At 37.1% G+C, this 72,089-nt stretch overlaps 1 protein-coding gene across 1 annotated transcript; it reads left to right on the top strand.

Moving 5' to 3' along the window:
• The first annotated feature begins 23,721 nt into the window (after nt 1-23,721).
• On the top strand, nt 23,722-61,191 carry DSG1 (desmoglein 1). Its single transcript, XM_065890571.1, has 15 exons — nt 23,722-23,769; nt 33,182-33,217; nt 33,480-33,611; nt 34,763-34,918; nt 36,524-36,668; nt 42,089-42,255; nt 47,180-47,314; nt 47,622-47,807; nt 49,945-50,204; nt 51,632-51,771; nt 54,103-54,366; nt 55,585-55,718; nt 55,954-56,026; nt 57,868-58,073; nt 60,151-61,191. The coding sequence occupies exons 1-15, from the start codon at nt 23,722-23,724 to the stop codon at nt 61,189-61,191; spliced, it is 3,123 nt and encodes a 1,040-aa protein (XP_065746643.1).
• The last annotated feature ends 10,898 nt before the right edge of the window (nt 61,192-72,089 follow it).

Below are 72,089 nucleotides of genomic sequence, written 5' to 3'. Positions count from 1 at the left end.
AAACTGTAAGATATCAGAGGCTCCTTGCAATAATTTCAGCCTGCCAAGTTCCTGGCTTACAGATTGGGCTACACTGACCTAAGGAAAATAGATAATATAAATATATTAATAAAGCAAAACTGTCATTTTCTCCACAAGGGCATAATGCTCTTTGAACTGTGACCTTCTTATGGATATGTTGGATCTCCAACACCTAGCATAGCATCTGATACATAATCAAAACACAATCCCAGTTTATTGCAGGAATAAATTATTGAATTTCATTAATTGGTGTCTATAAATTCATTATCCATCACTTTCCCAAAATATTCCACTGACAGAAATTTTTTTTTGTTTTAATAGTTGATGGGTGTTTTGTTTTTGTTGGTTTTTTTTTTGCGGTACGCGGGTCTCTCACTGTTGTGGCCTCTCCCGTTGCGGAGCACAGGCTCCGGACACGCAGGCTCAGCAGCCATGGCTCACGGGCCCAGCCGCTCCGCGGAATGTGGGATCTTCCTGGACCGGGGCACGAACCCGTGTCCACTGCATCGGCAGGCGGACTCTCAACCACTGCGCCAACAGGGAAGCCCGATGGGTGTTCATATACCAAGTATGAGTTAGGACCTGAGCATAGGTGGAAGAGGGGCATTTTGAGGAGCAGGTGGAATGCCTGCTGCTTCATGGACCACACCACGCTGGGGATGTGGTCCTATTTGTACCCTCTGCCTCACAAACAAGAAGGCCTCTGAGAAATGCTCTCTTTAAAGAAGAACTAACTGCTGAAGTCAAACTACTTTTTATGAAACATCCTGTCATGGAGGAACCCTGGCCCTAGCAGGCTTTATAAGTAAGGTCATATTCAGGGCCCAAAAGCCCCTGTTTCTAGAATTAGGAAGAAAAGCCTGTGGAGATTTCACAATGGAATATCTAGCCCCATGAGACTTTTTCTAAATCTAAAAGTCTTGACAATAAACAAAAGACAATGAGAGAAGGAGAATCTTTAGTATAGTGTGAGGAGTTTACAGCAAAGACATACACACCAACACACACGTACACACACACACACACAGAGGCTGAGATCATCCATCCTCCAGAAGGAAGATACAAAACAGATAAACAACAGTAATAAATTGTTAAACAAATATTTGAAGAGGAATATCCAGCATTTAAGAGAGTTGTTTTAGATTCTGGTTGTATAAATAAAATGGGCATGAAACTTTCCCATCCAGAGTCTCATCCTCAACTTGTGTTGAGGAGAAGCAACTTATCACAGGGCAACTTAAGATGCTTCACAGATTAGTGACTTAAACCAACTGTTGAACAAACACCAGAAAAGTAGTGCTTGGCCTTCAGAAAAATAATTCTGATGTGGGCTGATGTGAACAAGTGAGTGATGGTTGCAAAGACACCTGCCATGGTGTGTCCCGATGAGGCAATGGTTGAGGGAAGGCCACGCCTGTGGGGACCTTTGCAACCCACTCTATAGCAGAAACAGGAAGTTCACCCTTGTTTCCACTTCGAGTAAAACAAAGCACAGCCGGTTACAGTAGAGCTAACCCAAAGACCAGAGACCAATTATTTGCCAAATTCTGTCTCTTTCAACTCTCCAGGCTTTGGCTCACTGTGACTTTAGCACAATCTACTCCCTGTAGGATGCTGCACTTCCCCCAACCCCACATCCCATCCCTCTCCATCTACAGACATCCTCCACATCCCATCAGGATTCATCTCAAATGCTGACTCCTTTATTAAGACCCTTCTCACTCTTTAAAGCAGATTAGTGTTTGCTCTTTACTCTTCTCCTAGAGAATCTTGTACAAACCTCTATTATAGAAGTTGTCATGTGACATTGTAATTCATTTTTACCTGCTTATATTCTCCCATTAGACTGTGTTAGTTAACAGCACACAGACCTCACTTATCTTCGTATCCTCAGATCCTTGCCCAGTGTGTGCTCAGTGAATACTGGTTGATGCTTCGGTGCCAGTGAGTGTGACTCTCCCTGATCCCTGGCAGCCTCCATTGAGACTGCTCAGGTTATCACCAGCAACCCCGCCTGCTGGCGGCAAGGTTAGCACTACCTCTTTTCCGTCCTGTGTTCTCAAGGATTCTTGAAGCTGTGTCCTTATCACCTTCTTCAGAATTTTTAGATAGTTGAGGTTTGGGTGAAATTGGGCCGAGATTATTCAAGGAGAGGGAAGAACTACCTGGGTATCATTAACAAAATAAAGACCAGGAAGCAACGTTCTGGAATTTGGAAAACTATCCATCATCAGGCTCAGATGACTTCTTACAAGACCATTCATCACCTGGCTTCTGCTTATATTTCTGGTTTTATCCCTCACCAAGTCCCTTCACAGATTTTGTTTCACCTCTATGGAACTGCCTAATTCACCATGATTTCTCATGGCCTCATTTAATTCCCATAAACTCTTGCCCATTATACAGACATCATTATCTCCATTTTTCAAATGAGAAAACTGAGACTCTTGGAAAGTGATTGATTTGGCCAAAGTCACGCAGTGGAAGATCCAGGATTTGATCTCAACTTGTCTGACTCCAAAGTTTGTCTTCTTTGCCTCTACGTCAAGCAATTTCCCCTTATTAACAGAAACACTCAGATTGTTCTCCATTGCTGAAAATGTCAGAAACTGGCAATAACAACTTAAATCATAGAATACCCCCAGGATCATTGTGTCTGTACTCATTTGTGTAACAGTTGTGATATATGCACCAAGACAGTTTAGGAATAAAATCTTGTTAGCTAAGCTTCTATGTCAGAGGTTCTTGAACTTTAAGGTACATCCAGTCCACTTTGGACACTAACTAAAAATATAATTGTCTGGCTCCCACTCTCTAGAAATATGGATTTAGTAAATATAAAATAAGGCCTGAGAATCAACATTTTAAGAACATTTTGAGACACCGTTTTCTATATACTCTTTATTTAATTTGCAAGGAATCAAACTTGACACCTCTGAATGGAAGTAAATATGTTTGATGGTAAAAACTTTCATAAGATCTTGTAGTTACTCCTTGATGTGATTAGTCCAAGAAAAGAGTTGGTGATATAATATTGACACATGATTTCTGATAGAACTGGGCATTTCTCTTATTCTTAGTTCACAATCAATGCAGATTTTTCTGGGTGTTCTTCTCACTGGCTCTAAGTCCGCAGTTCTGTGACTCATACTAGTTTGACTGCTTGGATGTGCAGTTCCAGGGGTTGGTCATCAGCATTTCATACTAACTAGTGGATTATATAATGGAATTTTGATGATGTTTGCAGTTGCTTGAGTTGAAAAACCCTCCCAAGAACCAGACACATGTTTTAAAAACCTGTTCCCATGTTTCTTGTTGTTAATTTTGTCATAATTGCCAAAAAATATGCACTGCTCACTGACTGCAACAGCAAATTTATTCTGGAACTCCCCAATGGCATGAAAATGAAAAAAAACATCACTGCTTGAGATCAAGTGATGAGAAAATGGATACAACATATACTAATTTGTTTTCAAGATGTTGTGATGGAAGTAACTGTGGGATCAGTTTAGAAAAATGCTGTAAGAACTAGGGTGGCAGAATTTCTTTAAAATAGGGCTTTAATTCAATTTAACTTAAAATGTTTATTGAGTATTTATGGGACCCCAGGCAACACTAAGGAAGCAGAGGGAAGAAGATATGCTCCCCAACTTTAAGGAGATTTTAATTTCTTAAGAAACATGTACATAGTATCTAGAATACAATTCATATCATCATAAACACCAGTTCTTATGCATGCCACACGCTAAGCCTTGTGAAATTGTTCCACTTCTAACATTTAAATTCTAGGAAAGTTTTAGGACCACAACTTATTATTCTTCCATAAATCTCATTCATTTGCTCCTAATACATATGTCTTTGATCTCATGAGACCTCCATACACTTATACCCTGCATTTCTCCAAAATTAATCACTCATGTGATCTGTTCCTCATTCCCTTCTTCCCTTTCCAGAACATACTCCACAGTCTTTTTGGATTCTCTCGTCAATACCTGCCTTCACCTCTGGAATTCACCAATAATCATCTATTTTCAAATTTGCTGGCTGCTTCTTAGAATTTACCATTATCCTCATAGATCTTTCAACAAAGTTTGAAACACACATTCTTTCTTCTTGAAAGTACCTTTTGCTTTCATTCATGTATTTATTAATTCAAAAATATTTGAGGGGCTTCTCTGGTGGCGCAGTGGTTGAGAGTCCGCCTGCCGATGCAGGGGACATGGGTTCGTGCCCCGGTCCGGGAAGATCCCACATTCCGCGGAGCGGCTGGGCCCATGGGCCATGGCCGCTGAGCCTGCGCGTCTGGAGCCTGTGCTCCGCAGTGGGAGAGGCCACAACAGTGAGAGGCCCGTGTACCGCAAAAAAAAAAAAAAAAAGAAAAGAAAAAGGTGTCAATAACATCTCTTGGGCTTCAGTCTTGAACAACTAGATAGAGATAAATGGTGGTCTTATTGCCTGGGAAGTGGACACTGGTCAATGTGAGAAAGAGAACACGAGTTTTCAACATGATGAGTTTGAGCTGCATCTGAAATTTCCAAGAGGAGACGTTAAGCAGGCTTTTGGATGTATAGGTCTGGAGTTCAGAGTAAAACAGGCCTGGACTCTGTAGATCTACCTGTAGGTTTTTATTGCATGAGACCAAACTAGAGACTCCAGATAGGGAAAAGGAACGTAGGACCAAGCCTCACAAAATAATGCATTGAATGGGCTGAATTCAGAGAATAGAAATTGTTGCATCAAAGTGCATGTATATTTAAATTTTTGTTAGCTATAGTCAAATCACCTTCCCAAAACATTTTACCAACTGGAACTTCCACTTTCAGTCAAGGAGATGATTTCCCATTTTCCTACTTCCTCCCCAGCAACAGGTATTATTTAATGTTTTTGTTATCAAATGTGTAATCTGATCGGTGACATATTTTTACTTGTTTTTGTTGTTGTTGCTATTATTTAGATATCTAATAATGACTAAGACTGAGCAACTTCTGCCTATGAATCATTTTATGTCCTTTTAAGTAAAAGATCTACGTATGTCCTTTGCTGGTTTTTCTTTTGGGTTGTCAACTTTTTCTTACAGATTTGCAAGAGCTCACTACTTATTATGGGAGCTGAACTTTGTTACACATGTAAACAAATTTTTTCCAGCTTATCCCTCTTTTTTCTTTGCTATATTCATGTTTTAATTTTTATGTTGCTAAAATTCATCAATCCTTAACTCTATGGGATTTAGATCAATATCCCCTACTTCAAGGTATTTAAATTTTTACTCAGTTCTTTTCTTCTATGACTGGCTTCCTTTACATTTAAATCTTTTCTCCATCTGGAATTTTTTCTGGTATAAGGAGTAGGTTAATTTTGTTCTAAGTGGCTGGCCACCTGCCTCAATACCATCTTTTGAATTATGTACATTTTCTTAGTGGTCTGAGACGCCATCTGTATTTCAGACCAGAGATCTTTCTTTAATTATACATTAAATCTATACCTGAAATTCTTAATCTATTTCATTGATCTTTTTATTCATTTTCCAGTTCCAAAATGTGTTAATTACTGTAGCATCATATTTAATACTTTGTAAGGCTTGACTTCTCTCATTACTATACTTTTCATATACTAGAATTTATATTTCTATTCTTAATTATTTGTTACTTGATATGAATATGAAACCATTTTGTCAAATTCCACAAAAAAGAATTTTGGGGGTTCTTTTTGTCATATTGCTTTTCTGCACAAAAACAAGTATGTCTTTCTATTGGTTCATGTCCTCTCTATGTCCCTCAGGAAAACTTTAACGTTTTAATCATACAGATTCTACACATTTCTTCTCTGCTTCATTATGAGGTAGTGCATTTATAGTTGCTACTATAAACTAGTATATTTCTAAATAATTGTTTAGATTATTGAATTTTGTTATTAATTAGGTACTCAGCCACCTTAATAAATTTTCATATTGTTTGCATTAACTTTTAATCGATTCTCTTGGAATTCCCATGTAGAAAAATGTATGTTTTATGAATAACCATAATTTTAACTCCCTTCCAATATTTATATTTGGCTATTACTTCCAGAAAATATTATATAATAGTGGGATCATTTTCCCGATTTAAAAAAATATGTTTACCATTTAACACTAAGCATAACGGCAGATTTTTGTATGATACATCATTTTTATAAGGTTAATGATCATTCCATTTCTTTATATTTCATTCTTTCATTTAAAAACAGCTGATGAATTACATCAAGCTTTTTAAAGCACCTATGGAAGTTACTTTTTTGAGTTGTTACGATGGTTAAATATTGTAATAGATGCTTCTAACTTACAATCACCTTACTGTACTAGATAGAATTTCAATTGGTTGTGACTTATTCTTTTAATGTGCTCCCCAAATTCATATGTCAATATATTATTTCAAACTTCAGCAACTTTATCAGTGAATAATATTGTTCCATTTGGTTTTGTTGTTGGGTTGCTTTTTGTTTTTGCTGTCTTTGTCTAACTTATTTTCAGAATATTTTTATAATCTGTCAGTGACTAAAGATATAAATTAAAATCTCTTAGTTCTATCTCTTTCCTTTGCGTTTTTTCCTTTGAGCATGTTATGCTATTTTATTTGATGCAAAAATATTCATGATAATGACATCTTCACCATATTTAATTATTGTCTCCTTTAAAAATGTCTTTATTTAAATTTTATCAATAATATATAATGCTACTCCTGCTTTCTGTCTTGTGTATATTGGTGCTAAAAATATTTAGAAAACTGGACAGTAAAAACATGATATTTTCTAGACTTTAAAATGCCACAACTCAAATTTTTTTCATTGGTCTCATAAATGCCCTTTATTGCTATTCTTCATTGCCATTGGATGTTCTATGATCCAATTAAGAATCGAATACTGTGTGCAGTTTTGATGTCCCTTTAGTCTCCTTTAATCTAGCACAATCTCCCACTATATTTTGTATATCATAACATTGACATTTTTGAAAAATTCAGGTCATTTTATTATAGAACATTCCAAAATTGAGATTTTTTTCTGATTGTTTTCTCATTTGAAGATTCAGGTTAAACACTTTGGGCAAGAATATTACATTGGTGACATTATATAATTTTGATTTCATCATGCAAGGAGGTGCATGTTTTCAGCTTGTCCCATTTGGGGCAATGCTTAGTTTTACCCGTTGGTGAGATGATGTGATATATGGAGGCCATGTAAATACCTGGTTTCCCAAAAAAGCTTCACTCAATAATATTAATACCCATTGATGATCTTTACCTGAATCACTTATTACATTGCTGGGTGCAACATTAAAATTTTCTAATCTACTATTTTTTCTATATTTATTAGCTGACAGCCTTCTCTAAAGAAGAGCTTACTTTTCATCACCACCATCCCTTCTGAGGAACACTGTGAACTCACGTATTCTTTTTTATTCAATGTGTCATAGCTCATTAACATCATTATTCTTTTTGATGCTTTTTGCATCAAGGACACTGAAACTGATTATACAGCAGAAGTCTTTGTTATTAGGAGATATATACTGTAGAAATGAAGTGTCATGATATATGCAACTTTAAAATTATTGAAAATATTCAAATACACAAATTATACAAAATATACCAAAAAAGTGTATTTGTACATATAGAGAGAGTTAATGTGGCAAAATATTAACAAATTTTAAGTCTGGATAAAGGTTTGAATCTTTTTAAGCAGAAAAGGAAAAAAAACAGAACACAAACAAAATGTTAAAAACTGATCAGTTCTTACACTAAACCTCAGGTAGATTCCTGTTTCTTCCATTGCACCCAATTTCAAAAGGAGGGAAGTGTTCCCCTCCAGTCCCCAATACCTTATTCGTCCACCTCCATTAAGTCTATCATTCGGTACTGTCCATTTTACCTCCATCATATATCTCTTTTTCCCTTCCCACTGAAACCACACTATTTCAGGTTCATTACCTAAACTATTATGGTGGCCTCCAAGTTTATCGTTGTCTCTAGTGTCTCTTCTCTATCCATTAACCACAAAGTTTCCAAGACAAATTCTTTCAGCACAGCTTTGACTAGGTAAATATCTGTTCATAAGCCCACAGTGGGGGGACGAGGGGAAGATGGTGGAAGAGTAAGACGTGGAGATCACCTTCCTCCCCACAGATACACCAGAAATACATCTACACGGGGAACAACTCCTATAGAACACCTACTGAACTCTGGCAGAAGATTTCAGACCTCCCAAAACGCAAGAAAGTCCCCACGTACCTGGGTAGGGCAAAAGAAAAAACAGAGACAAAAGGATAGGGATGGGACCTGCACCAGTGGGAGGGAGCCGTGAAGGAGGAAAGGTTTCCACACACTAGGAAGACCCTTCGCAGGCGGAGACTGTGGGTGGCAGAGGGGGAAGCTTCGGAGCCGCGGAAGAGAGCACAGCAACAGGGGAGCAGAGGGCAAAGCAGAGAGATTCCCGCACAGAGGATCAGGGCCGACCGGCACTCACCAGTCTGAGAGGCTTGTCTGCTCACCCGCCGGGGTGGGCGGGGCTGGGAGCTGAGGCTCGGGCTTCGGTCGGAGCACAGGGAGAGGACTGGGGTTGGCGTGGTGAACACAGCCTGCAGGGGGTTAGTGCACCACGGCTAGCCGGGAGGGAGTCCGGGGAAAAGTCTGGACCTGCCGAAGAGGCAAGAGACTTTTTCTTCCCTTCTTGTTTCCTGGTGCGCGAGGAGAGGGGATTAAGAGCTCTGCTTAAAGGAACTCGAGACGGGCGCGAGCCGCGGCTAGAAGGGCGGACCCCAGAGATGGGCAGGAGACACTAAGGCTGCTGCTGCTGCCACCAAGAAGCCTGTGTGCAAGCACAGGTCACTATCCACACCACCCTTCCGGAGAGCCTGTGCAGCCCGCCACTGCCAGGGTCCCGGGATCCAGGGAGAACTTCCCCGGGAGAACGCACGGCGCGCCTCAGGCTGGTGCAGCGTCATGCCGGCCTCTGCCGCCGCAGGTTCGCCCCGCATCTGTATGCCTCCCTCCCCCCGGCCTGAGTGAGCCAGAGCCCCCGAATCAGCGGGTCCTTTAACCCTGTCCTGCCTGAGCGAAGAACAGACGCCCTCTGGCGACCTACACGCAGAGGCGGGGCCAAATCCAAAGCTGAGCCCCGGGAGCTGTGAGAACAAAGAAGAGAAAGGGAAATCTCTCCCAGCAGCCTCAGAAGCAGCGGATTAAAGCTCCACAATCAACTTGATGGACCCTGCATCTGTGGGATACATGAATAGACAACGAATCATCCCAAACTGAGGAGGTGGACTTTGAGAGCAAGTTTTATGATTTTTTTCCCCCTTTTCTCCTTTTTGTGAGTGTGTATGTGTATGCTTCTGTGTGAGATTTTGTCTGTATAGCTTTGCTTCCACCATCTGTCCTAGGGTTCTATCCGTCTGTTTTTTTTGTTTTTTAAAATTTTTTTCGTAATAATTATTTTTTATTTTAATAACTTTATTATATTTTATCTTACGTTATTTTATTTCACTTTATCGTCTTTCTTTCTTTCTTTTTTTCCTTCCTTCTCTCCTTCCTTCCTTCATTCCTCCCTCCCTCCCTCCCTCCTTTCTTTCTTTTTTCTACTTCTACTAATTCTTTCTTTTTACTTTTTCTCCCTTTTATTCTGAGCTGTGTGGATGAAAGGCTCTTGGTGCTGCAGCCAGGAGTCAGTGCTGTGCCTCTGAGGTGGGAGAGCCAACTTCAGAACACTGGACCACAAGAGACCTCCCAGCTCCACATAATATCAAACAGCAAAAATCTCCCAGAGATCTCCGTCTCAACACCAGTACCCAGCTTCAGTCAACGACCAGGAAGCTACAGTGCTGGACACCCTATGCCAAACAACTAGCAGGACAGGAACACAACCCCACCCATTAGCATAGAGGCTGCCTAAAATCATAATAAATCCACAGACACCCCAAAACACACCACCAGATGTGGACCTGCCCACCAGAAAGACAAGATCCAGCCTCATCCACCAGAACACAGGCACTAGTCCCCTCCACCAGGAAGTCTATGCAACCCACTGAAGCAACATTAGCCACTGGGGACAGACACCAAAAACAATGCGAACTATGAACCTGCAGCCTGCAAAAAGGAGACCCCAAACACAGCAAGATAAGCAAAATGAGAAAACAGAAAAACACACAGCAGATGAAGGAGCAAGATAAAAACCCACCAGACCTAACAAATGAAGAGGAAATAGGCAGTCTACCTGAAAAAGAATTCAGAATAATGATAGTAAAGATGATCCAAAATCTTGGAAACAGAATAGAGAAAATGCAAGAAACATTTAACACGGAACTAGAAGAACTAAACATGAAACAAACAACGATGAACAACACAATAAATGAAATTAAAAATATACTAGAAGGGATCAATAGCAGAATAGCTGAGGCAGAAGAACGGATAAGTGACCTGGAAGATAAAATAGTGGAAATAACTACTGCAGAGCAGAATAAAGAAAAAAGAATGAAAAGAACTGAGGACAGTCTCAGAGACCTCTGGGACAACATTAAATGCACCAACATTCGAATTATAGGGGTCCCAGAAGAAGAAGAGAAAAAGAAAGGGACTGAGAAAATATTTGAAGAGATTATAGTTGAAAACTTTCCTAATATGGGAAAGGAAATAGTTAATCAAGTCCAGGAAGCACAGAGAGTCCCATACAGGATAAATCCAAGGAGAAACACACCAAGACACATATTAATCAAACTATCAAAAATTAAATACAAAGAAAACATATTAAAAGCAGCAAGGGAAAAACAATAAATAACACACAACGGAATCCCCATAAGGTTAACAGCTGATGTTTCAGCAGAAACTCTGCAAACCAGAAGGGACTGGCAGGACATGTTTAAAGTGATGAAGGAGAACAACCTGCAACCAAGATTACTCTATCCAGCAAGGATCTCATTCAGATTTGATGGAGAAATTAAAACCTTTACAGACAAGCAAAAGCTGAGAGAGTTCAGCACCACCAAGCCAGCTTTACAACAAATGCTAAAGGATCTTCTCTAGGCAAGAAATGCAAGAGAAGGAAAAGACCTACAATAACAAACCCAAACACATAAGAAAATGGGAATAGGAACATACATATCAATAATTACCTTAAATGTAAATGGACTAAATGCTCCCACCAAAAGACAGAGATTGGCTGAATGGATACAAAAACAAGACCCATATATATGCTGTCTACAAGAGACCCACTTCAGACCTAGAGACACATACAGACTGAAAGTAAGGGGATGGAAAAAGATATTCCATGCAAATGGAAAGCAAAAGAATGCAGGAGTAGCAATTCTCATATCAGAAAAAATAGACTTTAAAATAAAGACTATTAGAAGAGACAAAGAAGGACACTACATAATGATCAAGGGATCGATCCAAGAAGAAGATATAACAATTGTAAATATTTATGCACCCAACATAGGAGCACCTCAATACATAAGGCAAATACTAACAGCCATAAAAGGGGAAATCTACCATAACACATTCATAGTAGGGGACTTTAACACCCCACTTTCACCAATGGACAGATCATCCAAAATGAAAATAAATAAGGAAACACAAGCTTTAAATGATACATTAAACAAGATGGACTTAATTGCTATTTATAGGACATTCCATCCAAAAACAACAGAGTACACATTTTTCTCAAGTGCTCATGGAACATTCTCCAGGGTAGATCACATCTTGGGTCACAAATCAAGCCTTGGTAAATTTAAGAAAACTGAAATCGTATCAAGTATCTTATCCGACCACAACGCTATGAGACTAGATATCAATTACAGGAAAAGGTCTCTAAAAAATACACACACATGGAGGCTAAACAATACACTACTTAATAATGAAGTGATCACTGAAGAAATCAAAGAGGAAATCAAAAAATACCTAGAAACAAATGACAGTGGAGACACGATGACCCATAATCTATGGGATGCAGCAAAAGCAGTTCTAAGACGGAAGTTTATGGCAATACAATCCTACCTTCAGAAACAGGAAACATCTCGAATAAACAACCTAACCTTGTACCTAAAGCAATTAGAGAAAGAAGAACAAAAAACCCCCAAACTTACCAGAAGGAAAGAAATCATAAAAATCAGATCAAAAATAAATGAAAAAGAAATGAAGGAAATGGTAGCAAAGAACAATAAAACTAAAAGCTGGTTCTTTGAGAAGATAAACAAAATTGATAAACCATCAGCCAGACTCATCAAGAAAAAAAGGGAGAAGACTCAAATCAATAGAATTAGAAATGAAAAAGGAGAAGTAACAACTGACACTGCAGAAATACAAAAGATCATGAGAGATTACTACAAGCAACTCTATGCCAATAAAATGGACAACCTGGAAGAAATGGACAAATTCTTAGAAATGCACAACCTGCCAAGACTGAATCAGGAAGAAATAGAAAATATGAACAGACCAATCACAAGCACTGAAATTGAAACTGTGATGAAAAATCTTCCAACAAACAAAAGCCCAGGACCAGATTGCTTCGCAGGCGAATTCTATCAAACATTTAGAGAAGAGCTAACACCTATCCTTCTCAAACACTTCCAAAGTATAGCAGAGGGAGGAACACTCCCAAACTCTTTCAACGAGGCCACCATCACCTTGATTCCAAAACCAGACAAGTATGTCACAAAGAAAGAAAACTACAGGCCAATATCACTGATGAACATAGATGCAAAAATCCTCAACAAAATACTAGCTAACAGAATCCAGCAGCACATTAAAAGGATCATACACCATGATCAAGTGGGCTTTATTCCAGGAATGCATGGATTCTTCAATATATGCGAATCAATCAATGTGATAAACCATATTAACAAATTGAAGGAGAAAAACCACATGATCATCTCAATAGATGCAGAGAAAGCTTTTGACAAAATTCAACACCCATTTATGATAAAATCCCTGCAGAAAGTAGGCATAGAGGAAACTTTCCTCAACATAATAAAGGCCCTATAAGACAAACCCACAGCCGACATCGTTCTCAATGGTGAAAAACTGAAACCATTTCCACTAAGATCAGGAACAAGACAAGGTTGTCCACTCTCACCACTCTTATTCAACATAGTTTTGGAAGTTTTAGCCACAGCAATCAGAGAAGAAAAGGAAATAAAAGGAATCCAAATCGGAAAAGAAGAAGTAAAGCTGTCACTGTTTGCAGATGACATGATACTATACATAGAGAATCCTAAAGATGCTACCAGAAAACTACTAGAACTAATCAATGAATTTGGTAAAGTAGCAGGAAATAAAATTAATGCACAGAAATCTCTTGCATTCCTATACACTAATGATGAAAAATCTGAAAGTTAAATCAAGAAAACACTCCCATTTACCATTGCAACATAAAGAATAAAATATCTTGGAATAAACCTACCTAAAGAGAAAAAAGACCTGTATGCAGAAAATTATAAGACACTGATGAAAGAAATTAAAGATGATACAAATAGATGGATATACCATGTTCTTGGATTGGAAGAATCAACATTGTGAAAATGACTATACTACCCAAAGCAATCTACAGATTCAATGCAATCCCTATCAAACTACCACTGGCATTTTTCACAGAACTAGGACAAAAAATTTCACAATTTGTATGGAAACACAAAAGACCCCAAATAGCCAAAGCAGTCTTGAGAACGAAAAACGGAGCTGGAGGAATCAGGCTCCCTGACATCAGACTATATCACAAAGCTACAGTAATCAAGACTGTATGGTACTGGCACAAAAACAGAGAAATAGATCAATGGAACAAGATAGAAAGCCCACAGATAAACCCACGCACATATGGTCACCTTATCTTTGATAAAGGAGGCAGGAATGTACAGTGGAGAAAGACAGCCTCTTCAATAAGTGGTGCTGGGAAAACTGGACAGGTACATGTAAAAATATGAGATTAGATCACTCCCTAACACCATACACAAAAATAAGCTCAAAATGGATTAAAGACCTAAATATAAGGCCAGAAACTGTCAAACTCTTAGAGGAAAACATAGGCAGAACACTCTATGACATAAATCACAGCAAAATCCTTTTTGACCCACCTCCTGGAGAAATAGAAATAAAAGCAGAAATAAACAATGGGACCTATTGAAACCTCAAAGCTTTTGCACAGCAAAGGAAACCATAAACAAGACCAAAAGACAACCCTCAGAATGGGAGAAAATATTTGCAAATGAAGCAACTGACAAAGGATTAATCTCCAAAATTTATAAGCAGCTCATGCAGCTCAATAACCAAAAAACAAACAACCCAATCCAAAAATGGGCAGAAGACCTAAATAGACATTTCTCCAAAGAAGATATACAGACTGCCAACAAACACATGAAAGAATGCTCAACATCATTAGTCATTAGAAAAACGCAAATCAAAACTATAATGAGATATCATCTCACACCAGTCAGAATGGCCATCATCAAAAAATCTAGAAATAAATGCTGGAGAGGGTGTGGAGAAAAGGGAACACTCTTGCACTGCTGGTGGGAATGTGAATTGGTACAGCCACTATGGAGAATAGTATGGAGGTTCCTTAAAAACTACAAATAGAACTACCATATGACCCAGCAATCCCACTACTGGGCATATACCCTGAGAAAACCATAATTCAAAAAGAGTCATATACCAAAATGTTCATTGCAGCTCTATTTACAATAGCCTGGAGATGGAAACAACCTAAGTGTCCATCATCGGATGAATGGATAAAGAAGATGTGGCACATATATACAATGGAATATTACTCAGCCATAAAAAAGAAACGAAATTGAGCTATTTGTAATGAGGTGGATAGACGTAGTATCTGTCATACAGAGTGAAGTAAGTCAGAAAGAGAAAGACAAATATCGTATGCTAACACATATATATGTCATTTAAGAAAAAAAATGTCATGAAGAACCTGGGGGTAAGACAGAAATAAAGACACAGACCTACTAGAGAATGGACTTGAGGATATGGGGAGGGGGAATGGTATGCTGTGACAAAGTTAGAGAGAGGCATAGACATATATACACTACCAAACATAAGGTAGGTAGCTAGTGGGAAGCAGCCGCATAGCACAGGGAGATCAGCTGGGTGCTTTGTGACCGCCTGGAGGGGTGGGATAGGGAGTGTGGGAGGGAGTGAGACGCAAGAGGGAAGAGATATGGGAACATATGTATATGTATAACTGATTCACTTTGTTATAAAGCAGAAACTAACACACTGCTATAAAGCAATTATACTCCAATAAAGATGTAAAAAAAAAAAGCCCACAGTAGTTCTTTGTCTGCCATATAATACCATGCAGATTCCTCAGCAGGGCATTCAAAGTCCTCCACATTCTGCCAACTCATCAGCCCTGCTACCTTCAACAACATAAAAAATATACTTAGGTCCAACTGACTCCTTCTTGCCCTGAAAAATACATATCCCTTTCTGCCTTCTTTCCCATCTATATCTCCATTTGTTGAGAATGTAGTCATCCTAAAAATTTCAAAAGCTACCTCTTCCATGAAGTGTTCTCCAGTTCCCTTAATGTGGAAGTTATTTCCCTTTTGTAGGACTCAGAACACTCACTATATGCATTTCCTGTCACACATACATCAATGTGCCTTGTAATAGAGACAAAACTCATCACCCCTTTGAGAGCCAGTCAAGATTATAGCCTTCTTAAAGACAGGAACGTCCTTTTTTCTTTTTCAGTATTTCAGCTTTGCTTTATTTATTTTTTAAAATTGGAGTATAGTTGTTTTACAATGTTGTGTTAGTTTCTACTGTATAGTGAAGTGGAGTTCCCTGTGCTATATAGCAGGTTCTCATTAGTTGTCTATTTTATACATATTAGTGTATATATGTCAATCCCAATCTCCCAATGTATCCCAGTCCCCTTCCCCCGCTTGGTGTCCATACGTTTGTTCTCTATATCTGTGTCTCTATTTCTGCCTTGCAAACCAGTTCATCAAGACAGAAACTACTATTACCCTTTTTTTTTAAACATTTTTATTGGGGTATAATTGCTTTACAATGGTGTGTTAGTTTCTGCTTTATAACAAAATGAATCAGTTATACATATACATATGTTCCCATATCTCTTCCCTCTTGCGTCTCCCTCCCTCCCACACTCCCTATCCCACCCCTCCAGGCGGTCACAAAGCACCCAGCTGATCTCCCTGTGCTATGCAGCTGCTTCCCACTAGCTATCTACCTTACGTTTGGTAGTGTATATATGTCCATGCCTCTCTCTCGCTTTGTCACAGCTCACCCTTCCCCCTCCCCATATCCTCAAGTCCGTTCTCTAGTAGGTCTGTGTCTTTATTCCTGTCTTACCCCTAGGTTCTTCATATTACCCATTTTTACCTTTCCTAAAAACTAGTACAGTCCCTAGTAGGGCTCAAGAATGTTGGTGGAGGGGCTTGCCTGGTGGCGCAGTGGTTGAGAGTCCGCCTGCGGATGCAGGGGTTGCGGGTTCGTTCCCTGGTCCGGGAGGATCCCACATGCCACGGAGCGGCTGGGCCCGTGAGCCATGGCCGCTGAGCCTGCGTGTCCAGAGCCTGTGCTCCCGAAAAAAGAATGTTGGTGGAACTGAATTTTTTAAACTGCAGTCAAATAACAGTTTCTGAAAATGATGAAGTAAATTTTTATCATCTCATAGGCTATATGGTCACCCCTAAATGGAAAATATTCTAGACAGCTATCAATGAATATATTACCCTGAAACATGACAGTATCATCATCATCATCATCATCATCAAAAGCAGAGTCTTCAAAAATGAAAGGCAATGGTGGAAAATCTTGAAATGTTAGAGGGTGATTGCATTTTGTTTGCACCAGATACAGTAAATAAGTTGGAGACATAAATTTGCCTCTGAGAGGTTGCAATATTAAGACGTTTTGATTTGGGAGGAAATATGATTACTGTAGTTACCCAAGAAGAGGCATGACATAAGGAAAGCAATGTTTCAGAAATAATATTCTGGAAGAGGAATACAAAACTAAAGAGAAGAACGCAGAGGCGCAATTAGAGGTGTGGCCCGGCAATGTCAGGTGAAGAGGGCCAGGAGGGGATCTATGACAGCAAAAATGAAGACAGAAAGGCACAGATACAAATTTAAAGTATATCAAGAGTTGAGTTAGGTAAGCTACAAAGAAAAGAAGAAATCAAGCATTTTAGGGATCAATTCTATTGTATCATAAATGTGTAGGATTCCCAAAGCACCTTGTGCATGTTTCTATTTAGCAAGTTGGGAAAAAGTGTGTTTTCTTTCTCATCCCAGCTAGCTTGGAGCCACTTAAGGGCAAGGACCATATTGCATCCATCTTTGCAACTCCCATGCCTAGTATAGACACAGAGAAGGCCACAGAAAAAAATATTGTAGAACTGAATTGATGACAATTTATTATAGGTAAAAGGGAGGACTGAACTTGCACATGAAATTCAAAGAGTACCCTGTGGTGGTAGCTGATACACATATGTGTGTGAATCGGACAGTCTTCCAGAAAGGAGTAGTAATACTTTTGTTTCAGGATGTTTGCAACTATGGTGTAACCTTTTTAAGAATAGGGTTCAAAATTATTTTGAATATTACATAGCACCAAGCATAGTACTGAGCATGCAGTGGATGTTCAATTAGAAATATTTTTAAATGTATTTTTTTAAAAACCGACAATAAAAATCATCTTCATTTAATCATAAAATATTTAAGTAAAGTCCAGTGTTTTCAAAATCACATGAGATTTTCCCCTGCTAATGAATATTCTTTCTATATAGAGAAAAACACATAAGATGTGGTGATGTTGGACTCTCATTCTAGAACTGACTAGAGAAAAATGAAAAAGTTTTCCTTATATCCAATTTAAAGGAAAGGAAGAAGAGTTAGACTATAGATTATTCTAGTCAATTAAATAAAGTCTTTCTGAAAATATAAAACTAAAAATATAATTTGATTATCAAGATGTATCTTTTCTTCAATAATTAATTGCTTCCTGATTTCTGTGCACACTCTCTAGATCAATCTTCTGAATTCTCCTAAAATCAACTAATGTACTAATGAATCATATTTTGTATTACAAACTATTCATTTGATGCAGGAGTTAGCAAACTTTTTCTGTAAAGGGCAAGATAAGTAATTATTTTAGGCTTGGCAGGCTACTTGGTCTCTGTCATAACTACTCAGCTCTGCTGTTGTAAAGGGAAAGTAGCCATAGACAATACATAAGCCAGTGAGTATGGTTGTGTTCCAATAAAATAACAAGGCAATGGGTCAGATTTGGCCCATGGCTATAATTTGCCAACACCTACTTTAGTCCATTATTTTAAAATTTATTATGAAAATTCTCAAATATACAGAAAACAAAGAGAAAACCATATGCTATCATTTAGCTTTAACAGTTAACGTTTTGCCATATTTACTTCAGCTATTTTATTGCTGAATTACCATTAAAAATATTTCTGTCATCATGAGATTTTGTTCCTACATAATTTAGCATGTATCTTTAAAAATAAAGACATATCAATAAATATATTAATAAATAGAAATATAATTATAATTAGCCAATCATAATCAATTGTATAATTTTATATAATTATAATAAATAAATATCATAAATATAAATTAATTGATACAATAAATGATATTAATAAATCATTAATAAATAAATAGGACATAGTACTAATAAAATTTATAATAATTCCCCAGCAGTCTATATTTAAATGTTCTCAAATACCCCCAAAGTTATTTATATAGGTGTTTTGTTCAAGTCAGGTTAGTACTAATAAAAGTTATAATAATTCCCCAACAGTCTATATTTAAATTTTCCCAAAGAGCCCCAAAGTTATTTCTTTCTCTTTTTTTTTAACATCTTTATTGGAGTATAATTGCTTTACAATGGTGTGTTAGTTTCTGCTTTATAATAAAGTGAATCAGCTATACATATATCCCCATATCTCTTCCCTCTTTTGTCTCCCTCCCTCCCACCCTCCCTATCCCACCCCTCTAGGTGGTCACAAAACACCCAGCTGATCTCCCTGTGCTATGTGGCTGCTTCCCACTAGCTATCTATTTTACATTTGGTGGTGTATATATGTCCATGCCACTCTCTCACTTTGCCCCAGCTTACCCTTGCCCCTCCCCACGTCCTCAAGTCCACTCTCTGCGTTTGCATCTTTATTCCTATCCTGCCCCTAGGTTCTTCAGAACTTTTTTTTTTTTTTTTTTAGATTCCATATGTGTGTGTTAGCATATGGTATTTGATTTTCTCTTTCTGACTTACTTCATTCTGTGTGACAGACTCTAGGTCCATCCACCTCACTATAAATAATTCAATTTCATTTCTTTTTATGGCTGAGTAATATTCCATTGTATATATGTGCCACATCTTCTTTATCCATTCATCTGTTGATGGACACTTAGGTTGCTTCCATGTCCTGGCAATTGTAAATAGTGCTGCAATGAACATTGTGGTACATGTCTCTTTTTGAGTTACGGTTTTCTCAGGGTATATGCCCAGTAGTGGGATTGCTGGGTCATATGGTAGTTCTATTTTTAGTTCCCAAAGTTATTTCTGTAGCTGTTTTGTTCAAATCAGGAATCCCATTAAGTATCAGACATTGCATTTGATTGTTATACACAAAGTCTCATTTAATCTAAAGCAGCCTCCATCCCCCAGACTTTTTTGTGACTCATTGAGGAATAGTCTGACTTTAAACAATGTGAGCAAGACCTAGAATCAAGGGACTTCCCTGGTGGCACAGTGGTTAAGAATCTGCCTGCCAGTGCAGGGGACGTGGGTTCGAGCCCTCGTCCAGGAAGATCCCACATATTGCGGAGCAACTAAGCCCGTGCACCACAATTACTGAGCCTGTACTCTAGAGCCCGCGAGCCACAACTACGGAGTCCACATGCCACAACTACTGAAGCCCGCGCGCCTACAGCCCGTGCTCAGCAAAAAGAGAAGCCACCGCAATGAGAAGCCCACGCACCGCAAAGAAGAGTAGCCCCTGCTCACCACAAGAGAAAGCCCACATGCAGCAACAAAGACCAAACACAGCCAAAATAAAAATAAAAAAAATAAATAAATTTATTTTTTAAAAAAGACCTGGAATCAATACATCTCATAGGAACATTAATATAGAGGGAAATACAAACGTTTCTGTTCCTATTATCCTTAACATTTATCTCAATTCTCCACTTTTAACATTTAAAAAAAATCTTTCACCTATTTTTTAAACAATTTCTAGAGCTGATTAAGGTAATTTAGATACATATACGACACCAGAGGCTCACATATAACATAAAAACATATTCCAAAGTTTTTCTCTGGAATATATGAGTCCATGCTATGGGTGCTGTGTAAATGAAGGGAGATAGAATAGTCACTTTAATAAGGCTTAAGAAATTCTAGATCAGTAGAATCCATCACCTCTTGTGAAAGATGCTGATTATTTTGTCTTTCAAGAGGGTATTACAGTATCCCAAGCTGTGAAAAAATATAGAAATGTAGACACTTGGGTTGACATTCTAGGGTGTGCAGTGCCTTATGAGAGAGCAAAATTATCTCCTAGAAGAATTTTGATCCTTGTGAGAAAAATCTGTCAGCTTACCAGAAAACACCAGAAAAAAAAAAAAAAACAGAAAAATCACCCCAAATTTCATAAAATTCCCATAAAGTGAGAACTGTTGGTATGCAAGTGGAGGTGCACATAATGAACATTGTTCATAGTAGAAACAGGGTACAGTGAGACCAGAGAGAAGAAGCAACCTTATTATACAGCACTTATGCCACAGTGGGGTATGAGGTTACAGATAAGGCGCCTGGAAGAAATACCTGAGAAAACATGACCATAGAAATGAGAGAGGTGTGTGCTCTTGCCTACCTATGTTTTAAAGTTTCTCAATTCATTGGCATTAAGAAATAGGATCAGCAAGGAGTCAAAAATAAGGGACTGACTTCAGGGCTTCCCTGGTGGCGCAGTGGTTAAGAATCTGCTTGCCAATGCAGGGGACACTGGTTTGAGCCCTGGTCTGGGAAGATCCTACATGCCACGGAGCAGCTAAGCCCGTGCGCCACAACTGCTGAGCCTGCCCTCTAGAGCCCGCGAGCCACAACTACTGAAGCCCACGCACCTAGGGCCCGTGCTCCACAGCAGGAGAGGCCACCGCAATGGGAGGCCTGCACACCATAATGAAGAGCGGCCCCTGTTCACCACAACTAGAGGAAGCCTGCGCCCAGCAATGAAGACTCAACACAGCCAAAAATAAATGAATAAAAAAAAAATAAGGGACTTGGCAACTGAGATAACAGAAATGCATAAAGGAAAAGGAATCACATGTGCTGACTGGAAAAGTAGAAAGCTAGAGTTCCCTCAACTGAGCAAAAGAATAGGGTAGATTTAATTAGAAGGAGCTGACTTTATAAAGAACAGGAATTAAGGCTTAGAATAAAATGGAAGATAATAAAAGCAGTGATGCTCTAACCTCTCTGCACTGGGCAATATGGTAACCACTGGCCACATGTGGCTATTTAAATTTAACTTAAAGTTAAAAATTCAGTTCCTTAGTCCTATTAGTTACATTTCCAATGTTCAATAGCCACATATGGTTAGTGGCTACCATAGTGGATGCACAGATAGGGAATGTTTCCACATTTCAGGAAGTTGTCTATTGGACGATACTGTTCTAAGGACATTAAGATGAGTAGGAAAGAAAAAGGCAGAGAAAGAGATGAAGGAGGAGGGATGGTGGTTCATAAACTCCCTTCCCCATTTCTTGCTTAATGTCACTAGTTCTCATGTGACAATTAACATAGCCACTGTTCTGCAGCGTCGGAGTTCTGCCACACCTCCTCTCCAGAAAGCTGCTGGAGACTTTGCTGCCTTAGGATGCTCTAGTTGGTTGGTACCGTGGAACAAGGCCTTGAGTTAGGGGTGGAGTCAGAACTGGGTGTGGGGAAGAGTCATTCCACGGATGAAGAGGCCCTGTGTACATCTTAGCACCACGCCCAGAATTCAAGGTGGATAAAACATTCACTGGCCAGTGGAAAGCTTGCAGGAGCAAGTCCTTTCGCCTCCAGTGCCCAGTGAGTCTTCAGTCATTCATGGTCAGACGGTCCTACTACTAATACATTACTCAGACTAAGTCATAGGCCGATACTTACATTCTATCTTACTTGATGAATAAGAAATTTGGCCTGATCATCTCCTTTTATTTTATTAATTCACATCAACCAATCCCTATCATAAGCATTCTTATGCACTTCAAGTAAATACAGGGAGCCTATCTCCTTCCCTCTAAACTCCATGATGAATAGCATGAAATTTCAAGTCAGTGTGGAGGAACCTTCTTTGCCACATACCTGCAGTGAAATGACAGCATTCTAGAGAACCTCTGACCCTCAGAGATATCCTTCCTTTCTGGGACAATTTTTTAACACCTTTTGACCATAATCAACATCTTACCAGATAGATCTCTTTTTCCAGACTGCCATTTCGATCTCCACAGACTTCCTGCCACTCACAATATTTATACGAGACATTGCCAGGTGAACAGGAGGTTATCCCCAGAACACTTCCAAAGGCTTCCCTGTGAGAGTCATTATTTTCACAGACTTCAGGGCTGCATTCAGTTTCCCGTTTGCATGTGTGGGCAGCCTTTTCTCCAGTGTATTCCCTGTGCTCTAATTGGCTCACTATATAGATTCTTGGCTCTGGGCTCGGGAATCGTCATTGACTTTTAACCCACCTCACCTGAAGAACAGCTTTCTGTGTTTCCATTAGCATTTCAGGCTCTGATCCTCATTTTTAAAATTATCAACAGGACTTTAATTGGTGGATTTGATTGTTTACTTTTAAGCTGGCTTAGTGATATTTTAAATTTTGTTTTACTGCATTTGAAGAGGACAGAAACTTAAAGAGAGAAAAATAATTGGGGAAGGAAGATATTCATTTAGAGAGAACACAGAGACTTCCCTGGACTTAGGCTGGTCACTTAAAAGGAATTGTGATTTATGCAAGGAACATTATAAGTATCATAGTTTTGCTTGTATGAACTAATGCTTTAAAAAATAATCCTCACTTTTACATTAGCAAATTTTCTGTCTCTTAAAAAATAGCTTAGAAAATGACTGTTTCCTAAAGACCACTGAAATGGAAAGTTTATAATTTTCTACTGTGATCTGAAGATCTGGCAAGGAGCATGGGCCAGATAATCCTCTTTGAATAATATAAACTTCCAGACTCCACTTGCCTTTTTAGCATGGGAAGAAGCTAAACAACCTGTAAATAAAGCATAGGGTGAAAAGCCCCTATCAGTTGTACAACTCTCCACACTTCTGATCATTTTAAATGCCTACCACTGGAAACCTTCAATAAAGGAATGAAACTTCCATGCCTCACAAAGAGCTGCCTTTCAGCTGGAAGAGGGTGTGTCCCCAAGCTTTTACCCGAGAGCAATGATAATCTTGTTAAGCGCTGCAATGAGACCAGCCCAAGTTTTTAGGGTGGGGATCTAGACAGGTTATACGCACATTCAGACCTGCTCCCAGAGAAGAAAGAAACACCTCAAAGCCTGCACATAAGAACATCTACTGAGAAATTATTTTAAGCAGACTCCAGCTGAGTGGGGGGAGGAAAAAGAACAGAGAAGAACAAACAAAACTCCCTTGGTCTTGGATGTAAGAGAACCCAGCAGCAATGAACTGGCCCTTCTTCAGAACAGCTGCAGTGCTGTTCATTTTCCTGGTAAGTGGATCCTGTTAAAAACTTTCCATCATCATTTCACTGTAAACAAGTGAGGACTTTAAATGTTTTTTTATGTTACTTCCAACCTAAACCCGTTAAAGGTTTATGTTAATGGTAAGGTGATTTTATGAACTAGATTTTTAAATAGTGTTTCTCTCCTTAATTGAAGACTCAAGATCATATTAACGCATCAGGGTTAACTCATCATATCACATCTCTGATATCGAAGTCATTGCTAAGTCATGCCAGGAAAACACTGAATTTGGGAAAGTCATATCACTACTTAATAGCATTTTGTTGTTCAAATTCTCTTTTGCAGGTAGGCTTTGAAAACCAATCTCACAGGAGTATCTTGATTTTTAACCTAGACATTTTCCAATACTTTTGGTATCTTTGCTAGTAGATTCACTCTAAATTTTAAAACATAAAATTAGGATCCATACAAATTAAAATCATAGCTGTTTGTGACTGGCTTCACCATCCAAACAATCTCAACGGTTCTATATGTGGTTGGGGGTCCATATCACTAATATCAGAAGCCCCACAGTGATAAACTATAACTTCATTTAAAACAACATTTTTTAATTTCAAAAAGAATGGCGGTACAGGAGATTTATAAATGACATAGTAGGTGAAGGAATGGCTATAATAAAGGAGTAAGTATAATTATTTTGATACTGGTTCTTACTACTGGAAGGTCAGTAATGACTGTGACATAAAAGTTGTACATTTTATGATCAGAGAAATGTAACAGAATGCTTTATCATTGCCCCCCTACATGTTACTAGTCTTCTTTTTAGAGATAATCCTAAGGGAAACACCAGTGTGTTGCCTCAATTTCACTTATGTTGAAAAATTGAAAATCGTAGTCTTTATCACAATAAGCTTACTATAATCCAAAGAGATGAGTGTCAGGTAAATTGTCCTACATTTTGGCAAGATGTAGTGCTGTGGTGCATATGTGTCTCTACTTGCTTAATTTTTGAACTGGATTGTTGGGTTTCTATAATAACAAGTTAGATCTTTGATTCAACATATGCTGGTCAACTTGAATTCACTTTTAATTGAGAGGCCATAGCCAGTGAATTTAGTTATAAATGAGCATCAGTAAGCTGTAGCTGTAGTTCCAAACTGCCCTTCAAACATTAGCCTTATTCCATGGACGTGATCCTGAGGATGAGACGATATCATAATTTGGGACACAGCAGGGATTAATGAGCACCACAGAGTACATCATTTGAACATAGGAGCGCTTGTTAATTATGCAATAATAAAATACTTTTATTTTTAATTTCATATAAACTTGATCCAATTAAGGCCTTTTATAGTGTCAGTTGATTAAAGTTTATTCAGATGCTTATGTACTTTCATTGAATCTATAAGATGCCTTCTTTTACTATTTTTATTTCTAACTAATTACATCCTATAAAATTCCTTTAAACAGCCAATTGTAACTAGTCGTTCTTCAGTACAATATATCATTTTATCAAAATCATGTATCCTCATTGAACTTTCTTTGTAGAGAGATTTCTGGGCATTTGTACTTTATTTTCTTTCTTTTTTTAAAAATTATTTATTTATTTTTGGCTGCATTGGGTCTTTGTTGCTGCACATGGGCTTTCTTTAGTTGCGGCGAGCAGGGGCTACTCTTCCTTGCCGCTTGTGGGCTTCTCATTGCGGTGGCTTCTCCTGCTGTGGAGCACGGACTCTAGGCATATGGGCTTCAGTAGCTGTGGCTCGCGGGCTCTTAGAGCGCAGGCTCAGTAGTTGTAGTGCACAGGGCTTAGTTGCTCCGCGTCATGTGGGATCTTCCCGGGCCAGGGCTCGAACCCGTGTGCCCTGCATTGGCAGGCAGATTCTTAACCACTGCACCACCAGGGAAGCCCTGTACTTTATTTTCTGAGTCTGGATAGTTTTTGTTTGTTTATATGTAGGTTGTTTGTTTGTTGCCATATTTTGCTTTGGAATCAATCATAAGTTTCTCATACACCTTATGAAAATTGTTTCTCAAAGAACTTATAAAGAATTGAGATGTTTCATTTCATGTTATCGTAACATCTCTTGTAAAAAATTTCACTTTCTGAGGTTTAGAAAATCACAATTTTTACTACTGATATTACCAGATGATTTGGATAAATGTCCTTTGGAGCTATCCAATATATTTTTGCTTTAAAATACTTTTTTTCTGAAAATTAACCATCACTATAGCAAACTCTTCCTCTTACTTTTCTGCTTGCCTTATTCTGAATGGTTTGCTTTTACCAATTAAAAAAAAAAGAAAGAAATCTATGTAAAGTCTTTATATTCTTCTCTGCTCAAAGTTGTTAAGTGAAAATCTACATTAGGGAGCATATTTGGACAATTTTGAAGACCTTTAAGACATTTAAGCTGGTAGTATCTTTAATGCAAACCCACTGAGAGCTGGGCAACCATGTATTTACAAGTATGTTGTATAGTCTGCTCAATGTACATTTAAGTTTTAGACCTTGTTCAAATTAATGTGTTAGATCAGGCAGAATAAAGCTGAAGAACCTGCTCTTATAGAGACCAAGATTGTCACAGGACTATTCCATTATTTAGACAAGTTGGCTGGACAGACAATAGTTTGCAGCTGTTATAACACTGCAAGCCAAATAAATGATGTTGATGCTACATTTATTTTTCTTTCTTTTTCGTTTCCATGAGATTAGTGTGTGTGGCTGGCAGGGGGCTGATGGGTGGTTTGAATGAATTCTAGACCAGAAAACAATGTTACCTTTGCATCAAATATAAGAAATCTCTGTGAATGGTTGTAACAGTGGTATAAGATATGGCATGGTGACTGTGGGAAAGCAAAGTAGAACCAGTAGAATTTTTATAGTTCTATTGATTTCTAAAACTTACTTGTGACTCTACCTGGTCCCATCAGTCACCTCAAATCAATACAAATCTCAAGATGTCTTTTTCTATAAAAGCCAACTTCTGCAGCTTACACTCAAAGAACAAATAAACCTATCTTTATCTATTACCAGGATTGATCAGTTTTTCAGTTCATCATACCAGCCTAGCTTCTTTTCTTTCCATGGTTAATACTTCCTTTAAAAAAAAACCCTTCTGACCACCTGATAAGCTAACTCCACAATTTGAACTTAGCTGAAATTATTAAGGATAAAGCAGGTGTTTTTAGAGTATTTCTCAGGACCAGGGCTAAAATACACAGAATGTAATATATACTTTATTACATAATTCATCAACTTAATGTGAACCAGTCATCTTAAATTTCCATAATTGTGTTCGTTGATGCCTAAAGCAAGAGAAGGACTAACAAACTAGTACAGACCAAACAGAAGAGAAGCAAAAGAGAGGATTCTTTATGCTTTCTTGTGCACATATTACAGTGATACATATTATAGACATTGGAACTTCAGTAAAATATTTTTTTAAATTTTATTCATTTATTTATTTATTTTTGGCTGTGTTGGGTCTTTGTTTCTGTGCGAGGGCTTTCTCTAGTTGCGGCGAGCGGGGGCCACTCTTCATCGCGGTGCACAGGCCTCTCACTATCGCGGCCTCTCCCGTTGCGGAGCACAGGCTCCAGACGCGCAGGCTCAGTAGTTGTGGCTCATGGGCCCAGTTGCTCCGCGGCATGTGGGATCTTCCCAGACCAGGGCTCGAACCCGTGTCCCCTGCATTGGCAGGCAGATCCTCAACCACTGCGCCACCAGGGAAACCCCAAGTAAAATATTTTATAGAAAATGGAAGCAGCATTTCAGTTCACCTGTTAAGTTTACAAACTGTATTTCAGCAAAATGATGATGCTCTTAAAAGCTTTGGAATTTCACAGCAGATTTAGGATCACCATGTTCTTTCACTTTTATGAAAACAGAGAGTACAAATTTGTCATCATTTAATTGGTTTGAGTTGCCACAGAGTAAAACATTTTGCTGTGTCTGATTTAGGTAATAAAAAACCTAAAGAACTAGGAAATGCTAACTGGATAAATCTGAAGGCATGGCCCCTAAAGGACAAGATTTACCTACTTAACAAGGCTCATGAATCTAGAAAAATAACACTCTGTCTATACTCAGAGCACTTAATTTCTGATAACTCTTTTCTCCACTACACATTCTTCAAGGACACTGTTGCTGAGGTTCCCTATGTCCTAACAGGCATTGCCTAACACAGAAGCAGGATGCATGCTCAGTACTGCAGTTAGACTCACTATGCTTCCCTCAGTGAGGGAACACCCTTATAGAACACTGGGTCATGTCACCCTTGCTGGCTATGCTTGGCATGCAAGGTCCTTTAATGGACTTAGGCAAGTCAAAGTGGTTTAAATGCCACTGGCTGCTCATCCATACTCTCAGTTGGTCTATGAGCACAGGGCACAACCTTGTCTAATGAAAAACCACATCTTCAGAAATTAATGGCTGCCTGCTGCTCATAAAATGACTTGACTGTAAGTTATTGGAGGGCAGGTTCTGTTCTGATTCACATTTGTATACTTCACAGTGCCTTGCACCAGTGCAAGGTTGCTCAGTAGATGTCTAATTCACAAAGTAGAGGCATCAAAAGGGAATTTGGGGATAGTTTATCTTTTTCTCCCCCCACACACTCCAAAATATCATCAGGGTATTAAACATGAAAATAATCACGCTGAATTTCCCTAACATGTATTTTTACGATGCACTATTACATTTACATTTAATCTAAGGCTTACCATAATAGTTTTAGGGCTTAAGCCCTTTGAAAGTCTTAATCCAGTCTTGGGTCCACACCCAAGTATGGATATACATTTGATACGTATTTGTCAAATAAATAAATAAACCAATAAACAAATATGAGGAATGAGCTATCAAGGTGTTGTCAACTCCAGACTGACAGCTATTGTCCAAGTAATACAAAGGAAAGACAAAACAGGAGGTTTTTTTAAAAGAAGCAAATTATTATATTTTAGCTTTATCTCAGGTTCATCCTTGTGATGTATATAACAGTTAAACACATCAGAATTTGATGCTTAAAAAACTATCAAGAGACTGTGGAAGACTACCTTACAATATTAAATGCAAGAGGTTTTCCTTATAAAAATCACTTACTACTTTCAAGACCATTTTTATTATATGCAAAGAAATGTAAACCTCAATATCAAAAGAACTAACTAAAAATGAGTATAATTAGAGAGTCCTTGAAATTAGCATGCAATTTTGTGTCTTGTGGCTTTTTAAAAAAGTACGTGGATTGGCTCCTAAAATAATGATTCAGGGAGGACTCATTGAGGATGCGCTTTACGTGAATTATGCATTGCTTTCTTAGAATGTCTTAATTGGAAAGGGCTTTAGTCTCATATACAGTTGAGGAAACTGAGGCACCGAATGGCTAAGCGACTCACCGCAACACCCACAGGCAGAGGTCAAGAGAGTTGAGATGTACTCAGCTTGACAACGCTGTCTTCATCTCTAAGTGATTCTCTGTCACAGTCTCCACAGAACATATTCCCAACTCATTTCAGAATCCAAACTAGTCCCCTAATTGCCCCCAAATAACCTTATCTTTGTTCTAGGGACAAGGTCTAGATCATTCAGGATAGTGTCCTTCAATTTCTCTCTCCAATCAAGTGATTTTCATCTCCATCCTCCTCTCTTCCCTACTCTGTCTTCAAAGTCCTTTCTTTCTGCCTGTTCCCTCCCACTCTCCCCATCATGACATCTCCATCAAGGACTTTCATTCTGAACCTCTCCGCTTTCAAATCAAAATTTCTTACTCTCCTCTTTCTCCTCCTTCAAAAACCCGTCTCCCTCTCCCAAAATATTTCCTTGGACACTACGTCTAATTCTACCATCACATATATTTGTTGTTTTTTTTTTAATCACCAAACTTCTTAGAAAAGTGACTATCTTTATGCCCTCTTGGGAATTCCCTGACTGTCCAGTGGCTAGGACTCCATGCTTCCACTGCAGGGGGCACGGGTTCGATCCCTAGTCAGGGAACTAAGATCCCACATGCCTCGCAGCATGGACAAAAGAAAATAAAATGGTTTATGTCCTTTTCCCCTCCATCTTATTCCCCAGTTTCTTTCAGTCAGAAAGGGCCTGTTCCATCCAACTGAAAGCATCTGTTCAAGGTCACAGAAAATCTCAGATTTCCTCAGGATTCACTCTGCTAAACTATTTCATATCTGACACAGTTCACACCCATCTGTCTTTCACTTTTCCCTTCCTTTGACATCCTTGACATCCAATGATATTTTCTTCCTATTTTTTTTCAGCCACTTCTTCTTTTTTCTCTTTTTGTTTCTCATTTCTTGTCATTGTTCCCAGTTGTATAAATGTAGGGAATCCCCTAGTTTCATTCTCACCCACAGGCTGTTTCTTTGCTGTATTCTTGAGGGATTTCAAATTCTCCCATGATTTCAACTAACCTACCTGCGAAGATATTCCTCCATATATCAGTCTTGGACCACCATTGTTCATGGTGCCAAGTCATATTTCAAACTGCTAAGCATCTTTGCCCAGGCCTTTCTCTAGTATCTCAAACTTGATGTGTTCTAACCAGCTAAATTCTGCTATGGCCTTGCTCCTGATCTGCCCATTTAAAACTGCCACCACCTGAGATTCTTCCCTCTCTTGACTCTCACATCCCATTGGTTCTCAAGCCCTGTCAATTTCAACCTTGATCTTGCCCTGTCTGTTCCCATGGCCACTGCTCCTGTTTAGCTTCTCATCTCTGGCCTGATTTCATGCAAAACACTCAGCTGCTGGTGGCCTGTAATCACTGACTCTTCCCACCAGTCCCACCAATTGTTGGCAGAGTAATCTTTTAAACCCACAATTTTATCATGCCTTTACTGTGATCAAAAAACTTCCATATTTTCCTACTGCACACAGGGATTTGATGTCAGAATTGAAAAGGTAACGGTGTATAATTTAGTCTACCCCCACCATTTCACAAATGAGAAAACTAAAGCTCAGAGAATCGAGGAAGTACACTGAGAGTTTTCTGACTCTACCAAGTCCTCCTTTTATCTCATTGTTTTGCCTTTGAAAGTCCAAAAGTGACTTTGTTTCAGAGTTTTTTCTGGACTCGGAGCAAATCACAATAAAGTTATGTCAACAAAACACATTTTTAAGCAGACTCGGCAGTTTTTTAATTACTAATCCAGTTGAGAGCCTGACACTGTGGTGAAACCTGCTTGGTCTTCTGCCTAAGTTGCTACTCATGGGAAAAAGAATGACCCAGCTCCATAAAGTTGCAAGGTTTCTTAGTCATCTGGCATAGTTCTCCAAAACAAACAGCAGGCACTGACACTTCAGTGTGGTAAGGGAAGTACAGGACAGGTAACAGATGCATACACAACTCTGTAGCTATGAAGAAATGGCTTCCAAACAGACAAATTAGATACACCCACACCCCAGTCGTCCCACTCCTACAAACAAGAGCAAAAAGTGTTCAAGAGTTCAGAGGTAGCAAGAAATACACATTTGCATTAACATCACTTCAATTCTGTGCCCAAGAAGGACTCTACAATAACATTTCAGTTACTTGTCCAAAGTAACTTGGATGATTTGGGCCATTTATTTTTCTACCCCCTCCCCTACCCCATAGTATTACTATTATTGTTGTTGTTAGTATTTTACATAAGCCTTCCTAATTCACAAGGATATTATGAGATTAGATTAAAATCAGAATTATTTTGAATTCTCAAAGTTGTAATAATGTCAATTCTTTGTAGTATATTTTACTTAGTAATTTACTTGGAATAGGCTCTTATACTTTATTGTAAAACCCACACCTCAAGAACAAATTTAGGCTGAACTGTTCTGGATTGTATTTAGCCCTAAATTAATATCCAAACCTCAATTTCTTCATCTGTAAAATGGAGACAATTATAGTATTGACCACATGTACTAATGAAGATTGAATGCACGGATTTCTCTAAACACATTGCCTAGTACTTAGTTATCATTCAGTGAACTGTAATGGTGATTAATGGTAATGATTAACATTAAATAGATACCAGGAGTGTATAATTCTATAATAAAAACATTATCTCTTTACACACTCATATTAACCATAAACACATATTTTCCTGAATTATCAGTTATGGCAATTTTTAAAAATATGTACTTGGAGACTAAAATTTTATTTTTCTTTAATGGTGAAATTGAAACTAACTGTAAAAAGTAATTTACTATATTTTGAAATTACTATTATTCGTATTTTTTAAAATGCAAACTATAATTTTCTTTTATCAACAGTCCAGATAAAATCTAACTGTGATAAAGTTTTCATAATTAGCAATTCTGAAAAAAAAACCAGATAAAGTTCAAAACTTCTTATTTAGGGAAAAATAAAAGCTAAGAATTTACACTATCTTTAATGATTCTAAATTAAATTTAATAAATGTAGACAAACCCTTCAAATCCACACCTAATTTTTAGATAGATATTTTACAATGTCCTAAGCATATTGATATATTAGACTTAATATATAAGTGTGTGTGCTTTTAGAAATGCCTTTGTTTCTAGAGAAAAATAATTTAAATTATATGTATGATTTTCAATAGAAATCATATGTAAAGATCAAGGCCAGAGTTGAAACTAGGCAGAGCTCTGTTTGACTAGCTCACTTGTTTGACTGGGAAATTATTTAATGCAGGAGAAAAGACTAATGAAAGTTGCTTACACAGCAATTTGTCCCTACAGTCTTGTAATTTATTTTCATTGCTATGGAAGGATGCATTTATATCATCTGTTTTGTTTAGTGCCAACAATAAAATATCAAATATGAACTCATTTTTACATAAAGAAAATTGTTTTTATTTTAGAACTTTTTATTCTCATATTTCAAAACAAATTAAAGATTTATCACCTTAAGATTTTCAAGAATACTAGAAAATCTTCCATCTAGAATTGGACAGTGAAAAAGCAAATATTCCAAAGCTTTCCTGATATTTTCTGCTTTATATCCTTTCTTTACTCCAAATTTTGTTTTCTGTTTCCATCTGTGGCTAGTCGGATCCCAAAACTATCATCAAATATTTTAGTATCATAACATGCTGTTGAATCACTAAATAGCATCCGAGTATCTCCAGCTCTTCAGGCACAAGATTTACTAAGAGGTCCTAAGTTCCCAACTCTCATTCTTCCTGGGTTCTAGCTTCAAATGTCCTAGCTCATATGATTACAAGTATCTGCATAGGCTAAGAATGAAAAAGAGGTTAACAATAAAAGTAATGAAAAGAAGAGCAAAATTGAAAGGTAAAAACCAAACATAAAGGAATCCTTAGCATCGTCATCAGAACTTGAGAGATAAAACTAGATTCACCTGCTAATGACCCACAAGACTATTGCTTAATTGTTTTTTAAGCAGTGAGATAGCATGAATTACAAAGCATTCAATTAAAAATCAATTATGGTTATCTTATTTTTTATAGGTGGTGCTGGAAGTTAACAGTGAATTTCAAATCCAGGTAACATATAGCAAATTAATTTTTTCCAAATTAAAAATAAGAAAAATGGTTTGGGAGAAGCAACATATTTTCCAAAGACAATTCATCCTTATAAGTAAAGTTAATGTTATGCTAAAATTAATAGATTATCAAAATTACCAATTTTCCCAATGAAACATCCTCTTTCTGACATTATAATTACCCCATCCTCCAAAAGCTCCAGTGGAATGTGAATTATGAATAAAAGTTAATAGATACTATTACTTTATCCTGCCCACCCAAGGTCAGAGATTATAACAGTAAAAATGGCACCATCAAGTGGCGGTCCATCAGGAGGCAAAAACGTGAGTGGATCAAGTTCGCTGCAGCCTGCCGTGAAGGTGAGGACAACTCAAAGAGGAACCCAATCGCCAAAGTAAGTATCAACCCCAAAGCATAAAATCGAAAATCAGAATGGATGGAGTTAAATTTTCAAAAGAACCTATCTTTTAAATATTTTATGAACACATCTCACTGAGAAATTATGATACAGAACAAAACTGCAGCCATTCAGATTATGAAAATTGAAGCCATTAAAAGTATAAATTAAGAAATTTAGGCACTCGGGTAAACAGTTAAACATTGACTCACCACACTGGTGAAATTAATATACATGATCATATGTCACCCCAAACTCTAGATGAAAAAAATATAGTGATTTATACAATGAATTTAATGCTCAGCACATTCACAGGAACTATTTCAATGTGTGCTACTTCTGCCTCCTAATTTCTTAGAATTGAATTCCTACTTTTGGCTTTGTTATGGACATTCACAATGTACCCTGTTTCATATGCTCTTTTCCTTTTATTTTCCCTTTTCTTCCTTTTGCACACACGTGCTCACACGCATGTGTGCACACACACACACGGAAACATATCCCCACACACAGATTCACACATACAAACATATATACACAAATTTACACAGAGATTTCCCCATAAGATTGCTTACAGTCATACAATTTTTTATTTCCAAGAGAGCCCTGGTTTCACAACCTCGTCATTTTCAAAATTAAAATCTTCTACACAGTCAGATAACTCTTGTCACCTACATAAATCTACTTTAAACTTTCTTCTAAAACTTTACATTAAAAAATTTTTTTAATCAAAAAAATCAAAGTTATGTAATAATATTGGTAAACTCCTTAAGACTGCAAGGAGCTCTCTACTCTAGCCTCAACGTTAGCACAGAGACTAAAAATAATACGATCCATTGTAAATGTTGAATGAATGAATGCATGAAAGATGACTGCATAGATTTAGATTTATTAGGGTGACATTTTACTTTTTTCTAATTTGGTAGAAACAGAAATTGAATTTCTTTTATTACGTTGTCATTTACCATTGAAAATATAAAGCTGTTATTATTCCTCTTATCTAGGAAAATAATTCTCTAGTTCCAGCATTTCTCAAAAGATAACAGATACATTCAACAATTCTCAAGATAGTTGAGAATTGCACTCTTGACATAGCACTCTTGATTTGCTCCCTGTAATGTATGTTTTCACCTGTGCTCTTTCTGCAGATTCACTCAGATTGTGCTGCAAACCAGCAAGTTACATACCGCATCTCCGGAGTAGGAATTGATCAACCACCTTACGGAATCTTTGTTATTAACCAAAAAACTGGTGAAATTAATATAACATCCATAGTTGATCGAGAGGTCACCCCTTTTTTCATTGTAAGTGGGTGAATATGTATGTTCAGGCCTATATTATTTTTGGACTATCTTAAGCTCAGATCATACTTGATTTGATTTCAAGAGTCTCAATATTAGGCATTTTTGGTTGTCCCTTATTTCATGAGCATCTTATGACCCAAAAGAAACAAAAGATTAAGACAGAAAGGAGTGTTTGCTTAACTGCCTTAGCAAAAATGCTAACCTCTGGTCAGTCCCCGGTGTCAAGCTAAAGTGTTTGTTTGGAAGGGCAAGCACCTAACTTCTTTTACTTTAATTCAGTTGAGAATATCGGTTCCTCTTAACTCCAGTGCCAAATGATGATTCTGGAGCTCCTGATGGAGTCTTTCCTGAGTGAACATACTTTATGATAAAATCACATTGCTCAAGCTCACCTGAACTCAGGATGTGCCTTGGAGATACTTTACTTCACCCTTAACGCATCTCACTCTATTCTTTACAGTTGCTGTGACAAAACTTCAAACCCTCTGCCTCATTTCCACTTTATGAAGCTGACCTGTGACCAACTTCATTAAAAAGTCTAGGCCCTTCATCACAAACTCCCACAATTAATTCTCTCTCCTCCAGTTCAGAAATGTTCTGAATTAAATCCAAAAATGGGATCGATTTTCTTCTTTCTCTCAGCTACTTATCCCAAAAGCTATCTATTTTCCCATAATTACCTGTCCAAGAACCTTAATCAATCAACTTTGTTTTTTCATCTTTCTTCTGCTTGCTCCATTGGCTGCTAATCCATTTCCATCTATCATTAGGGTCAACACTTGTTAATACTTGAAAAATAAAACTAAAGACATTTTAAAAACTTTCTTTGATCTTGTAACCTCTTCTATTCAAACCCCATAATTTTCCAAAATGCCTTCAAATAGTAATCTACGCTTGCAGGCTTTCACTCATACTGCTTTTCCGTATGCCTCAAACTACTTTAATTCCTTAGTCTTCTGTTCCAAGTCTGTATTCCTGCCTTGTCTCCCACAATGTTTCCCTGAAAACTCTAAATCAACATGCCAGCCTATTAGCTTTTCTTGATGCAAAATGCATTTTATATGAAATATATCACATAGGCAAAATAGTATACATTACACTTACATACACCAAATAATAATATAAACACCCACATAGCCACACCTATCCCATGAATGCTATATTTCTCTGAAGCCCCCGTGTGACTCTCCTTTGTCACATTCTCAAGTCCCATAACCCCTATTCCTAATTCCAACAACGAGTTTTCACCACTCCGTTTCCTTCCTCACGTAAATCCCTTTGCTTGAAACACCCTGCCAATTCCCTGCTCCACCTGTTGAAATTTTCTTGGAAGATCTCTCAATCATTACATCCTCCTATGAAGTCACAGTAATTTTGTTCTTCCTTCGTGTAACTTATCATGTTACCTTTTCTCAAATGGGATTTTGAGTTAGTGTTTGCCTCCCCTTATTGATTATAAGTACTACTTGTATCTACCTTCAAGTAGGAAATAATATGTCTTACTGTTCTTTTAGTTTCCCACAATGCCTAGCATAATGCTCAAAGAAAGCAAGAACTTAATAAATATGTGTTGCACCATGTAATTATTCCTCTTTTCTCTCCTAGATCTATTGTCGGGCTGTGAATTCACTGGGTCAGGATTTAGAGAAAATTCTCGAGCTCAGAGTCAGGGTTTTGGATATAAATGACAACCCTCCGGTATTTTCTATGTCTACGTTTCTAGGACAAATAGAAGAAAATTCTAATGCCAGTAAGTAGTCTACTTTATTAAGTAAACAAGACTATTTTAGCTTCCAGATCATTCTTAACAGCCAGACAACTAGAGGCTAAACGCTGTCAAGGTACTACATCATGAATGTAAAAGATAAGGTTGGAAAAGCATGTAGAACAGGAAGGCATGAGGAAATCTCCATAATGGCTTTCCCTTCAACTGTGGAAGCAGCTCCAACTGTCATACACAAGGAGCAACTCTAAAGTAATAGGAAGCATTTTCTCACACACCAGCTCTGTAGTAGATTCCTAAGGAAAAAATCCAAAAGTACTTTGCACAATGGTGACAGAGGCACTGGGAGAATTTAGCCTCCCAACCTGACTACTTTGAAGGGGAATCTCATCCATTTCTATTTATACTGCCTTTTTTTTTTTTTTTAATTTTAACGACTCTAAAGTCACTCATAGAAATCACTTCCAGACTAGCTATTTGGTAGCCATAATCTTAAAGAGCTTTTCTTTGACAACAAATAAATGCAAAACAAGCATTGTTGCCCCTTCTTATATATGATTTAATAAATATGGGTTTTGTTTGTTTTTACTCAAGTCACTGATAGTATGTATTGGAAATGTATTACAAACCTAATCCTCTTTGGTCCTCCATGTACAATATATTTAAAGCTGACCATCTCAAGGAATGATAGTAGAGGGGCACCAGAAAATCTAGAAACTAGAACCACTATTTACACAAGGGCTTTAAAATTCTAAACGTACAATTGCTTCCTTATGGATTACTGTTAAAGGAAATATTTTAACTGCCAAATATTCAGTCATTTGGGTGGGATAGTATATTAACTGCTTAGTGTACCATTGAAGATTGTCCTAGATATATTTAAAAAAACAGCAGAGATAATGTCTCATTTGAATTCAAAACTTCAACATACCATAGTTACTTTTAACTGTTAAGTGGTATAACTTCTTGTAAGTTCAAATAATTCTTACATTTTAATTCTATTTGTTAAAATACTACACCTACAGTTTAAACTTAAAAAAATGCTGCTATAAGAATGATAAACCATTAGCTAGACTCATCAAGAAAAAAAGGGAGAAGACTCAAATCATCAGAATTAGAAATGAAAAGGGAGAAGTAACAACTGACACTGCAGAAATACAAAGTATCATGAGAGATTACTACAAGCAACTATAGGCCAATAAAACGGACAACCTGGAAGAAATGGACAAATCCTTAGAAAAGCACAACCTTCCGAGACTGAACCAGGAAGATATAGAAAATATGAACAGTCCAATCACAAGCACTGAAATTGAAACTGTGATTAAAAATCTTCCAGGGCTTCCCTGGTGGCGCAGTGGTTGAGAGTCCGCCTGCCGATGCAGGGGACAAGGGTTTGTGCCCCAGTCCGGGAGGATCCCACATGCCGTGGAGCAGCTAGGCCCGTGAGTCATGGCCGCTGAGCCTGTGCATCCGGAGCCTGTGCTCCTCAACGGGAGAGGCCACAATGGTGAGAGGCCCACGTTCCGAAAAAAAAAAAAAAAAAAAAATCTTCCAACAAACAAAAGTCCAGGACCAGATGGCTTCACAGGCGAATTCTATCAAACATTTAGAGAAGAGCTAACACCTATCCTTCTCAAACTCTTCCAAAATATAGCAGAGAGAGGAACACTCCCAAACTCATTCTATGAGGCCACCATCACCCTGATACCAAAACCAGACAAAGATGTCACAAAGAAAGAAAACTACAGGCCAATATCACTGATGAACATAGATGCAAAAATCCTCAGCAAAATATGAGCAAACAGAATCCAACAGCACATTAAAAGGATCATACACCATGATCAAGTGGGGTTTATCCTAGGAATGCAAGGATTCTTTAATATATGCAAATCACTCAATGTGATACACCATATTAACAAATTGAAAGAGAAAAACCATATGATCATCTCAATAGATGCAGAGAAAGCTTTTGACAATATTCAACACCCATTTATGATAAAAGCTCTCTAGAAAGTAGGCAGAGAGGGAACCTACCTCAACATAATTAAGGCCATATATGACAAACCCATAGTCAGCATCGTTCTCAATGGTGAAAAACTGAAACCATTTCCCCTAAGATCGGGAACAAGAAAAGGTTGCCAACTCTCACCACGGTTATTCAACATAGTTTTGGAATTTTTAGCCACAGCGATCAGAGAAGAAAAAGAAATAAAAGGAATCCGAATTGGAAAAGAAGTAAAACTGTTACTGTTTGCAGATGACATGATACTATACATAGAGAATCCTAAAGATGCTACCAGAAAACAACTAGAGCTAATCAATGAATTTGGTAGAGTAGCAGGATACAAAATTAATGCACAGAAATCTCTTGCATTCCTATACACTAACAATGAAAGATCAGAAAGAGAAATTAAGGAAACACTCCCATTTACCATTTAACAAAAAGAATAAAATACCTAGGACTAAACTTACCTAAGGAGGCAAAAGACCTGTATTCAGAAAACTATAAAACAGTGATGAAAGAAATCAAAGATAAAATAAACAGATGGAGCGATATACCATGCTTCTGGATTGGAAGAATCACTATTGTGAAAATTACTATACTACCCAAAGCAATCTACAGATTCAATGCAATCCCTATCAAACTACCAATGGCATTTTTCACAGAACTAGAACAAAAAATTGCACAGTTTGTATGGAAACACAAAAGACCCCGAATAGCCAAAACAATCTTGAAAGAGAAAACTGGAGCTGGAGGAATCAGGCTCCCGGACTTCAGACTATACTACAAAGCTACAGTAATCAAGACAGTATGGTACTGGCACAAAAACAGAAATATAGATCAAAGGAACAGGATAGAAAGCCCAGAGATAATCCCACACACATATGATCACCTTATCTTTGATAAAGGAGGCAAGGATATGCAATGGAGAAAAGACAGCCTCTTCAATAAATGGTGCTGGGAAAACTGGACAACTACGTGGAAAAGAATGAAATTAGAACACTCCATTACACCATACACAATAATAAACTCGAAATGGATTAAAGACCTAAATGTAAATCCAGACACTATAATACTCTTAGAGGAAAACATAGGCAGAATACTCTGTGACATAAATCACCGCAAGATCCTTTTTGACCCACCTCCTAGAGAAATGGAAATAAAAACAAAAATAAACAAATGGGACCTAATGAAACTTCAAAGCTTTTGCACAGCAAAGGAAACCATAAACAAGACAAAAAGACAACCTCAGAATGGGAGAAAATATTTGCAAATGAAGCAACTGACAAAGGATTAATCTCCAAAATATACAAGCAGCTCATGCAGCTCAATATCAAAAAAACAAACAACCTAATCCAAAAATGGGCAGAAGACCTAAGTAGACATTTCTCCAAAGAAGGTATACAGATTGCCAACAAACACATGAAAAGGTATTCAACCTCACTAATCATTAGAGAATTGCAAATCAAAACTACAATGAGATATCACCTCATACCAGTCAGAATGACCATAATAAAAAATCTACAATAATAAATGCTGAGAGTGTGTGGAGAAAAGGGAACACTCCTGCACTGCTGGTGGGAATGTGAATTGGTACAGCCACTATGGAGAAGAGTATGGAGGTTCCTTAAAAAACTACAAATAGAACTACTATATGACCCAGCAATCCCACTACTGGGCATATACCCTGAGAAAACCATAATTCGAAAAGTGTCATGTACCACAATGTTCATTGCAGCACTATTTACAACAGCCAGGACATGGAAGCAACCTAAGTGTTCATCAACAGATGAATGGATAAAGAAGATGTGGCACACGTATACAATGGAATATTACTCAACCATAAAAAGAAACAAAACTTAGTTATTTGTAGTGAGGTGGATGGACCTAGAGTCTGTCATACAGAGTGAAGTAAGAAAGAGAAAATCAAATACTGTATGCTAACACATATATACAGAATCTTAAAAAAAAAAGGTTCTGATGAACCTAGGGGAAGAACAGGAATGAAGACACAGACATAGAGAATGAGGACACGGGCGGGGGAAGGGTAAGCTGGGACGAAGTGAGAGAGTAGCATTGATATATATACACTACCAAATGTAAAATAGATAGCTAGTGGGAAGCAGCTGCATGGCACAGGGAGATCATCTCAGTGCTTTGCAACCACCTACAGGGATGGGATAAGGAAAATGGGAGAGAGACACAAGAGGGAGGGGATATGGGGATATACATATGCATATAGCTGATTCACTTTGTTATACAGCAGAAACTAACACAACACTGTAAAGCAATTATACTCTGATAAAGATGTTTAAGAAAAAAAGAATGTTTGTTGTAAAAATTCACAAAATATGAGTAAAAACACAATAGAAATGCGTTCTTTGCTCTCCCTAGCACCGTTTTTCAGGGGCAAGTACCATCACTAGTTACTTAGGTACATACTTTCTATAATCATGTAAATATATATAAACGTGTTTCCAAAGAAGAAACAAATGTGACCATATTTTACATACTTATCCACAATGTGAGTTTGTATTGAAATATATTTTGAACACATTTCCATATTAGGAAATACATGTTTCTTCATTCCTTTTAACAATTTCTTGAGATTTCGTTGTATGAACGCACCATGATTAATGAATTAAATGCCTCTGAAAACATTTAAAAAATGATGCTGAAATGAATGCACACACAGAGATTGAGGGAGAGAGAAATGGGAGCTGGTAGTTGGTGTCTACAGACAGGCCAATTGTGCTTGGAACAGAGTTGATTGTAGAGAAGTCTAGTTTATGAATGCTGGAAGCTTTTCACATTCTCCAGTGTTCTTCACCAAAACTGCTAATAAGATTATTGGAAAAAGTGAGGGATAGGACAAAGTATGTAATTAAACAAGCATTTTTTTTAAACCTACTAGTTACTTAGCATTTTACTAGAGACCACGCAAAATACAACAATAATATATATTTATTGAATGTGCACTATTCAATAGGAACTTCACATAATTTTCTTCAATAGATGTTTAATTCTTTCATGAACTCAATGAGGACGGTACTATTATCATCCCTGTTTATAGATGTGGAAACTGAGGCCAAGATCACATAGCTAGAAAGTGCTACAGTTGGGAATGAGTTGGTCTGGCCTTATATCATTTTGTTTCACCATAGCAGCCTTTTTAAAAAAGAATTATACTAGAATAAGAAATGAAAAGGCAGAAGAAAATATTTCTTTGTTTTCTAGCTATCAGTAATGTCTATGGTCCCTGGTAAAATATGATCTTTTTATTAAGACAAAGGTATAGAAAGGAGCTAAGATATTGGTATGTCGAAGCGGTAGAAAGGGAAAATGATAGAGTGCCCATTATATGGACCAACTAACCCTAACACCTTGTGGGAAAAACAATATATATTACACTGTCCATTTGCAATCAATTTCTCCTAATTTCTAGATACACTGGTGATGATGCTCAATGCTACTGATGCAGATGAACCAAATAATTTGAACTCAAAAATAGCCTTCAAGATCGTAAGACAAGAACCTTCTGATTCACCAATGTTTATTATCAACAGATACACTGCAGAAATTCGAACAATGAATAATTTTCTGGACAGAGAGGTAATTCTTTTTTCTTTGAGTGAGCTGTAGTCTCAAAGGAACTGATTCTAAAAGCAAGAGTTCTAAGAAAAAAAAAAGAAAACAGTACTTTAAAATTTTAATTACATAACCTTTTCACATAATGGTAATGACATAAATATCTGTGAGGTGAAAAAAATAGGAATCCCTCAAATAGATTTTATACTCATTTTTCATTTAATCTTACTTAGCGTTTGTCTCAATGTAAGAAAACTACATTCTGAGAGTACATAAAAATACACACAAGGTAGAGGCAAAAGCTCCTTTTTTTTTTTTTAAAGTATGTCCTATAATGAAATAAATTTAAGAAACAATTGCTATTATGTCTCCCATCTTGGTGAGTCACAATGTGTGTGAACACGGTAGAAGCTCCAAGAATTTTTACAGGCTAAGAAACTTGTTTATCTTTCCTTTTTGTTTTGTTTATTTGTTTGTTTATCTTTCTTTGAGCCAGCATATCCTAGGCGCATTTAAGAGAACCCCCTTTTTTTTTTCTCTTCCTATATCTCACCTATATCCCACTGAGTACTTTGGGAAATGAATCACAGAATCAGAATGATGGATAGGAATTAAGTAACATCCAGACCAGTCTTTTCATTTACAATTAAAAAAATAATTACTGATTGTTACCAAATTAGAACAAGCATTGCATGGTTTCTATAATGCCATGTGGTCCCTTGTTTTAATTTTAAAATATCAACTTTTTCCATTACGTTTTTTAATGTGGATAGAATATAACTGATGTGCATATATTTTAGAGTTATAAATGAGGAAGTTTTATTTTCTATTTGATATTTAATTAAATTTCATTTTAAGTATTAATAGTTATTTTAAAATGACATCTCCCTGCTAATGATTCCTAGATTTAGGATAAATCAGATTATTTTAACACTCTTTATTGATCCCAATGCCATCAGTTTCTAGGTTACCATTATGTCCTTTTTTACTTGTTTGAAAATTACCATAAGAAGAAGTTGACTATTTAGGTATTTCTCTCTCAAACTTTCTTAAAGGGCCCAGTGGGTTTCCTTTAACATGAAAAGAGTTGTAATGGTGAAGAGCTCTAAAAAGTAAAGGAACTCTGCAATCACTGGCAAGCCGCCAGAGCAGATATTTTATTCTTTCTAATTTTTTTTTTTTGGATTATAGTTGATTAACAATGTTATGTTAGGTTCAGGTGTACAGCAAAGTGATTCAGTTATACGTATAAATGTATCTATTCTTTTTCAAATTCTTTTCCCATTTAGGTTATTACAGAATATTGAGCAGTGTTTCCTGTGCTATACAGTATGTTCTTGTTAGTTAACTATTTTATTTTTAAATTATTTTTTAAACTTTTTATTGGAGTATAATTATTAATAGTGTTGTGATAGCTTCAGGTATATAGCAAGGTGATTCAGTTATACATATACATGTATCTATTCTTTTTCAAATTATTTTCCCATTTAGGTTGTTACCTAACATTGAGCAGAGTTCCCTGTGCTATACAGTAGGTCCTTGTTGGTTATCTATTTTCAACATAGCAGTGTGTACATGTCAGTCCCAAGCTCACAATCTATCCGTCCCCCCACCCTTCCCCCACTGGTAATCATAAGTTCATTCTCTAAGTCTGTGAGTCTGTTTCCACTTTGTAAGTAAGTCCATTTGTATCTTTCTTTTTTAGATTCTGCATATAAGTGATATCATATGATATTGTCTTTCTCTGTCTGACTTACTTCACTTAGTATGATAATCTTCAGGTACATCCATGTTCTTGCAACTGGCAGTATTTCATTCTTTTTAATGGCTAATATCCATTGTATGTATGTACCACATCTTCTTTATCCATTCATCTGTCGATGGACATTTAGGTTGCTTTCATCTATTGTAAACAGTACTGCAATGAACATTGGGGGGCATGTATGCTTTCGAACCATGTTTTTCTCCAGATATATGCCCAGAAGTGGGATTGCTGATCATATGGTAGCTCTATTTTTAGTTTCTAAAGGAACCTCCATACTTTTCTCCAGAGTGGCTGTACCAATTTACATTCCCACCAACAGTGTAAGAGGGTTCCCTTTACTCCACACCCTCTCCAGCATTTACTGTTTGTAGATTTTTGATGATGGCCATTCTGGCTGGTGTGAGGTGATATCTCACTGTAGTTTTGATTTGCCTTTCTCTAATAATTAGCGATGTTGAGCATCTTTTCATGTGCCTTTTGGAAATCTGTATATCTTCTTTGGAGAAATGTCTATTTAGGTCTTCTGCCCATTTTTGGATTGGATTGTTTGTTTTTTTGATATTGAGCTGCATGAGTTGCTTGTATGTTTTGGAGATTAATCCTTTGTCAGTTGCTTCATTTGCAAATATTTTCTCCCATTCTGAAGGTTGTCTTTTCGTCTTATTTATGGTTTCCTTTGCTGTGCAAAAGCTTTGAAGTTTCGTTAGGTCCCATTTGTTTATTTTTGTTTTTATTTCCATTTCTCTAGGATGTGGGTCAAAAGGATTTTGCTGTGATTTATGTCATAGAGTGTTCTGCCTATGTTCTCTAAGAGTTTGATGGTGTCGGGCCTTACATTTAGGTCTTTAATCCATTTTGAGTTTATTTTTGAGTATGGTATTAGGGAGTGTTCTAATTTCATTCTTTTACATGTGGCTGTCCAGTTTTCCCAGCACCGCTTATTAAAGAGGCTATCTTTTCTCCATTGTATATTCTTGCCTCCTTTATCAAAGATAAGGTAGCCATATGCACGTGGGTTTATCTCTGAGCTTTCTATCCTGTTCCATTGATCTATATTTCTGTTTTTGTGCCAGTACCATACTGTCTTGATTACTGTAGCTTTGTAGTATAGTCTGAAGTCAGGGAGTCTGATTCCTCCAGCTGTTTTTCTTTCTCAAGAATGCTTTGGCTATTCGGGGTCTTTGTGTTTCCATACACATTGTGAAATTTTTTGTTCTAGTTCTGTGAAAAATGCCAGTGGTAGTTTGATAGGGATTGCATTGAATCTGTAGATTGCTTTGGGTAGTATAGTCATTTTCACAATGTTGATTCTTCCAATCCAAGAACATGGTATATTTCTCCATCTATTTTAATTTCTTTCATCAGTGTCTTTTAATTTTCTGCATACAGGTCTTTTGTCTCCTTAGGTAGGTTTATTCCTAGATATTTGCAATGGTAAATGGGAGTGTTTTCTTAATTTCACTTTCAGATTTTTCATCATTAGTGTATAGGAATGCAAGAGATTTCTGTGCATTAATTTTGTATCCTGTTACTTTACCAAATTCATTGATTAGCTCTAGTTGTTTTCTGGTAGCATCTTTAGGATTCTCTATGTATAGTATCATGTCATCTGCAAACAGTGACAGCTTTACTTCTTCTTTTCTAATTTGGATTCCTTTTATTTCCTTTTCTTCTCTGATTGCTGTGGCTAAAACTTCCAAAACTATGTTGAATAATAGTGGTGAGAGTGGGCAACCTTGTCTTGTTCCTCATCTTAGTGGAAATGGTTTCAGTTTTTCACCATTGAGAACGATGTTGGCTGTGGGTTTGCTATATATGGCCTTTATTATGTTGAGGTAGGTTCCGTCTGTGCTCACTTTCTGGGGAGTTTTTATCATAAATGGATGTTGAATTTTGTCAAAAGCTTTTTCTGCGTCTATTAAGATGATCATATGGTTTTTATTCTTCAGTTTGTTGATGTGGTGTATCACACTGATTGATTTGCGGATATTGAAAAATTCTTGCATCACTGGGACAAATCCCACTTGATCACGGTGTATGATCCTTTTAATGTATTGTTGGATTCTGTTTGCTAGTGTTTTGTTGAGGATTTTTGCATCTATTTTCATCAGTGATATCGGCCTGTAGTTTTCTATTTTTGTGGAACCTGTGTCTGATTTTGGTATCAGGGTGATGGTGGCCTCATAGAATGAGTTTGGGAGTATTCCTTCCTCTGCAATTTTTTGGAATAGTTTCAGAAGAAGAAATCCATGTTAACTCTTCTCTAAATGTTTGATAGAACTTGCCTGCAAAGGCATCTGGTCCTAGACTTTTGTTCGTTGGGAGTTTTTTAATCACAGTTTCAATTTTAGTACTTGTGATTGGTCTGTTCATATTTTCTATTTCTTCCTGGTTTAGTCTTGGGAGATTGTACCTTTCTAAGAATTTGTCCATTTCTTCCAGGTTGTCCATTTTATTGGCATACTGTTGCTTGTAGTTTTCTCTAATGATCCTTTGTATTTCTGTGGTGTCCTTTATAGCTTCTCCTTTTTCATTTCCAATCTTATTGATTTGAGCCCTCTCCCTTTTTCTCAGAGCAGATAGTCTTAACCTGGCATTTGTGGAGAACCCTCAAGACGTCTCTAACTATGAATCCTCTAAAATTATATCCACAACTTTGAGTGAGGATGCATATATGCATGTGTCTGGGAAAGGCTTCATGGCTTTTACCAGCTTCTAAAAATTTAAGTACCTTTGTGTAGAATCAAGAAAACAGATCATCAATAACTGTACTGTCACCCCCCAAAAAATGCAAACCATTTGCTATCTCTTTATTCTTCAGGGGTTGATAATTTGGGGTACAGAATTTTAATTCCATAAATTCTTAGTAAATCTTAATCTCTCCCCTCCTGATCATTTTGTTCTGCTTCATCCTTTATAAACTTTTTCAACATATAATAAGGAATGATGTCTTTTCAAATTTTTGCTTCTTTTAAATGATGCTGAATAAGAATTTTTGGGAATAGAAGTGGCAACTTCATATTGATTCATGTGAGATTTTCGAATTTTCAATATTCTGTGTTACCTCTATCTTCATCATAGATTTATATAAATGTTGATCCAACATTTTAAAAGATCCTTGTATGAGACAAAATAAAAACTGTCTACATCAACTGTGGTATTGTTTGTTGTGTGTATTTTTAGCAATATGGCCAGTACTCTCTAGTTGTAAGAGGCTCAGACCGCGATGGTGGGGCAGATGGTATGGCAGCAGAGTGTGAATGCAGCATTAAAATCCTCGATGTCAATGATAACATCCCATACATGGAACAGTCATCAGTAAGTATTAGTCTTTGAATTTAACAACAACTTTAGGTTCATTACCTTCTAAAATTTGTTCAAACAATTCTATTTATATATGTACATGTTATCTTTAGTCACACACAACCCAAATGTACACAAATATTTCATCTCATGCTTGTCTACATAATACATATGAAAAAAACCCTATTTGAACAATGAAAAGTGAGACCACAAACATAGATCTCTTTCCTATATCATGAATAACTATAAACATTCTATATAAAACTAATATAGTTCTATTTCTCACATAGTTTGTGCTAAAATTTTTTACTTCTTGTTTCAGTATTCCATAAGTATTGAAGAAAATGCTCTAAATTCAAATTTGCTCCAGATTAGAATAATTGATTTGGATGAGGAGTTCTCAGCTAACTGGATGGCAGTCATTTTCTTTATCTCTGGAAATGAGGGAAATTGGTTTGAAATAGAAATGAATGAAAGAACAAATGTGGGAACTTTAAAGGTTATTAAGGTATGGAATAATTATCCTAAATATTTTGTTTTCTTGGTTTTTTTCAAAGTGTTAATCTTAAAATGATGTTAACATTTCACAAACTTGAGTGGGTGAAAGAATAAAAATTACTGTGTTTTAGAATTATACATGATATAGAGCTTTTTTATAGAGAGTTTTTCTGCTTATATAATTTCATAAAGACAGGCATTGAACTTTTACTTGAAACTCTTTTCTAGCAATACAATATTCCCTCACAGATCATACATTTTTAAACACAAATCTTATTTTATGCTTACAACAAAGTACAATTAATCCTTAAGGTTTTGTTTTACACATTTGAAGAATATTTTTTGAAGCAGATTAAACATTGCCTAAAAAAAAGTGTCCCTGTCAACACTGTACATCAATTATTATTCATCACATAATTTAAAAGTTGTTAGTTCATCCAGTGTGTTTTCACAGAATTAAAATTAAATTACTGTAATTGTAGGATTATCACATTCTCATCTCACTTCTGCAGCTGACCCAGGCTTATTACAGACATAAGTATACTAGAGACTTGGTCCAAGTCATAGAGATTTGGTCCAAGTCAACACAGTTCTCCTGTGTCCCCTCTACATTACTGATCCACCACATTTACCTGCAGTAGAATTTTCTCTGAGATTCGAGGGGGAAAAATGTCTGACTCCTAGGGAGCTGATAGTGAAGATTTCACCCTGTGCTACAAGACTTGTCAGTCTATTTTTTAAAATCTGCAATAGCTGTGCATGGATTGTACGTGATGCATGCAATATGTATTCCTCATGGTAAAATGTAATCTCTTTTTAACTGTTTTCTTCCTTCAGAATTGCTCTGGGAAATAAACTCCTAAGGAATTCTGTCCCCATAGGAATGTGTGATCATTTGTCTCATATGTCTTCATAAAGTGTCACCATGCCTACAGCTTCCATTCACTGAGGCAGTGTGCGGATGATTTAGTTTATTCTCTACAGCATCCCTGTAAAATAGGTTATATGCCCACATTATAAATAAATACACTGAGGTTCAGAGAGAGTTTGTAACCTGCTCAGTTCTCATCACTAGTAAGTGGGACAGCTGACATTCAAACCTAGGCTTCTCTAGCTATTAAGTTCACATTCTTTCCACTACACTATCTAGGTTTCCCTGTTGGGGAAACTGAGTCCTAATCTATTTCACCCCAAACTATGATATTACTTTAGAAAATTAATTGATCTATCTGGCCTCAATATCTCTGTCTGTAAAGTGGGAATAATGTTCATTTTTCTCCCAGACATGACATCATATATTAATTCTTTTGTTAGGATTATATATATATATGTAATACGTGTGTGTGATGTATATGTATACATAATTTTATAGCCATTCTTGGAGTTGCAAATAAAGCTAATATTAGAGCAAAGACTGAAAATTTTAGCTAAGTAGAGAGCTCAATGTGTGAATCGATGGTCATCTAAACTACTGTTATATGAAAATTTAAAAAAATATAGTTGGTATTTATAGGCATAATGCATAGTTGTGGATTTTATGAGTAGTGGATTTTGACACTGTCTTTCATAATGAAAATGACTACTTGATAATTTTATAATATAAAGTGAATTTTTCCAGGATATGTTGAATAAAATATGGATTTCTTTTTATTATTTATATACTACATTCTATTATTTGATTTATTGAAAGAAGTCACATATACATTGTAAAATTTCTTGTACATAGTTCTTTATGGATAAAATCAGTCAAATGATTGAACCTATGATATACTTGGCCCATTCTTCCTAATAAATAGAGCTATTTTCTGAGAAACCTGAAATGATAGCATCTAACATAAACTCTCCTTGCATTACAAAATGCATGGATTTGACCACCTGTATTATTTTAAGTTTTTTAGTTTGGTGGACAATTAGAACTCATACTTTTTCAGCAAAAGATCTAAGACAATTGGACTTTTTCTTACTGTATTTTCATGTATTTGTATTGAATTGAATATAAAGTAAGAACAGAGTGTGTATTTATATGTATTTATATTTAATTAAAGAAAAAGATGTAAGAATTTTTTTGCCTATTATCAAAGAATATCTCTTTCCTCTAGAATGTTTTTTCCCCTTATAGTAAAACTATTTCACTATGTATTTTCTAGGCCCTAGATTATGAAGCTACGAAGAATCTTCAACTTAGTCTTGGTGTTAGAAATAAAGTTGAATTTCATCAATCAATTAAGTCTCAATATAAACTCACAGCAACTGCAGTCTCTGTGACTGTGTTAAACGTAGTTGAAGGCTCAGTGTTCCGTCCAGGTTCAAAGACATTCGTAGTAACTAGTGCGATGGGACAAAACTATAGATTGGGAGACTTTATAGCTACTGATCTGGACACAGGTCTACCTTCAACCACTGTTAGGTAAGACTGACATTTTCCAACTAATTTTCACCACATATTGAACTTAAGTAAATATGTTCTTTTTAGAAAGTATCTGAATTAAAATATTTGTCACTATTTTTGAAATTCAATCATCAAACGTACTAATTGGGGAATTGTTACCTAACTTAGACTGTTTAACTTAAGAAAATATAAAAATTTGCACAAAAATGTAAGATGGAAAAATGTGAAGGTTTAAAATGTGAAAATATTTTATCTGGAAAGTTTGATGCTCCTGTGTTTATATATTTTACTGACCAGTTAGCTGATTACTACATATCATGGTTATTCCCCTTGGAAGATTTGATGGATTGATTTTACCATTGCAAATTTGCCCAGATTGAAATCAATTAGATTTAGTTAACGCATTTCAGATACTTTCTCTCTTTAATCAGCACATAATATTGGTCAACGATAATCTTGATATGAAAAATTGGTTACATTGAGGAAAAATTAAGCTGTGTAGTTTTTTTTTTAACTCTACATATCCAAGTGTTTCTACTTGATCAATAAAAATCTGTGTGTATATGTGCACACGTAGTTTGCAAATGTGCTTGTGATCAGGAATAATGGTGGAGTGGAAAGACTTCACAAATGAGTTTTAAAAGTTCTTTCTGTGTGTTCCTCTCACTCCATGTGAGTATTTCAGTTATAGCTCTTATCACACTGCACCGCCATTACTGATAAGCTCCCTTGTACTCCACAGATGTGAGTTCACTGAGGGAAGACCACACCCCTATCTGACTGCTTTCCAAGTTCTATTTCCTGAGTTTAGCACAATGCCTGACACAGAGAGCTATCTAACCAATGTTTGTCTAACGAACATATAAATGAGAAGGAAAACTTCAAAGTCAAAGATGAGAAGAGAAAGAGAATAGAGAATAGGATAGAGGCACGAGACGAGGACAGAGTTTGGAATCCACAAGAAGTCCTGTATATTCACTGTGTATGTGGGGAGGGGAGTGGAAATAGGGAAGGGATGAAAGCCAAGCTGCTGAAGAAGTAACTTCTTTGGTAAGAGAATAGTTTAGAATTAGCAGCAGCCCAGGAAGTCGCAGCATCTGGGCTGTCCAGGACAGTTCTGATGCTACCAAAATCAAATGAAAATGAGGCTGCAGGCGTCAGAGGATTTTCGTACATCTAAGTGGGCTAGATGTAATAGACATTCCATCACAAGTGGCTGCTCAGTAATTCTTTTTTCTTAAATTTAAATCTTCATCCATTTCTGAATGTCCTCAAACAGCTGAAACTGCCCCCCCCCCCAAAAATAAAGTCTCCAATAATTGAAAATTATATCCAGGAGTTACAATTACTGGCTGGAAACATGGTTTAAAATCAAAATCTCTCTTTCTCTACCCCCTGCCTTTAGATAGCTAACATTAATTTGTACCATTGTCTTTCAAATACAGATATGTAATGGGAAGTAATCCAACGGGCCTAATCACTATTGACTCAAAAACGGGCATCATTATTTTGAGAAATAAAGTTACTGTTCAACAATATGAAATACTTAGGGGAAAATACCAAGGAACAATTCTATCTATAGATGGTAAGAAATCAATTTAATTTTTTCTCGTCTACTGGAAGTTATATATACATTCAGAAACTAAAATTTTAATTACTGTCTTTTGAAGTAACCCTTTTTCCAACAAAAGTTATCATATTGGGTATTATACAATCAAATCCTGAATGATACAAGAGGCATTATAATTTAGGGTTAAGACCGTGGGCTCTGGAATTAGACTGGATTGGTATCTCGTACCATCACTTACTAGCTCTAAGATTTTAGAGAAGTTATTTAACCCATCTATCGCTCAGTTTTCTCTTCCATAAAATGGGCCAATAACATTATGGATTTAGAAGTACTTAAGGAGTTACTACATATAAAGCACTAGACGAGTGCTGACATTCAATAAACGTTAGTTGGGCTTCCCTGGTGGCGCAGTGGTTGAGAGTCCTCCTGCCGATGTAGGGGACATGAATTCGTGCCCCGGTCCGGGAAGATCCCACATGCCGCGGAGCGGCTAGACCCGTGAGCCATGGCCGCTGAGCCTGCGCATCCGGAGCCTGTGCTCCGCAACGGGGGAGGCCACAACAGTGAGAGGCCCACGTACCAAAAAAAAAAAAAAAAAAAAATATATATATATATATATATATATATATATATAATAAATGTTAGTTCGTATTAATGTCAGTAATAGAAAATTTTTAATTGTACTGTAAAATTATTTTCAAACAGACCCAAAGCCAAGTTAACTTAACTTTACATGATCCTTGGAAAGTTGATGTGCAATTTTGTGTAAACAATTTGGAATTAGCATACTTATATTACTTTTCAAAACCAACAAAATTAAATTAGGCTAATCACTAGGAGGGAAGTTCCTCGAGGCTAATTCTAAGCAATATTTGCTACTTCAGTTTCTCTTCCTCCCTTCTTCCTCCTTCTCTCCCTTTCTTCCTCTTTTTCTTTCAATTGTCCTAAGAAGGGATTGACAATTTCCACTTGCTTCACAAGTTTAAAAGAAATAAAACAGCATTTCTTTAAAGTCATTCAACAATTCAGAATTTTTACCAAATTATGCTGGTCTTTTCCACAATCAGTCAAAATAAATGTAGTTTTTAAAATGTTTATTACAAATCGAAATGTTTATTCCATCTACATATAAAGGTTATTTCAGTGCTGAAATTGTCTTAAGCAATTGCTAGTTTACTCCTTTTCTTACATCCAACATCAAGCTTAATTGGACACATGAAAGAGAAATTGGAACTTTAATTTACTAAACTGTAGGCTGATGGCAAATAGGGAGCATTCCCTTTGTCATTAAAAAATACCACCTTCTGGGGATAAACATTAGATCTGATGATAATAATAAAGATAACAAAAACAGTAACAGTACAATAGAATTGTTGTATTCCAACAAAACAGTAACAATAGAATCAGCATAGCTGGGCTGAAAGGGCTTGGGCTTTGATATCAAATAGACTGTATGTAAACCTATCTCTGTTATGTACTTCCAGGGATATCTTTATTCATTTATCCAGAAACTAAGTATCGAATTCTAACCAAACGTCAGCCATTGTGCCAGATTCTAGAGTGACATCAATGGACAAAGTCTAACAACAGCGCTTACATCTATATAATAGAAATAATAATAACAATAATAGTAACTTGCTGAAGCCAACAGCAATTGTGGAACCATTAAGTTGAAACAAATCACAGATGTCTCTCCTCCTGTGTTTCGTCAACAAACACAATAATTTACTGAAACTTTAAAGGATAAGAAAAAAGCAAATTTGGAGTATCTGCTTGTGAAACAAAAGTGCTTCATTTTATTGATATGAAGATTCCCCTCCCCCAATAGTGCCAAATTCCCTCTCCTATGAGTTGTTTGAACTGTTGGTTGTGAGTTTGAGGATATGCTACTTTATCAGTAGGAGATTTTTATACAAATGACTGACCAATCTGCCCAAAGTCTGTTGGTTTTGTCAGCCCATCAAAGGAAAAAAGACAAGAACTGAAGATGAAAGACAGTAAAACAGCAAACAAAATCTAGTCTAATACATGGAGAAGTGTGCAACACATGGTCTAGAAATGTCTCCACAGTGGCTTATGACACACTGCTGACCAATACATAATGTGGTGCTTACTGTGTATGTTTCTCAACACATAGGACAGTTTTTCTCAAGCACTAATATTTATTCATAATGGTTTGATTTAAAAACTGAGTCACAGACAAGAGACAATATGCGGAGTTACTGAATTGGTGGGAATGAACACATTGAAATAAGTACTGATGCAAAGAGAAAATAGTTTTGTATTGTCCAACAATTATTACACTAAATGTATAAAATATTTCTCTCATTTTAAACCTTGTTACAGATGCTCTTCAAAAAACTGCTACTGGTACAATTATTATTAACCTTGAAAGTGATTCCAAGGGAGGTGGTGCACTGTCTAATGATAATAATACCAGTACTAGCACAAATGGCCTTACTTCCTCAGATGTTACCACTGATACCTACAAAAATGCAAATACTTTACGTGTAGGTGGCACCACCGCTTTTCATCTAGTAATAAAGGATAATGTATATTTTGGTCCTGCTGGCATTGGACTACTCATCATGGGATTCTTGATCCTTGGATGTAAGTACTTTAACAGTCCTGTTTTTATGTGCCCCCTAAAAAACTGTGGAGAGGAAATACGTTTTCTGATCCTTTGATGACATATATTTTACAAATCCTTATTTTGTGCAATTATCAAGAAATTTCTATGTTTGGTGTTGGGTTTATGACATGAAAAAAAACATCAAACAACTTGACCCCTTAGAGTGCAGTGGAGGATAAAAACTTTTTTGCTTTGAATCTCAATGTAATGGGAAAGTACCATAACAGACAGGTTCAAATTGCTACCTGAGTGAAGAAGACAGTCAGAAATAACTGACTGAAACAATCAGAAAAGGCTACATAGAGAAAGTAAACTCTGAGTTGGGTTTTAACAGATGAATAGGAGGTAGCCTAGTGGACAAGAAAAGGGGAACACAATATAAGAAGAAAAAAAATCCATGTGCAAAATCCCAAAAGAATGAGAGTGCAAGTAACTGAAATAAAGGACTCCAGCATAGAAGAAATAAAGGATGTACTTGAGAGCATGGTGAGAGTCGAGTCTAGAAAGATAGGCAGGGGCTAGACCTTGAAGGGATTTCATGCTGTGCCAAAGCTGCACAGCCTAAGGAAAGGAGAGCAAAATAGACGAAGAATTAAACTCCAGCTTTTAAATTCAATTGTCTGAGTCCTTCAAAGTTTACCCAAGTTTTCTGAGCCTTGCTTTGGCCAACTGTGAAATAATAAAACTTACTTCACAACAATACGTAGATAATGAAAAGGAAGTACCACGCATGGAAGCATTTAGAGATAGACCACATTGTATGATCACTAGAGTGGACATAGTCAAGGATCTAGACATGAGGGTATAATATCCAATGGATTCTTCAGGTGGTCTTTAACATTGCCTTGGATGATGATAGAAATTAGAGTGGTCATGAGCCAGATGCTACAGTCTCTGAGGAATATTTTTCCTTTAATATTTTCCTAAGTAATGACAGGGAAAAGACTCATCTGCTTTAATAGTATAATATGATCTGTAATCTGAATACTATATAACAAGTAAAAATTGATTGCAGTCTGAGGCTTACATTGATTTTGGTATCTCACCATTATTCAGCTTGCTTTCTGAAACTTTCATAATAATGTTAGAATCAAATGGAGTTATATTAGGGGTTCAAATTTAATCATAAAAGCAGGTTGTTTTGTTTTAATATGGTCCCACTGCTAATTGCAATATTCCTATCTTTTCACCATCAGTGGTCCCATTTTTGTTGATGTTTTGTGACTGTGGAGGTGTCCCTGGTTGTAGGGCCAGCTTTAAGCCTGTTCCCGAATGTACGGATGGAGCAATGCATTCATGGGCGGTGGAAGGACCGCAGCCCAAACTTGTGGTAAGTGCTCACTAACAGTCTAGGTTGTTCTTTGTTCTGGGATAGCCGATGGGGAAAATGAAGAGAAAGGTACAACAAAATTAGATGACAGTAACCGGGGAAGCCTTTCTAAATGAGGTTCAGATTACTTTCAGTATCCTTTTAGAAAATCTGAGGTAATTTGAGAACAAACCCAGTGTATAATTATTGAAAGAAAAGAATCATTACAAATGGGAAAATGTTTCCTGTCCTTTAGGATTTGACCAATATCGGTGCACCACAAATACCACCCAATAATGCAGATATTATCGACTGCATTGACAACTCAGGTAAGAAAAGTTTTTTTTAAGTTTTCATAGTTCAAATGACTAGCGAGGAACTCTATTCTCTGTCTTTGCATACCTTACCATTCTCAATTGTCTTATCTTTGCAGTTGTTCCCATCAGTCTTTTTTAAATGACTAATTTGCAAATTAAATGATAAAGAAAAACCTACAATACTTATTATTCTTTTAGGTTGCATTTTTAAAAATCTTCTTCAATCATCAGAGAGTACACAAGAGATGACCCGATTAGGATTTCTATAAATAGGAGAGAAGTACTGAATTGTAACCAGAAGTCAATTTTGGCTGAGATTTTTTTGTCTAATAGAGCAATTGTTATTTATTAAAAACCACTAATTTGAATTAAAGTACAGCCCTATTAAATAGACGTATGCTCATTTATTGAGGCTAGCATCTGCCTCCACAATTCACAAAATCAGTCTAAGAAAAAGAGGAATAAATTTTAAAAACTCATATCTTTGAAAATAATTGTACTGTCTTGCCTTATTTCAAGGTAAATAAATATTATTGATTCTCTTATTTTTCATTCACTCTTTTTCAAACTTGTGATCATGACTTTTCCACTTTGAACTCTTCAAAATGTAAAAGACATAGGAATGTTTATGACTTATAGAACCGGACCACATTCAGAAGACTGGAGATGCTAGTCTGTAAACTTATTTCTCCCCCTGAGGTGTCCATTATTGTTAACGACCCCAACACCCTCCACCTAAAAAGCAGAAACTCATTTTTGACTCTCTTATCTCCCTATTCATTGACACTCAGTCAGTTCTCAAGACATGTCAAATCCTCAAATCCACCAGGATTTATTTATGCATTTATTCTGTCATTAAGTCTACAAACCTTGAACAAAGCACAGTGAGAGGCACCAGAGCAAGAAGTATGAAACACTATACCTAAACTCAAGATCTTCAAAATATGAAAGCCATAGGACACCTACCCCATTGTCAACACTTTCTCTGTCCATGGCACTTCCATAGTCTGGGCCATCCTTTTATCTCACTTGCCTGGAATTTTGTAACAGGCTTCTACTCACCCCTCACAATCAAGTGCAAATCCCAGAGTCTTCATGCAAACCTATCCCCTCACCATAGCCATGGCCTCTTCTCTGAATGCCCTGGAGGCCCTGTGCTTCTAATAATACATTGAGTATTCTTATACTGTTTTTTTTCTTAAGTTTTAGAATTTGGGTATTTTCCCCCAATTTGAAATCAAACTCTCTAAGGTATAGATAGGGTTGTATAACCTCTGTGGAGCCCCCGATCCCAGCACAACATATAGTAGTATCTCAAATAATTACTGAATTAACAAATTGATTAATAATATTATTTTGAACTCAATATCATATTTGCATCTCCTTTCTTTATGTATTACCTTCATTTTTATTTATTTATTTATTTATTTTTGGCTGCATTGGGTCTTCGTTGCTGTGCGCGGGCTTTAGTTGTGGCGAGCAGGGGCTACTCTTTGTTGCGGTGCCCAGGCTTCTCATTTTGGTGGCTTCTCTTGTTGCAGAGCACAGGCTCTAGGCATGTGGGCTTCAGTAGTTGTGGAATGCGGGCTCAGTAGTTGTGGCACACTGGCTTAGTTGCTCCTTCCTGGACCAGGGATCGAATCTGTGTCCCCTGCATTGGCAGGCAGATTCCTAACCACTGTGCCACCAGGGAAGTCCTGTATTACCTTCATTTTATTTCTTTGCTCACTCACAACTGTGTACTTAAATGGAGAAACTACATTACAGTAAGTTACTAATTTTTAGTTTACAATACACTAGAGAAAAAACAGTTTACAGGAGAAAGTAAAATTTAATTTGATCAACACTTTTAGGGGTTTACACAAATGAGTATCATGGCAGAAAAATGCAAGATCTTGGAGGAGGAGAAAGAACGACAGCATTGGAACTGGTGGATGGAGTTAAAACATCAGGACAACCTAAGATATGTCAAGAATATTCTGGAACATTAAGAAGTTCTATGAGGGAATGTAGAGAAGGAGGGCTGAATATGAACTTCATGGAAAGTTACTTCTGCCAGGTAAGCTCTCTATCCCCATGCCTTCCTTCCCATCCTGCACCCATATCTCTACCCCAGGCTCCCACTATTTCCCAACAGGGCTTTGGTGCGTGTTTCCTAACTAGGTTCCCAGCCTCTGGTCTTTACACCTGACAATCTATATTCCTGCTGAATAGTATTTCTCAAACTCTGACTTGAGCACTTTACTCCCCCACTTTAAAACAACCAGTGGCTCCCAGCTCTGTTTTGTCTGTGGCGTGAAGTCCATCTCCTTCACACAGCAATTAACCAATTGACCTCTTCCCTCACACCCTCACATCTCCAATTACTCCTTACCAGCCACCCTGCTTGCCAAGCCCCTTTGCCTTGTTCACACTGGTCTACTGCCCTCCATGTCTTTGCTTATGCTGTGCTCATCCTGGAATGCTTTTACCTGATCTTCTCTCTCACAAACCCACACTCATCTTTCTATCCGGTTCAAACACCCCTGCCTTTCTGAAGTTTTTACTGTGAATCCTCTCATCCAAAATAGCGTTGATGTTTCTTTATGTGTATCTCTGTAGTACTTTGTTTGTACATTTTATAGAACATACCATTGCTAAGATCTGTTGGTTACATGTCCACCACCGTTTTTAGTGCCTCGTCTGCATGGGCTCTACATTATGTTGCCAGTACCTGGCTCAGTTCCAAGCACAGAGTAAACATGTAATAAGGGTGGGTCCAAGAGCCATAGTACATTTCCAGGACATTCTAAGAACCAGAGAGAATTAATTTTGCCATCGTCAGGTAGAGACAGAATTGCCCGTGGTTCTACCCTATATGATACTTAAACCTTCTGATATTTTCTACCTCTGATAACTGTCTCTGATACATTTATGTCCTTCTACACACTGGCCTAAAATACAGTCATTAGCTCTCCTAATGAGAGGGTGGCTGATATTTTGAACTGAACTAGTAGTAAAAGCCTTCCAAATAGCAGCAAATAATAAGGGGACAGTTGCTGAAATCCATAGGTATACTTCCTATCCATGTCCCTACAAATGAATATCATTTTCATGAAAAGTTCCATTTCTGCCTCACAACTTTTACACTTGTATCTCCTTCTGCCCAGAACACTCTCTCTGCTTTACTGTCCCCGTGACTTTAGTCTCTGAACAACCATCACTTTATGAGATGCTGTCCCTGAACTCTCCGTCTGAAAGAGCAACCCTATCCCTCTCTACTCCTTTACTCTGCACCTCCTAACAAATACGTTTATGTGTTGTCTGGCTCATCCTACTGAACTGTAAGCCCTGTGAGAGAGGGACTTTATCTGGTTTTGTTCATTACTTTATTGCCAACTTCCTAAGAGAGTGTCTGCCAAACAGTAAGGACTCAAAAGCTGTTTTTGAATTGAAATGGCACAATGAGTTGGTTTGCTACTAAAGGTATTTCTGCTTAACCAGAAAGTTTGCAATCCAACATTACAAACAAAAGAGATGAAATAAAAGTACACATGTCTGTGAGCTTTCACTCTGAATTGGAGGAGATTCTATTTTTAAGAACTGTCTTTGGTCACCTTCAATTCTGAATCCAAAAGTGGCATAGACCCAGAGTCAAATTTTCCTGTTATTTTGCTTAAAAAGCCACACTGAAATAAATCTTCATGGAACCACCATATTCACTTCATCTGAAGGAAGAAAAGCACAGTTCTGAATGAACCCAAATCAACTATGAACTACCTAATTTAAACAAATCCAAAAAAATACACAATTTTGGTATACTTTAAGTTCAATGTTTTTAAGTATACCTCCTTCTAACTTGGTTGCAAAATCATTCACGTGATTCCTTTTGTGCTTTTGTGTCCCAAGTGCACTAAGATGAAGAAGTCCATCTAAATAAATATCAAAATGTATTATCCAAATTACAGTTAAAATAATTCCTAACCAAATTCTTTCAAGTAATTATATAATAACTTCTAAAGAGTCTCTAGAAGATGTTAGAATTTTGTTTTATATATTTTTTTTGGTAAAGCTCTGGAAAAAAATAATGATAAAGACCTCTATTACTGTTAAAAATGTATTCATCATTTCATTTTCTCTTTCTTCTACAAATTCAGAAAGCATACGCTTATGCAGATGAAGACGAAGCACGCCCATCCAATGACTGTTTGCTCATATATGATATTGAAGGTGTAGGTTCCCCTGCGGGCTCTGTGGGTTGTTGTAGCTTCATTGGAGAAGACTTGGATGACAGCTTTTTGGATACACTGGGGCCTAAATTTAAGAAGTTGGCAGATATCAGCCTGGGAAAAGGAGTGGAACCATATCCAGACCTTGATCCCTCTTGGCCACCTGACAGCACTGAACCGATCTGCCCTCTGCAGGGAACAGAGCCCACTGGTAGTGGACACCCACACACCTCCCCACATTTCGGCACCACCACCATCATTTCTGAGAGTAACTACCCCTCGGGACCTGGGGTACAGCATTCTATTCCTGATCCTCTGGGCTATGGTAATGTCACTTTAACTGAGTCTTACACCACCTTGGGCACTCTGAAGCCCTCTGTCCACGTTCACGATAACCGACATGCATCAAACGTGGTGGTGACAGAGAGGGTGGTCGGCCCAATCTCTGGTGCCAATCTGCATGGGATGTTAGAGATGCCTGACTTGAGAGATGGGTCAAATGTTATAGTGACAGAAAGGGTAATAACACCTGGTTCGAGCCTGCCCTCCACTTTGACCATCCCTGATCCTAGAGAGTCTTCAAATGTAGTAGTGACAGAAAGAGTAATCCAGCCAACTTCCGGCCTAGTGGGCAATCTGAGTGTGCACCCCAATTTATCAAACACCCACAATGTGGTTGTGACAGAGAAGGTAGTTTCAGGCTCCGGCATGACTGGCATTAGTGGCCCAGCTGGGCTAGGTGGAGGCAGTGGCATAGGCAGCAGTGGCCTGGTGGGCAGTGGTGGTGGCATTGGGCTGAGCAGTCTGGGAGGGGGCGGGGGCCTGAGTAGCAGCATCGGGGGCACATCCACCATTGGCCACTTGAGGGGCTCCTCTGAGCATCACTTTAGCAATACCCTAGGATCTGCCTCCCCTATCACAGCCCGAAGTCGAATCACAAAGTACAGTACAGGACAATATACCAAGTAGCCAGGACCCCAGCACGCTCTTTCTCAGTAATTGTGATTTAGGTTTAATTCCCACCACCCAAAAACTAACAGTGTAATTTATGACGCACAACCAGGTGCTAAGAAAATTGTGGAACAAGGTGAGACACCTCAGTGAGAAAAATAGATGGAAATAGTGCTGTTGGGCAAGAGCTCTCCTGAGCATTTGTAGACTTTTTTCTTATAGTCATACTAACAGAATCATGACCATGAATTAAAACTTGAGACAGGGTCTTCTTTGTGCCTGGATGGCCTGTAGGGTCTTCTTAGCTTTTGTGTGGCCTGTAGTGTATCTCCAGCACATGGAATAAATAAAACTTGGTCATGTAAAAGCACTGGCCTTAAGATGGCAATTGGCATTGTTCTCCTTGCTCTGTTTTGAATTGCCATGTAGCTCAGGCAATATTTAAATAAAACTAAACATGCAATATGCGCTCAAGTATGGGGGAAGAATTTGAAATATGCCCCAAATGCCTTGTCAGTTTTGCAGATAATATAAATAAAAATCCAATCACATATTTAGACCAGGGTTAACCATTAAAGAAAAAAAATGGCTACTCAGCCAAGTCCACAAGCCACCAAGCACTCCCACCTTAATAACTGCACTAGATGAAACAAACTTCAAATTAGGAAATGTTTCCTGGGAGGGAAATTCCATAAGAGGGTGGCAACATAGTGAGATTGATTGGGAGTGAACTGGCATCGTCTGAGCCTAGATCTTGAGATGGGGCTTCAGCTATAATTCCTATGGAGTCAAGGACGTCTCTGATTCTAGTTTGTGTCTAGTGGTAGATGCAATATTGACGCATATTGCATACTGGTGAAGTTGCAGGATATCACACGCATTTTTCCCTTTACCACTGTGACTCTGACTTAATAAAGGAAAACCTGCCAAGTATACTTCTCAGGCTGAAGCAAGTAACACCTGACATGGTAAATTACCTTCCAAAGAAGTAGACGGGAATCGCATTGTATTTTCAGATTGTGTTTTTAGTAAGTGTTATTCATTTATATACAGCTCTTTATTACACATCTCCTAAGATAAAATAATTGACTTAGACTGAGCTGTGAAAAAAAGCCTGCAGTATAGTTACGCTTTGGGGAAAATTTTTAAAGGGATCTAAAAAAAGTTTTTAGCACATGTAAAATATTTAATGGGGGAAGTTAGAATTGTTCAGTAAATAATACCGTACTATTAGTTTTAATTGAATTTAGTACTTTTTAAAATAACCCTCTGCTGCTATTTTGAAGAGATCAGCTAGGAACTTTTAACAGAGTTTATGACATTGTGTTAATGGGAATGAAATTGTACTAGACAACCCAATTTCCTTACTCTATCCCACCTCCTAACCGAATTTTCTCACTAACCTAAATTTTACTTTCCTGATTTGTCAGTAAGCTCTTGGATTATATATGCTCCAATTTATAGATAGTTCCTAAATTATATAGTATACTTTTCTAACTTCAAAATTTAATAATGTCCTATTTATGATGAGTCATTTCTGTGAATTTGCTACAGAGTGTTACCAGGTTAAAATCTCTAAATAGAATCAAAGCATTCTTAGAGGTAAATTTACTATTGTATGGTAAAGGAAGTTTTTTCTCTTTTCTAAATTCAATGTTAATATTTGCTCACTAATGTGAAACTGGATATAGCAAAAATATTTTAAGGATTAGTCCCCCCAGTTACTCAAATTTCCCAACGTGTTACAAGATCAAAGAATAGTTATTGGACTTCCAAACTTGTCAAAGGGGGATGGCGAGTGAATTATTTTACCCAGAGCTATTTCCCTCTATGTTATAGCAGATGATGTCAATATTTTCAAAGCCACAATACACATCTTATTTTAACTCTGTATACTATGTAAAATTTTGATAGTCTGTAGCATGCCAAAATGCAGAGGTGTAAATAGAATCATTCACGGGGAGTCTTTTTTTTATTTCTTTCTCCCATTTGGAGGTTCCATTAATAATGGGTAATCTTTACAGAAATAAAGTCAAAAGCTACTTATTGAAATATACTTGAGTATGCCTGGGTCCAGGAGTTTGAAGAAATTAAAAAAAAAAAAAATAATAATTATTTTTTTTTGCGGTACACGGCCCTCTCACTGTTGTGGCCTCTCCCATTGCGGAGCACAGGCTCTGGACGCGCAGGCTCAGCGGCCATGGCTCACGGGCCCAGCCGCTCCGCGGCATGTGGGATCCTCTCGGATCGGGGCGTGTACCCGTGTCCCCTGCATCGGAAGGCGGACTCTCAACCACTGCGCCACCAGGGAAGGCCAGAAATAATTACTAATTAATTGTTAGTATTTGTCACTTTGATATGACATATCATCAGAAGTCTTTTCTTAAGACTCCTGGTATCTTCCAGAAATGTTTTTTAGATCGTCTGACAAATGCCAGAGCAACCATCCTTAATAACTATTGTTATTAAGATCCATTAGTTACATAAAACCATGGGAGATACAAGAAAAAAAAATGGCAGTATTAGTCATCAGTCTTTCTAGGAAGATACTTTCAAATCAGACTCTTTTTTTCATGTTTACACATTGATGTTCTAACTCTTTATCCCTAAATTTTAAAATTACCTTTTCAAGACAGCAACCACTCTAACAGTCATTTAAAGGCATGTAATTGTTTTTAATGAACAGCATTTAGGAAGAATTTAATCCTTCTCTTTAGATGCTTTACTCTAACTCACATACTTTACGTCATTCCATAGACGTAAAGATATGAAAATTATTTTATAAGTGAATAGTTATAATTCAAACCCATAATGAAAGCTGAGTCTCAGATCAACTTGCTCCTAACAAAAGAGAAGGAAAAAAGAGTGATTTAATCGTTATGTGTATATAGTTTGAAAACAAAGTGTTTAATATTTATAAAACATCTCCCTTTCCAAAGAGGTAGTCCTTAGAGGCAAACATTAGTGTATTATAAATACTTTATTATTTAATATCAACCAAAATACCATCTTGAGCTAATTTTGACATTGAATTCCAAATACATCTACTACATATTATTAGCCTCTCTGTATGTTGACTGATATAAATGTATTTGCTCTGAAAAATTTATGGAAAAAGTATCTATTTCAGGTTATTTCTAGGGCTTCATCTGGACATCTGTTCTACATTTGTATATAAAGTTTTTAGCCTCATAATGTTCATTCAATGTATAATGTTCTGACAGAATTTTAATCATATAGCTTCAAAAATTACATATTCACTCTGACTGGATGTTTCTAGTTATAGACACAATTCATTTCTGAATTTATACCAACATTTGAATGTCAGCCAGTGTATAACACATATGACAGTCTTCGACTTTATCAAGAGTTTAAAGGTGTTATAATCTCGGCTAAAATGGCCCTGGCTTTTTCAGAAAGACATTTGAAGCCCAAAACAAACTTTTGAAAGTATTGCCACATTTCCCCATGCCTATTTAAACAATTCCAACCTTTGAGGGGACTTCTGGTGTTTGTAAGACCTATTTCACATTGCACTAGAATACACCGGTCCATATAGATTATTAGTATCCATGAAACAGAATCTGTCTTCCAGTTCCAGATTATTCAATTCATGTTAGGACCAAAGCATAAATGGATCAACCTGTTCTCCATCAAATAATTTTAAAACAATGAATAATCTACTGTTTAGGTGTCTATATTCCTCCATCTAGTTATATTTGAATTACTAAACACTGTCATCAAGCTGTACTTAGTCTAACCTATTTTTCTTTCGCTATTTTACGAGTATTTTTAGACTTTAATATTCATCTTGGGTGATGTTTACAACAAGGTGCTTTCCTTCAAGTTTCAGTATAAAAACTCTTGGATTATTTGGGTGTTAGTTCCTTGCTTGGTCATCTGTTGGCTACTTTAAGTTGGTCTGTAATTTCTAAAGAGTTATGTTTACAGCAATAAAATGCTTAATATGCCTTCATTACCTTTTCTGAATTGCAAGGTGGGGATGGGTCTTAGAATATAAGGAATAATTAGAGATTATCAAATCTAGTTATTATTTTCAGTCCATAGAGATCATTATTTTATTTTCACACTGTTAAGGTTTTTCATTTTCTGTTTCCTAAATCGTTTTTTCTCCTGTTTACTGGGGAGCCTGCTCTCCAGAGTACTGCTTAGTAAATGTCAGAACACAGCGTTAAGCAGCCTCATGCAATAAGTAAATGATCAATAATGTGAATTTTAAGCTTTTATTTGATACTTTTAGCATCTTTATGCTTTCATATTTTTCTCTTTCATATTCGAATTTTTGTTTACACCAGCACTTTATTTCTTTTAAATGGCTTTTCTTCTTACTTGCTTTTAAAATCAAACACTTTCCTCTTTATTGGGGTGCATCTCCTTTGTGCTCTCCAATGCCACCTTCAGAACATTATCATCTTCGTCTTTTCAGACACATGCGATCTGCTTATATCCCCCTCCCACTCTTCTCCTTGTGCCATTTCCTGACCTCTTAATAATGTCCCCACTTTTACTAAAGACTCTTGTATTCTGGCTCACAGTCTTCTGTGGCCTCTCCACCTCCATGGACGAGGCACTCAGCATCCCATATTCTCAGCTCTTACGCCTCCATTCCCCCAGCCACCTCAGTCACTTGCTTCTTTGTCATAACCCAGCATGGCAGGACCTTGGATGCCTCAGTTTCACTTCCTCCTATCCTTCCAGCTCACTTGCTTATGAATTCCGATTGTTGCAATTCCTCCACTTCATCAAAGCTTCCATTCTTTGGACTCCCACCGCTTTCTCAGTATCTGTCAGCTTCACCTCCCTCCTTGTCTAATCAAACTTCATGAGTCCAACTGTCACCTCTTGAAGCATACCTTCTACCTCCTTGCCCTGCTCCCCCTTTCATATCCCAAATCTTTTACCCCCACATTTCTGTCTGCACACAAACAGCTAAACAAATGATTCAAGTGAGTTGACTTTTTTCATTTTAAATACTCGATTTCAGATCTCAGGTTAACATCACATGCTTCCCTAATCCTAGCTGATTCTGTGAGAGACTTCTCATCTCATTACACCAGATTACTATTCCATACTGTCTCTGTTCTCAATGCTCCCACACCTCCTCTTCTCTCCTTACTCTCAGTTGATGACCTAATCCTATTGTTCACTGAGAAAATAAAAGTCATCTTCTTCTGCCAAACCTGCACAGCCACCTGTTACACCCATATTATCTCCCCACCGTATTGCAATGGAGTTAGTGTCCTACTCATATAAAAAGACAATTCCCCATTTAAGCTCAAGGACTTTGCTCCTTCGTTAACACTCTCTTTCCTATTCTCGCTCTCTCTCTCTCCCTCTCCCTCTGCCTCTGCCTATCTCTCTGTATCTCCCTCTCTCACTCTCTCCCCTACCCCAGAACATTTCCATCAGCACCCTTCCCTGTGGCTACTGTCTCATTTTTTCTTTGTTTATTTTACCAAATTTCCTAAGACTCATGTACACGTGCTTTCCTTTCTTTACCATGTCCCATGAGACTACAACATTCACCCATCAGCCCATTAGAATGGCCCTTGTCAAATTTGTCTAAGACCTATACAACACCAAATACAAGGCCTACTTTTCTGTTCTGGCCTTTCTTATTTGTTGTAAAGAATCTGAAAACAGTGACTGTTCTCTCTTCCTTGAAACATTCTTCTTTCGCGGCTTTTATAACACCATCCTCTAGGGATATTGATTATATTTCATTGGCCACTCTCTCTCTTATTATTTTTTGTTTATTCCCCAACTACCCAATCTTTAAATGGTAGTGTTCCCCTAAAGTTTGTCCCAAGACCTCTCCTGTTAACACTCTACATTATCTCTATGATAACTCATCCAAGCCCCTTTTTAACTGTTTGGGATTAAAGCTTATAATTTATCCTCTAATATCCCTCATCCCAGTAAATATGACTACATTGACCCAGTGCTCAACCCAGAATCTAAGTAGTCCTTTGACTTTTATCCTTTCCCTCACCCCTTACATTTAATCCATTAGTAAGCCCAGTTGATTTTATAACCAGAATATATCTCAACCCATTAAACAGTTTCCATCCCCATCTGCCACCCTACCAGAACTGCCTCTTAAGTAGTCTCTCTATTTCCATACCGGACTCATTTAAACAATTTTCTACAGATGAGCCTATGTGGCCTTCTAAAATATAAGTTAGATTAAGTCAATCCCCGATTTTAAGAATTTCAATGGATTTTCATTGCATGTCTTAGAACAGCCAACTGGGACCTGCCTGATCTGGCATAAAGGATGGTGGTGGGAAGACAATGGTGGCTTGGACTATAATAGTTATAATAGAGAACGTGAGGGGAAATGGATTGAGGAAATACTTTGGCCTTTGCAACTGGTATTCACTCTGCATGGAACATTTCTCTCCTCATTTTCATATGGTTGCATCCTTTCATCATTTAGGTATCATTAAGTATTATTTCCTCATAAAGTCTTTCCTTGTCCAAATTGTTAATTCATTCATTGATTCATTCCACAGATGGTTATTAAATGCCTAATAGTTTTGCCAAGCAGTGATGATATGGTAGTGAACAAAGCTCCTCATGGAGTTTACGTTCAGGATGGGGCGGGGGTTCTGACAATGAACAAGTAAGTGTATAATATGTTATATGGCAATAAATGGTCAAGAGAAAAAGCAGGGCAACTTAGGCTAGGGAGTGCAGCGTGGGAGGGATACTCTTTTATATAAGGTAATTGAGGCAGAGTTAGTTATAAGGCAATATTTGAGCAGACGCCTGAAGAACATTCAGGAACAAGCCATGTGGCTATCTGGGTACAGAGCACTTCAAGAGAGGGGACTACAAAACTGCAAAAATTCTGAGGTAGGCATTTGCTTGGGGTATTCAAGGAAGAAGAAGGAGACCTGCATGTAGCAGTGAAAGAAGGAAAGCAATAAGAAATGAATTCCGAGAAGTAACAAGGGATGAGATGGAGTTCAACCTTGCAAGTCATTGTAAGAATTCTGACATTCTCAGTGAAATGGAGAGCCACTGGAAAGCTTGGGCAGAGGAGTGCTCTGCTCAGAATTGTATTTTTAAAAGATTACTGGTTGCTAGCTCTCTTATGAGAGAGTCCTATTACCTGGTTTGACCATACAATTTGGTAGCAAAACAAGTGACAAAAATAAACCAAAAGCCCTAGATAGTTTAATAGCAACATGCAAAAAGAAGTTGGAAAAAGGGCACTGAGCAATAGATTAAATTAAAATCTTACTATAGGGACTTCCTTGGCGGTCCAATGGTTAAGACTTTGCCTTCCGATGCAGGGGGCGTGAGTTCGATCCCTGATCGGGGGAACTAAGATCCCACATGCCACACGCTGTGGCCAAAAAATAAAACATAAAAGATCTCATTCTTTTTATAATATATAAAAATCTCACTTGAAAGAACTCAAGCATAATAAATACAAATGGAGAATATTAAATTGATTAAAAAGTTTGAAACAGATGCCAGTTTCTGGGCATGTACTTGTGTCAAATAAGACAAACTCCAGCTGACTCTGGGAGACTTACTTTTCCTAATTTTACAAACAAAGCTTAATCATGCCAAACCTGGGATATACCAGTCTGCTCTGTGCCTGTGTGGTCCCAGCCATCCTCATTATATAAAACCTAGGGAGGAAAGCCCCTGCCTCAAGAACTTTCCCGCAATTGCTCAAAATATCAGGCTCCAATTCTTATCAAAGTTCATATCTGGTTGGACCCAGAATGTAATTGGTCACATTTTTCAAAGGAAAATACTTTGCTGCATTCAAATTAATAGATATCTCTTTCAAAATGTATGCCAGTTTCTGCTTGATAAATTACTCACCCAGGCTTCTCAGGTGGTTTTGATCACATGTTCAGTTGGATTCACGCAGAAATAGACTCCGAGACAGGATGTGAGCGCAATCTGGGGGGAAAGGATGGAGGTGAAGAAACCACTGGTAGTAAATGGGGAGATGAAAGAGGGAAGGGGAAGTAGCCATTAAAAGCCAGTGACCACCATGGACAACTGAAGCTCAGCCCTCCTGGGAAGGGAAAACCCTTCCTAGGAGCTGGTAAGGTACTTGCACCATAGAGCTAAATCGTCCCAGAAATGAAGGTGATTCTGTATTCAGACAACGGCTACCATCAGTTAGTAATTAAGGACAGTCCCTGGGCATAGAATTCCCTGTGCTTGCTGCACAGGTGGGTAAAGTGGCTATGGCGCCAACGAAATGAAGAAACACAGGAGCTGGCCGTTAGAAATCGGGCATGTGGACACTGAAGTGATAAGGGCAAAATATGGAGACGGTACCGAAAGGATTTGTTACAACCACTGGTATGCTCTACAGAGCATTCTCTGATGAAATATGTGACATGGAACCTCAGAATTTTCTGATTTGACAGGCCTTTCTTGAACATTCCACTGTAAATAAGAATGGATCGATAGATTGGATAACGAAACCCAACGGTATAAAATAAGAATGTCTTCGGGTTCCCCTTGTCATTAATTTGTACCTTTATGATATTATATCATTTATATTAATTAGATTCTTCTCCCTGTAAAGTGTTTAGACATATAATCATTCTCCTATAACACATGACTTAGCTTTACTGTTACACATTTAGGAGTGACCTTGATAGATAATTGGGTTTGATGTCTATTTAGTGCCAAAAAACAAGGGCTATTAGTCAAAGTCATTATTTTTTGTATACATAACCCAAACACTTTAATAGCTTATTTCTAACAACAACAATACAGTTCACTCTGTTTCTAAGACATATTATTGCAAAAATTGAAAAAGGTACCTCAAAAATTCTATTGTCATGATTTGAATATGGAAGAAATTAAATAAAAAATTTTGAATTCATGTATGATGCAGAGAGGTCAACGTAGTGACAAGCAGAAACTGAAAAATTATTTGCTGGATACATGAATAAATGCAATCCATTCATGCCTCAGTTCTTCTAAAATCCATTCTTGCCTTGGCGTTCTATGTGAGCACTGAGCCCCTAGATTACATCATAGTGCTTCTCAAATTCCAGCCATTCCCAATAGAACTTCCCTTTCGAAGCTACTCTTTGGCATAATGATGCCTCTTTAAAATGAAGGACAATATAATTTAATTTTCTTAGACTGTAAAATGTATCTTTACCAAATGTCTTAAAAAAGACTAGATATATAAAAATTTAGACCTTACTAGTATGTAGTTAGAATTAAATGGTTAACTAAAGAAAAATAGTTTATTTCCAAATATAACTAAATATTTTTCAAATATTTGAAAAATGAGTCCAAAAATACTGGAACGAGAATGTAGCTTTCTTCAAATGACAACGATCATGGTAGCAATAGAAAAGTGCTTCCAGGACCCTATGAGATAAACAAATCATAACAACTATCACCTGATAGATGAAATCAAATATATGTAAGTTCAGACCTTTTCACATGCTGTTCTCTGGGAGAGTAATTAAAGATATTCCTTCTCACAGGGGAAGAATATTTTACTAGACAGCCCTGCAGCTTAGATGAAGGGCATGTCAAAATATCTATCCATCTTTGCTCTCTATTCATGATCAATAAACAATTTGGGGGTTGGTACCTTGCTGGCTAGGGCAAGTAGACGGCATCTGGAGAGAAAATACTAACTTTACAGTTATCCCACCATGGAAAAATCTCCCCCACTGCAAACTCATAAATTAATATTTACTTTATAAATCATCTATAAACATGATTATTGAGCATCAGTAACCAGGAAAACTTATCTGTTTTCAATATAAAGACAAAAATAAATGTGAGCCTAGAAAACTCAGATGTAAACCATGCAATGGGGAACTCAGGGCAAGTTAAGTAATTAATATGTCCCATTTGGGTGACTGGCTGGACTTCTCTTTGCAACACTCATCACTAACAACCCAAAAGCTTTCCTTCTAAAACATTCTTATTTGCAAAGTAAGGATAATAAGCCATATTTTTTAAGATATATAATGTATTTTAAAAATTATTAAAACCAGAATGAGGATTAAAAATCAATTAAATAGAATAAAATTTTAAACACAGATACAAAATTGTCAGAAATTAATTTGTTATAAACTACAGTAGCAAACAATAAGAAAATCATATTTAGTGACTAACAGTAAAAGCTGAATACTAGTATATAGAAAAAATAACTTATATCTACACCTAATGCCAGAGGTTTTAATAAATGGCAAGTCTGTTAAAGACATATACACTCTATAAATTATGAAAGAAAGAATACTACTCAAAGAGAATGCACTGTATGTTAGTTTTTTCTATTAAAATGTATCTAATTTAATGTCCCAAAATCTTCCAGGGAAGAAAATAGATAAGGAATTTGCTATTTACAGAAATAAATTAACTCACTCATGGAAACAAACCCAGTTAGTGAAATTCCTGGAATTTGAACCATATCTAAATCTTTATTCATTTCAATATGCCACACTGGCATAGCACATTGATCTTAACTGTAAATAGATAATTCTACACGCTTGACAAACAAGATGCTCTAATTAGAGATAAGACACCTTAAATAAAATAAAAAGATATTTTAACTTCTATACAAAAAAACTAACAAATGTGATAAAAATGAATACAATGAAGATTTCCAATTAATGATAGTTGAGTCAAGATATTTTTACTCTACTCAACTTTATGAAATAAAATAACAATAAATAAAATAATAGTTGAACATAACAATCCACCTTCAAAAAGCAAACACACACACACACGCAATGTCTGCTAAGTACACTGAAATGTGGACCAAAACTAGGAAGTTCTAGAGGTAGTTAATATTCCTCCAGATCTCCTGTGGAGGGCAAATTTCTCTAAAAGTAAATGACACAGTCTTTCAAGATTCAGTGATGTAGGCAAGTTACAGA

This window comes from Phocoena phocoena, chromosome 13 (genome assembly GCF_963924675.1).
Source record: "Phocoena phocoena chromosome 13, mPhoPho1.1, whole genome shotgun sequence".
Classification (NCBI taxonomy): Eukaryota; Metazoa; Chordata; class Mammalia; order Artiodactyla; family Phocoenidae; genus Phocoena; species Phocoena phocoena.
This window is presented reverse-complemented; position numbering and strand designations above follow the sequence as displayed.

What these genes read in the sequence shown, in the direction of transcription:
- DSG1 (XM_065890571.1), top strand. Translation starts at nt 23,722, where the DNA reads ATGAACTGGCCCTTCTTCAGAACAGCTGCAGTGCTGTTCATTTTCCTG. An exon ending in CATACATGGAACAGTCATCA is followed by an intron (nt 47,315 to 47,621) that starts GTAAGTATTAGT and finishes TTCTTGTTTCAG; the next exon opens with TATTCCATAAGTATTGAAGA. An exon ending in CGACTGCATTGACAACTCAG is followed by an intron (nt 56,027 to 57,867) that starts GTAAGAAAAGTT and finishes CAACACTTTTAG; the next exon opens with GGGTTTACACAAATGAGTAT.